The sequence below is a fragment of the Oncorhynchus mykiss genome, chromosome 2 (genome assembly GCF_013265735.2).
Source record: "Oncorhynchus mykiss isolate Arlee chromosome 2, USDA_OmykA_1.1, whole genome shotgun sequence".
Taxonomy (NCBI): Eukaryota; Metazoa; Chordata; class Actinopteri; order Salmoniformes; family Salmonidae; genus Oncorhynchus; species Oncorhynchus mykiss.
This window is the reverse complement of record NC_048566.1, coordinates 75,615,705-75,687,226: the sequence shown is the minus strand read 5'-3', so window position 1 is coordinate 75,687,226 and position 71,522 is coordinate 75,615,705. Positions and strand designations below refer to the sequence as shown.

At 43.7% G+C, this 71,522-nt stretch overlaps 3 protein-coding genes and 1 long non-coding RNA gene across 7 annotated transcripts; 2 read left to right on the top strand and 2 right to left on the bottom strand.

Annotated features, from left to right (window-relative positions):
- The first annotated feature begins 23,561 nt into the window (after positions 1-23,561).
- Positions 23,562-25,467, top strand: LOC118942024. 2 transcript variants are annotated; one of them, XR_005037882.1, is made up of 3 exons: positions 23,576-24,798; positions 24,912-25,054; positions 25,305-25,465. It is a non-coding gene; the product is annotated as an uncharacterized LOC118942024 (long non-coding RNA). The 2 variants fall into 2 exon arrangements; XR_005037881.1 differs by having other exon boundaries at positions 23,562-25,054; positions 25,305-25,467.
- Positions 25,468-25,583: 116 nt separating this feature from the next.
- gcsha (glycine cleavage system protein H (aminomethyl carrier), a) lies at positions 25,584-31,048 on the bottom strand. Its single transcript, XM_021571992.2, has 5 exons — positions 30,852-31,048; positions 30,559-30,638; positions 29,914-29,977; positions 27,528-27,659; positions 25,584-26,575 (listed from the first exon to the last, which is right to left on the bottom strand). Exons 1-5 carry the CDS (start codon positions 31,000-31,002, stop codon positions 26,478-26,480), a joined length of 525 nt encoding a protein of 174 aa, XP_021427667.1. The 5' UTR covers positions 31,003-31,048; the 3' UTR covers positions 25,584-26,477.
- A 14-nt stretch (positions 31,049-31,062) lies between these two features.
- Positions 31,063-42,886, top strand: LOC110496199 (inosine-5'-monophosphate dehydrogenase 1a). Of its 3 annotated transcripts, XM_021571963.2 has the most exons (16): positions 31,063-32,765; positions 37,454-37,552; positions 38,399-38,447; positions 39,100-39,201; positions 39,440-39,514; positions 39,705-39,911; positions 40,054-40,141; positions 40,228-40,427; positions 40,527-40,617; positions 40,766-40,861; positions 41,002-41,145; positions 41,289-41,433; positions 41,567-41,710; positions 41,819-41,902; positions 42,418-42,434; positions 42,662-42,886. In XM_021571963.2, exons 1-16 carry the CDS (start codon positions 32,518-32,520, stop codon positions 42,760-42,762), a joined length of 1,890 nt encoding a protein of 629 aa, XP_021427638.2. In that variant the 5' UTR covers positions 31,063-32,517; the 3' UTR covers positions 42,763-42,886. The 3 variants fall into 3 exon arrangements, with proteins under 3 accessions (XP_021427638.2, XP_021427655.2, XP_036811455.1); XM_021571980.2 differs by lacking the exon at positions 42,418-42,434; XM_036955560.1 differs by lacking the exons at positions 42,418-42,434; positions 42,662-42,886 and adding an exon at positions 42,125-42,387.
- Positions 42,887-52,403: 9,517 nt separating this feature from the next.
- On the bottom strand, positions 52,404-63,982 carry LOC110496192 (proline-rich transmembrane protein 4). Its single transcript, XM_021571949.2, has 3 exons — positions 63,294-63,982; positions 60,652-61,677; positions 52,404-55,479 (listed from the first exon to the last, which is right to left on the bottom strand). The coding sequence occupies exons 2-3, from the start codon at positions 61,547-61,549 to the stop codon at positions 53,321-53,323; spliced, it is 3,057 nt and encodes a 1,018-aa protein (XP_021427624.2). The 5' UTR covers positions 61,550-61,677; positions 63,294-63,982; the 3' UTR covers positions 52,404-53,320.
- Positions 63,983-71,522: the final 7,540 nt, after the last annotated feature.

The window sequence follows — 71,522 nt, the reverse complement described above, 5'->3', positions numbered from 1 at the left end:
AAAATGATATGATGAATATTAATAACCTCGCATGAATTATACTGCTGCTGCTGTTGATGATGCTGGAAGTGGGGCTGGGGGAGGGGGGTTGAAGGAAGGGGAGGGTGTATGTGTGAGTAGGGGATATAATGCTATTGCCTACTCGTGTACGTATTTTTAATGCTGTTGGGGGGACAGGGGTACAGGGGAGGTTACTTTAAGGAGGGATAGTGGGTTGTAATGTCATACACTAGAGCATCAGTGGGGGGGGGGGGGGGAGGCGGCAGAAGGGTTATAATGTCATTGGTATTGGTGTGTATGTAGGCTCATTTAGATTTAGATTGGTTCTGTGTGAGCAGAGGAACAAGTTAATGTTTATTCATGAGTCCTTCAGCGCAGCCACCAGTTAAAGAGACAGGACCCTGTTTTCACTGATAACACCCCCACCCCAGCCTCAACCCCTCCTCTGGCTGATGCTTTTCCATGATTTCTCTCAGTGTGTGTGTTTCACATTATCAGTGTATGTTTTTATTCACTACTAGTAATCCCAGTACAGACACAGTCCTGATGGTAAACTGATTGCTGGAATACTATACTGCAATAGTCATATCACTAATGGAGTACAGTATTAATAGTACACACACACACACACACTGTAGGGTAGTAATCAGTGAATGTCATTGAGGAAGAGTTTGTTCAGTGGTTCATCAGGTATAGAGCGGTTTTTATTAGAAGATGTGCTCTCTATCCATCTTCTTAATGATTTTATAATGGTCGCCAGGCTGTTCTAATCAATCATATGGGAGAGAGAGCCTGGTAAAAGTCTATTTACAATGTGAATGTTCTGGAACACATTCTCCCCGCAGTATCTGAAGGCTCTATATTGCCAGAATTGTCTGCTTTTAGGAGCATCTTAAATGGGTTAGTTCACTCAAATATACTTTTTTCTTATGTCTACATTTGATCTATCTATGCCTTTTTTCATTGTTATGCCCCACCCCCAACACACATACCCCTCTCCTAGGTAGCTAGCTACTTTACATCCATTACGAGATTTGAATGCTCAACAGCAGGACTGTGAGTTCAGCACGCGTCACCGTGGCTGTTACACAGACTCACCCTGCATTATGCTAATCCTTATACACTCTGCCCACAGACAACACCACATGCTGCCCATGATAGGGGGTGGGTCATGGGGGTGTGTGTGTGTGTCAGGTTTGAGCAATTGTCATGCTGTCAAACTGATCTGCATGCAAAAAGATCAGCAGTCTAATTACATCGCTTATGGTAAAGAGTGTTTTACGCATAAACATACACGCACGCACACACTCACGCACGCATGCACACAAACACACACACACAGACACACTCACACACAGTGCTAACGCCATTGTGGCATCATTGAGATATGACATCTGACTTCATCTGACTCTTTATGTGTGTTTCACCTCTTTCCACAGTTCAGAGAAGGGAAACTGAAAGGCAATCGTAATGTAAACCACATACCACAGGAGGCTGCTGAGGGGAGGACAGCTCATATTAATGGCTGGAACGGCCTTAATGGAATGGCATCAAACACATGAAAATATGTGTTTGATGTATTTGATACCATTCCACCTATTCCGCTCCTCTCATTAATACGAGCCTGTTCTCCCCAATTAAGGTGCCACCAACTTCCTGTGCCACATACAGTATACTGGATGTGTTATGGGGGAATATACTTTTACGCTCCATACACAGGTTCCTTTCCAGTATCAAGTGTTCTTCCAGATTGAGATGCTGGTAATATCCTTGTTAGAATGATTGATTGTCTCTGACACATTTTAATTACAGCCAAATGAAATGGATTGGCTGGCGGACTATAAAACATTGCTGTTTAATAACGAGATGCTTTTTTTCTTCATCCAACCCCATTCCTGCTGGCCGCTCCAAATGAGTCTCACCGTTTAATGATATGCAAATGAAATTCGCATGAACCCTATGATCCTGTGTGATGATTAAACTAAGATGGCGTTGGCTGCTGAGCTTCTGCAAGTATTACATATATTCCTTGTGTGCTTGAAGCAGAATTAGGCCAACAGTCTGGGGAGAGCAGGTGCTTGATGGAGAGATGACACTATAGTCTTGTGTTCTGCTATAAACATGTACCAATCCTTTATCAGAACATGTTCAATGGTATTGGTGAGATCATACTGTAGGTAAAACCAGATTTGCATCCCCTCTCCATCTCTCCCTCCCCCACCTCTCCCTCCATTAGACTGTGTCTAGCTCCTCCTCTCCTGTCGTTTATTGCACTGTATTTGCATAATGAAGGCTGCGATTAATTAAGATCCCACAGGAGTCTGGAGGGAGGGAGAGATGGCGGGAGTAAAATGAGTGGTAGGGAGGGGATAGAAGGAGCGAGGGGATGAAGAGAGGGAAGAGGTTGATCCACTGCTCGTTAGTCTCCAGATAATCTCTGTGCACCCATAAATAAAATCTCAGGTAATTGGGTCAGCTGCAATGCGATTCACTTCTGTGCACATACATGTTAGAAATTGAGTTCTGGCAAAAAGGAAGTCTCCACCCTCTCAAAACGAAACTCTCAGCCAAAGCCCCCCCCTCCCCCCCCCCCCCCCCCACACACACGCAAACTAGCTAAGGTGAAGCAGTTTAAGCCCGTCTTCAACCAATCATGATTAATCCAAATAACCAGTGAAGAAAAAACAAAAAACGGAACTACTGCTGCGTGATCTCACACTGTCACACATCCCTTTTAGTCCTGGCAGATTCTCTCTGTCTACACGCACAATCTCCAGACATTAGCATATCCAGTCACGTCCAACCATGTGGCACGGTTTAGGGGTGTGAGTTGGGGTGAGGTGGTGGGAAGCAGGGTGAGGAAAATGTTGCAGAGCGATTAAATCACTAATTATGATTGGCTGTTGAAATTAGTCCGTCACTGTTCATTATCAACAGAGGAGATAACCAGACACACATACAGCAGCGCCTACTGCCTGGTTCTGCTTGTGTCTGTGATCTGGCCTTTGGACTGCAGCAATCTGGCTGGTACGGAAATAACACACATGGTGAATCCCAAAATCCATCTTCTCATTGATTCCTCCATCCTTGTTTTCTCTGTGAACTTGAAATCCATAACAGGCCACCATATTTAAGACGATCTCATTATTCTTCTGTTGTAAATGTTCCCTCAGTCTGATGCACCATACACTCTTAGAACCTAAAAGGAAGCCTAGAACCTAAAAGGTGTCTTTGGCTGTCCCCATAGGAGAACCCTTTGAAGAATCTTATTGGTTCCAGGTAGAACCCTTTTGGTTGCAGGTGTAACCCTTTTGGGTTTCATGTAGAACCCTCTGTAGAAAGGAACTAAAAAGGATTCTCAGATGGAGACAGCCGAAGAACCCTTATGGAACCCTTTTTTTCTAAGAGTGTAGGAGATGCCATTTCCAACACAGGGGTTCAGTGTTTGCTGCTTAGCGGTGCAGATACTGAGAGAAGAGAGGGAGGTACTAGTACAGAGAAAGTTGCAGTCTCATCCCTCTCCTTATTGCTGTACTCCTGGGTTCATGAGGATATTGTTCCTTTGCCACTCACTGGTTGTTGGTTGTTGTTGACATTTCGGTCCCGTCTGAAGAGTTGCATTGACTTAGCGGACTAAAATGTTTGATCCCGTCTGAAGAGTTGCATTGACTTAGCGGACTAAAACGTTTGATCCCGTCTGAAGAGCTGCATTGACTTAGCGGACTAAAACGTTTGATCCCGTCTGAAGAGCTGCATTGACTTAGCGGACTAAAATGTTTGATCCCGTCTGAAGAGTTGCATTGACTTAGCGGACTAAAACGTTTGATCCCGTCTGAAGAGCTGCATTGACTTAGCGGACTAAAATGTTTGATCCCGTCTGAAGAGTTGCATTGACTTAGCGGACTAAAACGTTTGATCCCGTCTGAAGAGTTGCATTGACTTAGCGGACTAAAACGTTTGATCCCGTCTGAAGAGTTGCATTGACTTAGCGGACTAAAACGTTTGATCCCGTCTGAAGAGCTGCATTGACTTAGCGGACTAAAACGTTTGATCCCGTCTGAAGAGCTGCATTGACTTAGCGGACTAAAATGTTTGATCCCGTCTGAAGAGTTGCATTGACTTAGCGGACTAAAACGTTTGATCCCGTCTGAAGAGCTGCATTGACTTAGCGGACTAAAATGTTTGATCCCGTCTGAAGAGTTGCATTGACTTAGCGGACTAAAACGTTTGATCCCGTCTGAAGAGTTGCATTGACTTAGCGGACTAAAACGTTTGATCCCGTCTGAAGAGCTGCATTGACTTAGCGGACTAAAACGTTTGATCCCGTCTGAAGAGCTGCATTGACTTAGCGGACTAAAACGTTTGATCCCGTCTGAAGAGTTGCATTGACTTAGCGGACTAAAACGTTTGATCCCGTCTGAAGAGCTGCATTGACTTAGCGGACTAAAACGTTTGATCCCGTCTGAAGAGCTGCATTGACTTAGCGGACTAAAACGTTTGATCCCGTCTGAAGAGCTGCATTGACTTAGCGGACTAAAACGTTTGATCCCGTCTGAAGAGTTGCATTGACTTAGCGGACTAAAACGTTTGATCCCGTCTGAAGAGTTGCATTGACTTAGCGGACTAAAACGTTTGATCCCGTCTGAAGAGTTGCATTGACTTAGCGGACTAAAACGTTTGATCCCTTCTGAAGAGCTGCATTGACTTAGCGGACTAAAACGTTTGATCCCGTCTGAAGAGTTGCATTGACTTAGCGGACTAAAACGTTTGATCCCGTCTGAAGAGTTGCATTGACTTAGCGGACTAAAACGTTTGATCCCGTCTGAAGAGTTGCATTGACTTAGCGGACTAAAACGTTTGATCCCGTCTGAAGAGCTGCATTGACTTAGCGGACTAAAATGTTTGATCCCGTCTGAAGAGTTGCATTGACTTAGCGGACTAAAACGTTTGATCCCGTCTGAAGAGCTGCATTGACTTAGCGGACTAAAACGTTTGATCCCGTCTGAAGAGCTGCATTGACTTAGCGGACTAAAACGTTTGATCCCGTCTGAAGAGTTGCATTGACTTAGCGGACTAAAACGTTTGATCCCGTCTGAAGAGTTGCATTGACTTAGCGGACTAAAACGTTTGATCCCGTCTGAAGAGTTGCATTGACTTAGCGGACTAAAACGTTTGATCCCGTCTGAAGAGCTGCATTGACTTAGCGGACTAAAATGTTTGATCCCGTCTGAAGAGTTGCATTGACTTAGCGGACTAAAACGTTTGATCCCGTCTGAAGAGCTGCATTGACTTAGCGGACTAAAACGTTTGATCCCGTCTGAAGAGTTGCATTGACTTAGCGGACTAAAACGTTTGATCCCGTCTGAAGAGTTGCATTGACTTAGCGGACTAAAACGCTTGATCCCCAGGTTCGAACCCGTCGGTCACATAAGCATGTGAAAGCTCTTTCTTTAGTATTTAACCAGCCTGTTAGCGGCCGTAAGCATCTGTTGTGTTGTGTTGTGTTTGGTGCAGTGCCAACGCTCTGTCTTTCTCCCCTGGTGTAGTGCCAACTCTTGGTCTGCCTCCCCCGATGAAAGATGCCATCGCTGGGAAGCTGTCAACCATTGCCCTGGCACTCCTGGACAGATTTGTCCAAACAATCCAACAAACAAACAAACATTGAATAGCGATGAATCCTCTCTAGTGAATCTCCTCTCTCCGAACGAGACATTTCTCTGCTGCTAGCTCCGTTGTTTTCGAGCGTGTCACAGCAGCTGGCTGGCATGTCATCCACTAGCTGGCAAAGGGAGGAGAGAGCGATGGATGCAGAGAAAGAGAGGAGGATGGAGGGAGTGGAGACTGTTGATGGTATGGTGCCTGTCCTCTGAATGCCAGCTGCCATTAATGTGCCTCTCAAATCGCCCGGCAGAGTCCATGTTCTTCATCGTCCTCCTTTTCCTCCCTCCGTCTTCACCCTAATTTCTCTACTTCCTCTCCTCATCCTCCTGGATCTAGTCGTCTTGTTTCGGCTACCCTCCAGGGGTCTCAAAGGCTCTTCCTTATGTCCTCCTTCATCCTCTGCATCTCCTCTTTATCTTTTTTTAACCTTCATTTACACAGGTATGTCAATTGCGAACAATTTTTTTGCAATGACGACCTCTACATCTGAGTACCTTGTCTGTCTTTGGGCATTGGTGTAGCAATGTGAAAGAGTCTCTCTGTTCCTTATCCTGGCCCCTCTACACCACCCTCCACATGCCAATGTGTGGGAACCAGCCCTGAGTGGATGGCACCGTGCCAACCTCATTCGCAGCTCCTCTATCCACCGCCCTCTTTCCCTCCCTCCCTCAATATCTCCCTGCCTCTTTCTCTGTCTCTCCCTCTATATATATCTCTGTCTCTCTGTGTCTGTGTCTCTGTCTGCCTCTCTGTTTTTCTGTCTCCATCTGTCTCTGTCTGTCTCTTTGTCTCTCACTTCCCAGCTCCCTGTGTGTTGAGTTCAGCTGAAGCCCTGAAGGTAGTTTGATTACCCCCTCCCTCTGGGGTATATATAACGCACAGCACACAATAAACACATGCACCAGGAATCCAGGAATGGAATCCCAGATCACACACACAGACACACACGCGCACACGCAGACACGCACACACACATACCCACACACACACACGCGCACAAACATACCCCCACACACATACGCATGCACACACACACACACACACTTCCTTGTGTTGTTCCCTTCCTCATATTGTTTTTCCTTTAAACTATCCTTTATCATCGAAACAAAGCTTACTATAATACATGGTTATTATGCTAATGAATATCATGTATGTAGTCATGTAGTGAAAGTAGTGAATATGCAAATGAAATGTGTAATTTATGCAAGGCTGGAGGGGGAGGAATTCTATCTTCTGTTCTATCCTCCAGTATCCACACCTACATTCTCTCTCTCCTTTCCTTCAGCCTCTCTCTCTTTTCCAACCTCCATCCTCTCTCTCCTTTCCTTCATCCTCCATCCTCTCTCTCCTTTCCTTCATCCTCCATCCTCTCTCTCCTTTCCTTCATCCTCTCTCTCCTTTCCTTCATCCTCCATCCTCTCTCTCCTTTCCTTCATCCTCCATCCTCTCTCTCCTTTCCTTCATCCTCTCTCTCCTTTCCTTCATCCTCCATCCTCTCCCTCCTTTCCTTCATCCTCTCTCCCTTCTAATTTATCTTCTTTTCTCTCCCCTCCATTTTATCACACATCTCCTTTTCCATTCTCATTTTCTCAAGCCTCTGTATTATCTTCATAGCCACAGGAAGTAGTGGTGCTGAGGGTGCTGCAGCACCCCCTGACAAATTGAAAATAATAATAATAATAATGAAAAAAAATAGATGAGTCTTGTGTGAACTAGGGCTTTATTAATGTTTGAGTGGACAAAATATCCCCCCCCCCCCCCTAAAATCTTCCTGCAGCTATGACTATCTTCCTTTATTCTCTCTTTCTCTAATGTCCTCTTTCTCTTCCTGTCCCCTCCACCCCTTCCTTCTCTCAAAGCATCCAGAAGGGGATGGTCTCTCATATCCAACCTCTGTTCTCCTCACCTCTCCTCTATTTTCATTTCCTCTCCCTCCTCTCTTCCTCTCTCTATTTCTGCTCTCTAAACATCCCTACAGTGATCCACAAAACCAACAGCTGAGTGTTTGATCAGGCTCTGGAATATGAACCAAACCTCCACTGTGTGTTTCTGTGTGTGTACAGTATGTTAATGTTTCTGCTACTGACGGTGTGTGTACAGTATGTTAATGTTTCTGCTACTGACAGTGTGTGTACAGTATGTTAATGTTTCTGCTACTGACGGTGTGTGTACAGTATGTTAATGTTTCTGCTACTGACAGTGTGTGTACAGTATGTTAATGTTTCTGCTTCTGACAGTGTGTGTATGTTAATGTTTCTGCTACTGACAGTGTGTGTACAGTATGTTAATGTTTCTGCTACTGACAGTGTGTGTACAGTATGTTAATGTTTCTGCTACTGACAGTGTGTGTGTGTTAATGTTTCTGCTACTGACGGTGTGTGTGTGTTAATGTTTCTGCTACTGACAGTGTGTGTACAGTATGTTAATGTTTCTGCTACTGACAGTGTGTGTACAGTATGTTAATGTTTCTGCTACTGACGGTGTGTGTACAGTATGTTAATGTTTTTGCTACTGACAGTGTGTGTACAGTATGTTAATGTTTCTGCTACTGACAGTGTGTGTACAGTATGTTAGTGTTTCTGCTACTGACGGTGTGTGTGTGTTAATGTTTCTGCTACTGACAGTGTGTGTACAGTATGTTAATGTTTCTGCTACTGACGGTGTGTGTACAGTATGTTAATGTTTCTGCTACTGACAGTGTGTGTACAGTATGTTAATGTTTCTGCTACTGACGGTGTGTGTACAGTATGTTAATGTTTCTGCTACTGACGGTGTGTGTACAGTATGTTAATGTTTCTGCTACTGACGGTGTGTGTACAGTATGTTAATGTGTCTGCTACTTACAGTGTGTGTACAGTATGTTAATGTTTCTGCTACTGACAGTGTGTGTACAGTATGTTAATGTTTCTGCTACTGACGGTGTGTGTACACTATGTTAATGTTTCTGCTACTGACAGTGTGTGTACAGTATGTTAATGTTTCTGCTACTGACGGTGTGTGTACAGTATGTTAATGTTTCTGCTACTGACAGTGTGTGTACAGTATGTTAATGTTTCTGCTACTGACAGTGTGTGTATGTTAATGTTTCTGCTACTGACGGTGTGTGTACAGTATGTTCATGTTTCTGCTACTGACAGTGTGTGTATGTTAATGTTTCTGCTACTGACAGTGTGTGTACAGTATGTTAATGTTTCTGCTTCTGATGGTGTGTGTACAGTATGTTAATGTTTCTGCTACTGACAGTGTGTGTACAGTATGTTAATGTTTCTGCTACTGACAGTGTGTGTACAGTATGTTAATGTTTCTGCTTCTGACAGTGTGTGTACAGTATGTTAATGTTTCTGCTTCTGACAGTGTGTGTAAAGTATGTTAATGTTTCTGCTTCTGACAGTGTGTGTACAGTATGTTAATGTTTCTGCTACTGACAGTGTGTGTACAGTATGTTAATGTTTCTGCTTCTGACAGTGTGTGTACAGTATGTTAATGTTTCTGCTTCTGACAGTGTGTGTACAGTATGTTAATGTTTCTGCTTCTGACAGTGTGTGTACAGTATGTTAATGTTTCTGCTACTGACAGTGTGTGTACAGTATGTTAATGTTTCTGCTACTGACAGTGTGTGTATGTTAATGTTTCTGCTACTGACAGTGTGTGTATGTTAATGTTTCTGCTACTGACGGTGTGTGTACAGTATGTTAATGTTTCTGCTACTGACAGTGTGTGTACAGTATGTTAATGTTTCTGCTACTGACAGTGTGTGTACAGTATGTTAATGTTTCTGCTACTGACGGTGTGTGTGTGTTAATGTTTCTGCTTCTGACAGTGTGTGTACAGTATGTTAATGTTTCTGCTACTGACAGTGTGTGTACAGTATATCAATGTTTCTGCTACTGACGGTGTGTGTGTGTTAATGTTTCTGCTACTGACAGTGTGTGTACAGTATGTTAATGTTTCTGCTTCTGACAGTGTGTGTACAGTATGTTAATGTTTCTGCTACTGACGGTGTGTGTACAGTATGTTAATGTTTCTGCTTCTGATGGTGTGTGTATGTTAATGTTTCTGCTACTGACGGTGTGTGTACAGTATGTTAATGTTTCTGCTACTGCCGGTGTGTGTACAGTATGTTAATGTTTCTGCTTCTGACGGTGTGTGTATGTTAATGTTTCTGCTTCTGACAGTGTGTGTACAGTATGTTAATGTTTCTGCTACTGACAGTGTGTGTACAGTATGTTAATGTTTCTGCTTCTGACAGTGTGTGTACAGTATGTTAATGTTTCTGCTACTGACGGTGTGTGTACAGTATGTTAATGTTTCTGCTTCTGACAGTGTGTGTACAGTATGTTAATGTTTCTGCTACTGACGGTGTGTGTATGTTAATGTTTCGCTACTGACGGTGTGTGTACAGTATGTTAATGTTTCTGCTACTGACAGTGTGTGTACAGTATGTTAATGTTTCTGCTACTGACAGTGTGTGTACAGTATGTTAATGTTTCTGCTACTGACAGTGTGTGTACAGTATGTTAATGTGTCTGCTACTTACAGTGTGTGTACAGTATATTAAAGTTTCTGCTACTGACGGTGTGTGTACAGTATGTTAATGTTTCTGCTACTGACGGTGTGTGTGTGTTAATGTTTCTGCTTCTGACAGTGTGTGTACAGTATGTTAATGTTTCTGCTACTGACAGTGTGTGTACAGTATGTTAATGTTTCTGCTACTGACGGTGTGTGTGTGTTAATGTTTCTGCTACTGACAGTGTGTGTACAGTATGTTAATGTTTCTGCTACTGACGGTGTGTGTGTGTTAATGTTTCTGCTACTGACAGTGTGTGTACAGTATGTTAATGTTTCTGCTTCTGACAGTGTGTGTACAGTATGTTAATGTTTCTGCTACTGACGGTGTGTGTACAGTATGTTAATGTTTCTGCTTCTGACAGTGTGTGTACAGTATGTTAATGTTTCTGCTTCTGACAGTGTGTGTACAGTGTGTTAATGTTTCTGCTACTGACAGTGTGTGTACAGTATGTTAATGTTTCTGCTTCTGACAGTGTGTGTACAGTATGTTAATGTTTCTGCTACTGACAGTGTGTGTACAGTATGTTAATGTTTCTGCTACTGACAGTGTGTGTACAGTATGTTAATGTTTCTGCTACTGACGGTGTGTACAGTATGTTAATGTTTCTGCTACTGACGGTGTGTGTACAGTATGTTAATGTTTCTGCTACTGACGGTGTGTGTACAGTATGTTAATGTTTCTGCTTCTGACGGTGTGTGTATGTTAATGTTTCTGCTACTGACAGTGTGTGTACAGTATGTTAATGTTTTTGCTACTGACAGTGTGTTTACAGTATGTTAATGTTTCTGCTACTGACGGTGTGTGTACAGTATGTTAATGTTTCTGCTACTGACAGTGTGTGTACAGTATGTTAATGTTTCTGCTACTGACAGTGTGTGTACAGTATGTTAATGTTTCTGCTTCTGACGGTGTGTGTACAGTATGTTAATGTTTCTGCTTCTGACAGTGTGTGTACAGTATGTTAATGTTTCTGCTACTGACAGTGTGTGTATGTTAATGTTTCTGCTACTGATGGTGTGTGTACAGTATGTTAATGTTTCTGCTACTGACAGTGTGTGTACAGTATGTTAATGTTTCTGCTACTGACAGTGTGTGTACAGTATGTTAATGTTTCTGCTACTGACGGTGTGTGTACAGTATGTTAATGTTTCTGCTACTGACGGTGTGTGTGTGTTAATGTTTCTGCTACTGACAGTGTGTGTACAGTATGTTAATGTTTCTGCTACTGACGGTGTGTGTGTTAATGTTTCTGCTACTGACAGTGTGTGTACAGTATGTTAATGTTTCTGCTTCTGACAGTGTGTGTACAGTATGTTAATGTTTCTGCTTCTGATGGTGTGTGTATGTTAATGTTTCTGCTACTGACGGTGTGTGTACAGTATGTTAATGTTTCTGCTACTGCCGGTGTGTGTACAGTATGTTAATGTTTCTGCTTCTGACGGTGTGTGTACAGTATGTTAATGTTTCTGCTACTGACAGTGTGTGTACAGTATGTTAATGTTTCTGCTTCTGACAGTGTGTGTACAGTATGTCAATGTTTCTGCTACTGACAGTGTGTGTACAGTATGTTAATGTTTCTGCTACTGACAGTGTGTGTACAGTATGTTAATGTTTCTGCTACTGACAGTGTGTGTACAGTATGTTAATGTTTCTGCTTCTGACAGTGTGTGTACAGTATGTTAATGTTTCTGCTACTGACAGTGTGTGTACAGTATGTTAATGTTTCTGCTTCTGACAGTGTGTGTACAGTATGTTAATGTTTCTGCTACTGACGGTGTGTGTACAGTATGTTAATGTTTCTGCTTCTGACGGTGTGTGTATGTTAATGTTTCTGCTTCTGACAGTGTGTGTACAGTATGTTAATGTTTCTGCTACTGACAGTGTGTGTACAGTATGTTAATATTTCTGCTTCTGACAGTGTGTGTACAGTATGTTAATGTTTCTGCTACTGACGGTGTGTGTGTGTTAATGTTTCTGCTACTGACAGTGTGTGTACAGTATGTTAATGTTTCTGCTTCTGACAGTGTGTGTACAGTATGTTAATGTTTCTGCTACTGACGGTGTGTGTACAGTATGTTAATGTTTCTGCTTCTGATGGTGTGTGTATGTTAATGTTTCTGCTACTGACGGTGTGTGTACAGTATGTTAATGTTTCTGCTACTGCCGGTGTGTGTACAGTATGTTAATGTTTCTGCTTCTGACGGTGTGTGTATGTTAATGTTTCTGCTTCTGACAGTGTGTGTACAGTATGTTAATGTTTCTGCTACTGACAGTGTGTGTACAGTATGTTAATGTTTCTGCTTCTGACAGTGTGTGTACAGTATGTTAATGTTTCTGCTACTGACGGTGTGTGTACAGTATGTTAATGTTTCTGCTTCTGACAGTGTGTGTACAGTATGTTAATGTTTCTGCTACTGACGGTGTGTGTATGTTAATGTTTCGCTACTGACGGTGTGTGTACAGTATGTTAATGTTTCTGCTACTGACAGTGTGTGTACAGTATGTTAATGTTTCTGCTACTGACAGTGTGTGTACAGTATGTTAATGTTTCTGCTACTGACAGTGTGTGTACAGTATGTTAATGTGTCTGCTACTTACAGTGTGTGTACAGTATGTTAAAGTTTCTGCTACTGACGGTGTGTGTACAGTATGTTAATGTTTCTGCTACTGACGGTGTGTGTGTGTTAATGTTTCTGCTTCTGACAGTGTGTGTACAGTATGTTAATGTTTCTGCTACTGACAGTGTGTGTACAGTATGTTAATGTTTCTGCTACTGACGGTGTGTGTGTGTTAATGTTTCTGCTACTGACAGTGTGTGTACAGTATGTTAATGTTTCTGCTACTGACGGTGTGTGTGTGTTAATGTTTCTGCTACTGACAGTGTGTGTACAGTATGTTAATGTTTCTGCTTCTGACAGTGTGTGTACAGTATGTTAATGTTTCTGCTACTGACGGTGTGTGTACAGTATGTTAATGTTTCTGCTTCTGACAGTGTGTGTACAGTATGTTAATGTTTCTGCTTCTGACAGTGTGTGTACAGTGTGTTAATGTTTCTGCTACTGACAGTGTGTGTACAGTATGTTAATGTTTCTGCTTCTGACAGTGTGTGTACAGTATGTTAATGTTTCTGCTACTGACAGTGTGTGTACAGTATGTTAATGTTTCTGCTACTGACAGTGTGTGTACAGTATGTTAATGTTTCTGCTACTGACGGTGTGTGTACAGTATGTTAATGTTTCTGCTACTGACGGTGTGTGTACAGTATGTTAATGTTTCTGCTACTGACGGTGTGTGTACAGTATGTTAATGTTTCTGCTTCTGACGGTGTGTGTATGTTAATGTTTCTGCTACTGACAGTGTGTGTACAGTATGTTAATGTTTTTGCTACTGACAGTGTGTTTACAGTATGTTAATGTTTCTGCTACTGACGGTGTGTGTACAGTATGTTAATGTTTCTGCTACTGACAGTGTGTGTACAGTATGTTAATGTTTCTGCTACTGACAGTGTGTGTACAGTATGTTAATGTTTCTGCTTCTGACGGTGTGTGTACAGTATGTTAATGTTTCTGCTTCTGACAGTGTGTGTACAGTATGTTAATGTTTCTGCTACTGACAGTGTGTGTATGTTAATGTTTCTGCTACTGACGGTGTGTGTACAGTATGTTAATGTTTCTGCTACTGACAGTGTGTGTACAGTATGTTAATGTTTCTGCTACTGACAGTGTGTGTACAGTATGTTAATGTTTCTGCTACTGACGGTGTGTGTGTGTTAATGTTTCTGCTTCTGACAGTGTGTGTACAGTATGTTAATGTTTCTGCTACTGACAGTGTGTGTACAGTATGTTAATATTTCTGCTTCTGACAGTGTGTGTACAGTATGTTAATGTTTCTGCTACTGACGGTGTGTGTGTGTTAATGTTTCTGCTACTGACAGTGTGTGTACAGTATGTTAATGTTTCTGCTTCTGACAGTGTGTGTACAGTATGTTAATGTTTCTGCTACTGACGGTGTGTGTACAGTATGTTAATGTTTCTGCTTCTGATGGTGTGTGTATGTTAATGTTTCTGCTACTGACGGTGTGTGTACAGTATGTTAATGTTTCTGCTACTGCCGGTGTGTGTACAGTATGTTAATGTTTCTGCTTCTGACGGTGTGTGTATGTTAATGTTTCTGCTTCTGACAGTGTGTGTACAGTATGTTAATGTTTCTGCTACTGACAGTGTGTGTACAGTATGTTAATGTTTCTGCTTCTGACAGTGTGTGTACAGTATGTTAATGTTTCTGCTACTGACGGTGTGTGTACAGTATGTTAATGTTTCTGCTTCTGACAGTGTGTGTACAGTATGTTAATGTTTCTGCTACTGACGGTGTGTGTATGTTAATGTTTCGCTACTGACGGTGTGTGTACAGTATGTTAATGTTTCTGCTACTGACAGTGTGTGTACAGTATGTTAATGTTTCTGCTACTGACAGTGTGTGTACAGTATGTTAATGTTTCTGCTACTGACAGTGTGTGTACAGTATGTTAATGTGTCTGCTACTTACAGTGTGTGTACAGTATGTTAAAGTTTCTGCTACTGACGGTGTGTGTACAGTATGTTAATGTTTCTGCTACTGACGGTGTGTGTGTGTTAATGTTTCTGCTTCTGACAGTGTGTGTACAGTATGTTAATGTTTCTGCTACTGACAGTGTGTGTACAGTATGTTAATGTTTCTGCTACTGACGGTGTGTGTGTGTTAATGTTTCTGCTACTGACAGTGTGTGTACAGTACGTTAATGTTTCTGCTACTGACGGTGTGTGTGTGTTAATGTTTCTGCTACTGACAGTGTGTGTACAGTATGTTAATGTTTCTGCTTCTGACAGTGTGTGTACAGTATGTTAATGTTTCTGCTACTGACGGTGTGTGTACAGTATGTTAATGTTTCTGCTTCTGACAGTGTGTGTACAGTATGTTAATGTTTCTGCTTCTGACAGTGTGTGTACAGTGTGTTAATGTTTCTGCTACTGACAGTGTGTGTACAGTATGTTAATGTTTCTGCTTCTGACAGTGTGTGTACAGTATGTTAATGTTTCTGCTACTGACAGTGTGTGTACAGTATGTTAATGTTTCTGCTACTGACAGTGTGTGTACAGTATGTTAATGTTTCTGCTACTGACGGTGTGTGTACAGTATGTTAATGTTTCTGCTACTGACGGTGTGTGTACAGTATGTTAATGTTTCTGCTACTGACGGTGTGTGTACAGTATGTTAATGTTTCTGCTTCTGACGGTGTGTGTATGTTAATGTTTCTGCTACTGACAGTGTGTGTACAGTATGTTAATGTTTTTGCTACTGACAGTGTGTTTACAGTATGTTAATGTTTCTGCTACTGACGGTGTGTGTACAGTATGTTAATGTTTCTGCTACTGACAGTGTGTGTACAGTATGTTAATGTTTCTGCTACTGACAGTGTGTGTACAGTATGTTAATGTTTCTGCTTCTGACGGTGTGTGTACAGTATGTTAATGTTTCTGCTTCTGACAGTGTGTGTACAGTATGTTAATGTTTCTGCTACTGACAGTGTGTGTATGTTAATGTTTCTGCTACTGACGGTGTGTGTACAGTATGTTAATGTTTCTGCTACTGACAGTGTGTGTACAGTATGTTAATGTTTCTGCTACTGACAGTGTGTGTACAGTATGTTAATGTTTCTGCTACTGACGGTGTGTGTGTGTTAATGTTTCTGCTTCTGACAGTGTGTGTACAGTATGTTAATGTTTCTGCTACTGACAGTGTGTGTACAGTATGTTAATGTTTCTGATACTGACGGTGTGTGTGTGTTAATGTTTCTGCTACTGACAGTGTGTGTACAGTATGTTAATGTTTCTGCTACTGACGGTGTGTGTGTTAATGTTTCTGCTACTGACAGTGTGTGTACAGTATGTTAATGTTTCTGCTTCTGACAGTGTGTGTACAGTATGTTAATGTTTCTGCTTCTGATGGTGTGTGTATGTTAATGTTTCTGCTACTGACGGTGTGTGTACAGTATGTTAATGTTTCTGCTACTGCTGGTGTGTGTACAGTATGTTAATGTTTCTGCTTCTGACGGTGTGTGTACAGTATGTTAATGTTTCTGCTACTGACAGTGTGTGTACAGTATGTTAATGTTTCTGCTTCTGACAGTGTGTGTACAGTATGTTAATGTTTCTGCTACTGACAGTGTGTGTACAGTATGTTAATGTTTCTGCTACTGACAGTGTGTGTACAGTATGTTAATGTTTCTGCTACTGACAGTGTGTGTACAGTATGTTAATGTTTCTGCTTCTGACAGTGTGTGTACAGTATGTTAATGTTTCTGCTACTGACAGTGTGTGTACAGTATGTTAATGTTTCTGCTTCTGACAGTGTGTGTACAGTATGTTAATGTTTCTGCTACTGACGGTGTGTGTACAGTATGTTAATGTTTCTGCTTCTGACGGTGTGTGTATGTTAATGTTTCTGCTTCTGACAGTGTGTGTACAGTATGTTAATGTTTCTGCTACTGACAGTGTGTGTACAGTATGTTAATATTTCTGCTTCTGACAGTGTGTGTACAGTATGTTAATGTTTCTGCTTCTGACAGTGTGTGTACAGTATGTTAATGTGTCTGCTACTGACAGTGTGTGTACAGTATGTTAATGTTTCTGCTTCTGACAGTGTGCGTACAGTATGTTAATGTTTCTGCTTCTGACAGTGTGTGTACAGTATGTTAATGTTTCTGCTTCTGACAGTGTGTGTACAGTATGTTAATGTTTCTGCTACTGACGGTGTGTGTACAGTATGTTAATGTTTCTGCTACTGACAGTGTGTGTAAAGTATGTTAATGTTTCTGCTAATGACGGTGTGTGTACAGTATGTTAATGTTTCTGCTAATGACGGTGTGTGTACAGTATGTTAATGTTTCTGCTTCTGATAGTGTGTGTACAGTATGTTAATGTTTCTTCTACTGACAGTGTGTGTACAGTATGTTAATGTTTCTGCTACTGACAGTGTGTGTACAGTATGTTAATGTTTCTGCTACTGACAGTGTGTGTACAGTATGTTAATGTTTTTTCTACTGACAGTGTGTGTACAGTATGTTAATGTTTCTGCTACTGACGGTGTGTGTGTGTTAATGTTTCTGCTACTGACAGTGTGTGTACAGTATGTTAATGTTTCTGCTTCTGACAGTGTGTGTACAGTATGTTAATGTTTCTGCTTCTGATGGTGTGTGTATGTTAATGTTTCTGCTACTGACGGTGTGTGTACAGTATGTTAATGTTTCTGCTACTGCTGGTGTGTGTACAGTATGTTAATGTTTCTGCTTCTGACGGTGTGTGTACAGTATGTTAATGTTTCTGCTACTGACAGTGTGTGTACAGTATGTTAATGTTTCTGCTTCTGACAGTGTGTGTACAGTATGTTAATGTTTCTGCTACTGACAGTGTGTGTACAGTATGTTAATGTTTCTGCTACTGACAGTGTGTGTACAGTATGTTAATGTTTCTGCTACTGACAGTGTGTGTACAGTATGTTAATGTTTCTGCTTCTGACAGTGTGTGTACAGTATGTTAATGTTTCTGCTACTGACAGTGTGTGTACAGTATGTTAATGTTTCTGCTTCTGACAGTGTGTGTACAGTATGTTAATGTTTCTGCTACTGACGGTGTGTGTACAGTATGTTAATGTTTCTGCTTCTGACGGTGTGTGTATGTTAATGTTTCTGCTTCTGACAGTGTGTGTACAGTATGTTAATGTTTCTGCTACTGACAGTGTGTGTACAGTATGTTAATATTTCTGCTTCTGACAGTGTGTGTACAGTATGTTAATGTTTCTGCTTCTGACAGTGTGTGTACAGTATGTTAATGTGTCTGCTACTGACAGTGTGTGTACAGTATGTTAATGTTTCTGCTTCTGACAGTGTGCGTACAGTATGTTAATGTTTCTGCTTCTGACAGTGTGTGTACAGTATGTTAATGTTTCTGCTTCTGACAGTGTGTGTACAGTATGTTAATGTTTCTTCTACTGACAGTGTGTGTACAGTATGTTAATGTTTCTGCTACTGACAGTGTGTGTACAGTATGTTAATGTTTCTGCTACTGACAGTGTGTGTACAGTATGTTAATGTTTTTTCTACTGACAGTGTGTGTACAGTATGTTAATGTTTCTGCTACTGACGGTGTGTGTGTGTTAATGTTTCTGCTACTGACAGTGTGTGTATGTTAATGTTTCTGCTTCTGACAGTGTGTGTACAGTATGTTAATGTTTCTGCTACTGACAGTGTGTGTAAAGTATGTTAATGTTTCTGCTTCTGACAGTGTGTGTACAGTATGTTAATGTTTCTGCTACTGACAGTGTGTGTACAGTATGTTAATGTTTCTGCTACTGACGGTGTGTGTACAGTATGTTAATGTTTCTGCTACTGACAGTGTGTGTATGTTAATGTTTCTGCTACTGACAGTGTGTGTACAGTATGTTAATGTTTCTGCTACTGACGGTGTGTGTACAGTATGTTAATGTTTCTGCTTCTGATGGTGTGTGTACAGTATGTTAATGTTTCCGCTACTGACGGTGTGTGTACAGTATGTTAATGTTTCTGCTTCTGACGGTGTGTGTATGTTAATGTTTCTGCTACTGACGGTGTGTGTACAGTATGTTAATGTTTCTGCTTCTGACGGTGTGTGTATGTTAATGTTTCTGCTACTGACAGTGTGTGTACAGTATGTTAATGTTTCTGCTTCTGATGGTGTGTGTACAGTATGTTAATGTTTCTGCTACTGACGGTGTGTGTACAGTATGTTAATGTGTCTGCTACTGACGGTGTGTGTACAGTATGTTAATGTTTCTGCTACTGACAGTGTGTGTACAGTATGTTAATATGTCTGCTACTGACGGTGTGTGTACAGTATGTTAATGTTTCTGCTACTGACAGTGTGTGTACAGTATGTTAATGTTTCTGCTACTGACAGTGTGTGTACAGTATGTTAATGTTTCTGCTACTGACAGTGTGTGTAAAGTATGTTAATGTTTCTGCTTCTGACGGTGTGTGTACAGTATGTTAATGTTTCTGCTACTGACGGTGTGTGTACAGTATGTTAATGTTTCTTCTACTGACAGTGTGTGTATGTTAATGTTTCTGCTTCTGACAGTGTGTGTAAAGTATGTTAATGTTTCTGCTTCTGACGGTGTGTGTACAGTATGTTAATGTTTCTGCTACTGACAGTGTGTGTATGTTAATGTTTCTGCTACTGACAGTGTGTGTACAGTATGTTAATGTTTCTGCTACTGACGGTGTGTGTACAGTATGTTAATGTTTCTGCTACTGACGGTGTGTGTACAGTATGTTAATGTTTCTGCTTCTGATGGTGTGTGTACAGTATGTTAATGTTTCTGCTACTGACGGTGTGTGTACAGTATGTTAATGTTTCTGCTTCTGACGGTGTGTGTATGTTAATGTTTCTGCTACTGACGGTGTGTGTACAGTATGTTAATGTTTCTGCTTCTGACGGTGTGTGTATGTTAATGTTTCTGCTACTGACGGTGTGTGTACAGTATGTTAATGTTTCTGCTTCTGATGGTGTGTGTACAGTATGTTAATGTTTCTGCTACTGACGGTGTGTGTACAGTATGTTAATGTTTCTGCTACTGACAGTGTGTGTACAGTATGTTAATGTTTCTGCTACTGACAGTGTGTGTACAGTATGTTAATGTTTCTGCTACTGACAGTGTGTGTACAGTATGTTAATGTTTCTGCTACTGACGGTGTGTGTACAGTATGTTAATGTTTCTGCTACTGACGGTGTGTGTACAGTATGTTAATGTTTCTGCTTCTGACGGTGTGTGTATGTTAATGTTTCTGCTTCTGACGGTGTGTGTGTATTCCTGTAATCTTATTATGCTGTTCACGTAGATGGCAGAGTGTGTTGCTATGGCGGTTGCTATAGGGCTAGGTGGTCCCGTCGAGCATACATCACAGCTAGACTTCTTCTCTGATACCTGGCAATGAAGTGATGTGTTCTCCCTGTTTTATAGCTAGACTTCAGCTCTGATACCTGGCAATGAAGTGACGTGTTCTCCCCGTTTTATAGCTAGACTTCAGCTCTGATACCTGGCAATGAAGTGACGTGTTCTCCCCGTTTTATAGCTAGACTTCAGCTCCGATACCTGGCAATGAAGTGATGTGTTCTCCCCGTTTTATAGCTAGACTTCAGCTCTGATACCTGGCAATGAAGTGATGTGTTCTCCCTGTTTTATAGCTAGGCTTCAGCTCTGATACCTGGCAATGAAGTGATGTGTTCTTCATGTTTCTCTTCACCTCCATTAACCCCTCAGCCTCTCTCTGTCCTCCTGCTTACCTACATTAACCCCTCAGCCTCTCTCTGTCCTCCTGCTTACCTACATTAACCCCTCAGCCTCTCTCTGTCCTCCTGCTTACCTACATTAACCCCTCAGCCTCTCTCTGTCCTCCTGCTTACCTACATTAACCCCTCATCCTCTCTCTGTCCTCCTGCTTACGTACATTAACCCCTCAGCCTCTCTCTGTCCTCCTGCTTACCTACATTAACCCCTCAGCATCTCTCTGTCCTCCTGCTTACCTACATTAACCCCTCAGCCTCTCTCTGTCCTCCTGTTTACCTACATTAACCACTCATCCTCTCTCTGTCCTCCTGCTTACCTACATTAAACCCTCAGCCTCTCTCTGTCCTCCTGCTTACCTACATTAACCCCTCAGCATCTCTCTGTCCTCCTGCTTACCTACATTAACCCCTCATCCTCTCTCTGTCCTCCTGCGTACCTACATTAAACCCTCAGCATCTCTCTGTCCTCCTGCTTACCTACATTAAACCCTCAGCATCTCTCTGTCCTCCTGCTTACCTACATTAACCACTCATCCTCTCTGTGTTCTCCTGCTTACCTACATTAACCCCTCATCCTCTCTCTGTCCTCCTGCTTACCTACATTAACCCCTCAGCATCTCTCTGTCCTCCTGCTTACCTACATTAACCCCTCATCCTCTCTCTGTCCTCCTGCTTACCTACATTAAACCCTCAGCATCTCTCTGTCCTCCTGCTTACCTACATTAACCCCTCATCCTCTCTCTGTCCTCCTGCTTACCTACATTAAACCCTCAGCATCTCTCTGTCCTCCTGCTTACCTACATTAACCCCTCAGCCTCTCTCTGTCCTCCTGCTTACCTACATTAACCACTCATCCTCTCTCTGTCCTCCTGCTTACCTACATTAAACCCTCAGCATCTCTCTGTCCTCCTGCTTACCTACATTAACCCCTCAGCCTCTCTCTGTCCTCCTGCTTACCTACATTAACCCCTCATCCTCTCTCTGTCCTCCTGCTTACCTACATTAACCCCTCATCATCTCTCTGTCCTCCTGCTTACCTACATTAAACCCTCAGCATCTCTCTGTCCTCCTGTTCTCCACCAGCTGATTCACTCAATGCTTTTAAAGAGCTATCGACCACTGTGGGAAAACAGAGGAGAGACGGAGCGATAGAGAGAGGGGTGAGGGTGAGAGAGAACAAGAGAGAGGATAGGTGAAATGGGAAAGTCTTTGCTATCATGGACCAAGTGCCGAATTGGGATGTCATGGTTCAGGTTATGTGTTTGTGTACTGTAACCATGGTTATGGTTATGGTGAAGAAATACAAATATTCCTCCTGCTGTGGGAGGATGCAATCGTGTGTATCTGTATGTGTGTTTGGTCCCCTCCCCTCCCCCTCGTGTTTCTACATGGCAGACCTCCCTAATGTGATAACTGTGTCTGCATGTCTGATTTACACCAAGAGAGAGTACATAGCCAGTGTTTAATTACTGTGTGTGTGTGTGTGTGTGTGCGTGCGTACGCCTTTGTGTCAGAATGATTTATGAGTTGCAAATAGCTATTCCAGTGGCCCGTTTCTCCTCACTTAGTTTTTAATCTGTCTTTACATGAATTGTCCTGGAGATGTTATGGTGATTTTATAGGGGCGTGCACGTGTGTACCTGTGTGTTAAGGAGTCAGAGCTGTGGACATGTGCCAAAGACTTGGAGTTACAGCGCAACCATATTGTCTGCTCATTTACTCGTTATCTCTCTCCCTTCCCTCTCTCTTGCGCTCCTCTCATCTCCCGTCCTCACCTCCTCTCTTCTCCTTTCACCTTTCTCTCTGTCTCTCTTTTTGATCTCTTAGGTATGCATTCAAAACAGATCTTTATTGATAGCATGAGACAGAAGACTGAAACAGCAGGTCAATGTGTTTAGCCTGAGGGCAGATTGGTCCATTCACTGATCTGTCTGTTAGTGGAAAACTGAGAGAGAAGCCAGCTAATCTCCCCCTGTTCTCTATTGATCACACACTTAGAGACTACATACCCTGTCTAAACACTATTGATCTCTCTCTCCCACTCCCTCTCCCTCTCTCTCTCCCGCATCCTTTCAGTATAGTATGAGGATCAAGAGAATAAATGAAGGTTATGAAAGTTGGTGGGAGAGGTTGTAGGATGGCTAGACTGGACGATGATGATAATTATGATGATTTGATTTGTCTTTAGTGTGAAGAGGGGAGCTGAGGGGTGCTCCGGAGCACCATGAGAGTAGAAAATGACTCATGGCTGTCATATTTTAGACTTGAGTGCTCTCTACTGGTCAAAATGTTGCATTGCATCGCATCAGATTACAAAATAGTGTTGGACTGTGTTTGTTTACCCTCCTGTTGTGTTCATTTCACGTTAATTCATTCTGTGTTCCCGGTTCAAAATGACCACCCCATTATAGCTGATTATAAATCCACAATAATACATATATTATCACCTAATGTTGTGTTCGATTTTTATATCAACTTAAGTTTTTGTGAACATTACACGTTTTGAACTTCTATTTGCTATTTATGGCCTGTAGGCCTCATTGACCTGAGCTCATACAACTAGTTTTTGAGTAAAAAAAACATAATGTATGGATTATTTTGACTATAACAAATACTCAGATGAAACATATTGTGCTATTTATCACAGACTACTTTGTGTCAAAGTTTAACAAGGACTCTCTCCTCCTCACCAGTGTCATGATCAAAGATATGATCAAGAGCCTCACATACAGTATACTGTTTGGTCATTGTGCGGCCACAGAATGAATTGTGAGCAAGGCCTCAAAAAAGCTTTATATACCAGAGCTGAGAGAAAAGTTCTATATATTAGTTGAAACAATGTTGCGATTGTTTGTGAGAATGCCAACAGGTGTGGTTCCCGTGGGGGAAAGATTCTATTGGGGAAAGTTTCCCGTGGGGGTTGCGATGGAAACCAAGAAGGGGAATGAGGTGTGTGTGTGTGTGTGTGTGTGTGTGTGTGTGTGTGTGTGTGCTCAAACACACATTTATACACTAATTGTAGTCTCACCCATTCATTTCTAATGACCAAAAGTTAAATAAAGCAACCTACATTTTATGAAAATCATCCAAATGTATTTTGTGTGTTCAGATGCCCTGTGTGGACAAAGTCATGGAACCTTGTGAAAATCAGATGAAATAAACTACTTTTTTTTTCAGAGAGAAAACTTGTAAATCGGTGCAATTAGACCGGAACACAGCAGGAGGGTTAACTAGAGATCAGCTGTTGAGTCAATCATTTATGTTTCACTAGATAGCACAGCCACAAAGTAAAAATGGTCTATATCATAAAAATGTATTAAAACAAAAATAGCTTTTAGATCATAATTTAAGGCTAGACATAAGGTTAGTAGTGTGGTTAAGTTTATGTTTAAAATCTAAATTTAAGAAAATAAATGCAGAAATAGGCGGGGTTTATGTCTTTGTGGCTGTGGTAACTAGTGACGACCCAGGCTACTCGCTTCTCTCCTACTATCACCAGAATTGATAACCGAAAAACGTATGAAAAATTCAAAGAAATGTACATTTAACAATGTCTTTTCATGGATGATTATGACTCATTCTAGATATACACTTTGGATATTTAAAATAATATGGCAGTGACAGTTACAGTAGTTTTTTCACTGTGGCACGTGAAAGGGGCACGACCCCCCAAGTTCATAGGAAAACTGTCCTGGAGGGACCTGGCCTACTGGCAGCCAACACTGTTCCCTGACCTTCCTTGGGAACCACTGAGACAAGGTAAGGGCAGGGTTAACACTGACCTCTTCCTGGTTTGTATCCAATGAAAGCAGAACACTCACTCGCTTCCTGGTTTCTGTCCAATCAGGCCCTTCGGTGGAGTAGTGAGCAGGATCATCTGAAGGCACGGCAGAGAGGCAGGACAGGTTGGGGTGGGCAACTCCAGTCCTCGTGGGCCTGATTGGTCACACACTTTTTCTGCATCCCTAGCAAACACAGCTGATTAATCAAATTGCATTCTAAACTGAAGCTCATGATTAGGTGATTATTGGAGTCAGTCGTGTTATTTGGGGCTGGGGAAAAACTGTGACACCAATCAGGCCCTTGATGACTGGAACTGCCCACCCCTGCGTATAGTAGACAGCTGTGGCTGACTGAATGGATGAACAACTATCTTTCCTCATAGTTTACCTCCATCTACCATGGCAGGAGGGATACTGCTGGTTCCAGGTGAACACACACACACCAGAATATAGAGCTTTGTCTGTGTAATTCACATTTTACTGTGTGTGTAGGACACCCTGGTAGATGCTGACATGGCCAAAAATGTCGTGATGTGGCAGAATGGAGGCATGTGTGGTCTGGACCACTGGAACTGTCATGCATCCTGTTGACGCGGCCATGACCTGTGACCCTAACGGAAGTTACGCCAGGACGTGGTGCCCTGAGCTGGCTGCTGTGCCTGATGACTTCATACACAAACCCTGTAAGTGTCCAGCCTCCATACTGCACCACACCAGTGAGACAAGAGCAACAGCCTTATCCTAACCTATACCCTTACCATAGTTACCCTTATCTTACCAGATTTATCCTAACCTCATTGTAATAACCTGAACCTAACCTTACTGTAGTTACCATAACCCTACCATAGCCCTGCTCTTAAGTTAACTCAACTCATGTGTTTCTCTGTATAGAATTGTGAGTGTTACACTTCCCTTATTGCTCTACACTGACAGATCTGGAGGAAAGGAGCCTCTCTCTGCAGGACGTGAAGTTGGTGAGCAGGCATTTTGGGGAGTACGTGGACCTGCCCCCCCCCCCCCCTACTAGGTGTCATTGTGTTAAAGTGCAATATTTGTACTAAGGAATTCAAGCAAATATAAACATTAATGAAAAATACAATCTTTAAGTGCCGTCTTTCCAAACTAGTATCAGAGGCTACACAGACATCTCAGTAAAAGTACTCAGGGGGGATGAAGTGGACAGGACTTGCACTAAGTAAACACACAAGGAAGTGCAAGTCAAGAGTTTTATTTTTATGTAATCTTCAGTGCCAGTACATGCTGTGCATACAGACGCACAACAACATACAGTAGAAACCAGCCTGCTCCAAATCCAAAGTGCTTTATTAGTAGCCCTTCCCCCTCCCCTACCAGATGGACTGATCCAGACAGCTGTATTTGATAGTCCTCAGAATTGCACTATTTTTCCCAGTAGTGTTCAGTCTTGATGCTGCATTCATAACCAAGTGGGAAGGTGGTATTTACCACACACAACTGGGAAAAAACCACTTAAACCCCCCTACAACTCATAATTACCAGTGGGAAACTCATCTATCATCCCATTTCTCAATGAGTTAAAAGCATGTGAATACATCCAACTGGTATAATTAACAACTTCTCACTTAATTATGAATGCAGCATAAGTTCCTCATCCCCTGTGCTTGGGGAAGGCTTTGAGTGGAAGACTGAGGATTAATCTTAAAGTATTTTCCTCAATTCTTTTGTGTCCTTAACTCCTCAAAACATAATGAAACCCTCTGTTTTAAGGAGGTGGAGAAAGGACACAAGGAATCAAGGATAAGACTTGAGATTCAGCCAGAGAATGCATCAGGACTCGTACAGTATCACTCTACATCAGCCATGTACAGTACGTCATGCCACATGTGTAAGACGTTTGCTACCAAAATCCCCATTAGGTCATAGTCATTACCAGTACACTAAAGACTTAACATTCAGACCACAATAACACTGGCAAGTCAACATGGATGAGCTCTGCTGCTTCTCTGGCGTTTCTGGTGGTTTCCCGGTGTAGTGTCACATCTGACTCCCGGCACAACTGGTGCACTTCCTCTCTAGTAGGGATTGCTAGGCAGGTGAGGGGGTGATGAGGGTTGCGTCTAGGCGATGCTAGTCTTCTATGGATCTGATGTATCTCTCATAAGCCTTCTCATCCATCAGAGCATCCAGCTCCTTAGGGTTAGCAATGGTCATCTTCATCAGCCATCCTGTCCCAGCAAGGATTACAAGTCAGAGGTGAGCCTAGTCACAGGCCTTGTTTGAATATTATTTCTAAAATAATGACTGATATGTGTGTGTGTGCGTGTCAAGAATGCGTTTAGACTAGTGTATGCATATACAGTGAGCTCAAAGTATTGGGACGGTGACGATTTTGTTTTGGCTCTGTCCTCCAGCAATTTTGTTTTGGCTCTGTCCTCCAGCAATTTTGTTTTGGCTCTGTCCTCCAGCAATTTTGTTTTGGCTCTGTCCTCCAGCAATTTGGATTTGAAATGATACAACTACTATGAGGTTAAACTACAGACTGTCAGCTTTAATTTGAAGGTATTTTCATCCATATTGGTAGACCGTTTGGAAATTACTTAACCTTTTGTACAGTCTCTTCCCCCCCCATTTTAGGGGAACAAAAGTATTGGGACAAATTCACCTATGTGTATTAAAGTAGTCCAAAGTTAAGTATTTGGTCTCATTCACAACACGCAATGATTACATTAAGCTTGTGACTCTACAAATTTGTTGGATGCATTTGTTGTTTGTTTTGGTTGCGTTTCAGATTATTTTGTGCCCAATAGAAATGAATGGTAGTCATTTTGGAGTGACTTTTATTGTAAATAAGAATGTTTCGAAACACTTCTACATTAATGTGGATGCTACCATGATTACGGATAATCCTGAATGAATTGTGAAAAATAAGTGAGAAAGCTACAGAAGCACACATTTCTTGTATATTTGTGCGTCTAACAAATGCTGTCATTTCTAAATGGTTCACCCGATATGGATGAAAATACCCTCATTAAAACGGACAGTCTGCACTCTAACCTCAGTCATTATATCACTTCAAATCCAAAGTTATTGAGTACAGAGCCAAAACAGCAAAAAAAAGTCACCCTCCGGATACTTTTGGAGCTCACTGTATGTCTGTGGGCGGGTGTGTGTGCTCACCGTCTTTGTAGCAGGACTTGTTGACGAGGCCGGGGTTGTCTGCCAGGAGTGTGTTGACCTCTGTTACTTCCCCGGTTAGAGGAGAGTACAGTTCACTGGCTGCCTTCACACTCTCCAATGCTCCAAATTCATCTAAAAAGAGGACAGCGATAGGCCAGGTCATGAGCTCCCGCTCTCTGGTCTGTTCAACGTTGGTCCGACCAATCTGATTCCACGCTTCAAGATTGCCTCGATCAAGTGGACTGGGATATGTTCCGCATTGCGTCAAACAACAACATTGACGAATACGCTGATTCGGTGAGCAAGTTCATTGGCGACGTCGTACCCACAGGAACTGTTAAAACATTCCCAAACCAGAAACTGTGGATTGATGGCATCATTCGCGCGAAACTGAAAGCGCGAACCACCGCTTTTAACCAGGGCAAGGTGACCGGAAACATGACCGAATACAAACAGTGTAGCTATTCCCTCCGCAAGGCAATCAAACAAGCTAAGCGTCAGTATAAAGACAAAGAGTCGCAATTCAACGGCTCAGACACAAGAGGTATGTGGCAGGGTCTACAGTCAATCATGGATTACAAAAAGAAAACCAGCCCCGTCGCAGACCAGGATGTCTTGCTCCCAGACAGACTAAACAACTTTGCTCGCTTTGAGGACAATACAGTGCCACTGACACGGCCCGCTACCAAAACCTGCGGACTCTCCTTCACTGCAGCCGACGTGAGTAAAACATTTAAACGTGTTAACCCTCGCAAGGCTGCAGGCCCAGACGGCATCCCCAGCCTCAGAGCATGCGCAGACCAGCTGGCGGGTGTGTTTACAGGCATATTCAATCAATCCTTATCCAGTCTGCTGTTCCCACATGCTTCAAGAGGGCCACCATTGTTCCGGTTCCCAAGAAAGCTAACTGAGCTAAACGACTACCGCCCCGTAGCACTCACTTCCGTCATCATGAAGTGCTTTGAGAGACTAGTCAAGGACCATAACACCTCCACCCTACCTGACACCCTAGACCCACTCCAATATACTCATCGCCCCAATAGGTCCACAGACGACGCAACCACACTGCACATGGCCCTAACCCATCTGGACAAGAGGAATACCTATGTGAGAATGCTACAGCTCAGCATTTAACACCATAGTACCCTCCAACTCGTCATCAAGCTCGAGACCCTGGGTCTCGACCCCACCCTGTGCAACTGAATACTGGACTTCCTGACGGGCCGTCCCCAGGTGGTGAGGGTAGGTAACAACATCTCCACCCCACTGATCCTCAACACTGGGGCCCCACAAGGGTGCGTTCTGAGCCCTCTCCTGTACTCCCTGTTCACCCACGACTGCGTGGCCATGCACGCCTCCAACCCAATCATCAAGTTTGCAGACGACACTACAGTGGTAGGCTTGATTACCAACAACGACGAGACGGCCTACAGGGAGGAGGTGAGGGCCCTCGGAGTGTGGTGTCAGGAAAATAACCTCACACTCAACGTCAACAAAACAAAGATGATTGTGGACTTCAGGAAACAGCAGAAGGAGCACCCCCCTATCCACATCGACGGGACAGTAGTGGAGAGGGTAGTAAGTTTTAAGTTCCTCGGCGTACACATCACGGACTAACTGAATTGTTCCACCGACACAGACAGCGTGGTGAAGAAGGTGCAGCAGCGCCTCTTCAACCTCAGGAGGCTGAAGAAATGTCACCAAAAGCACTCAAACTTTTACAGATGCACAATCGAGAGCATCCTGTCGGGCTGTATCACCGCCTGGTACGGTAACTGCTCCGCCCACAACCGTAAGGCTCTCCAGAGGGTAGTGAGGTCTGCACAACGCATCACCGGGGGCAAACTACCTGCCCTCCAGGACACCTGCACCAGCCGATGTCACAGGAAGGCCATAAAGATCATCAAGGACAACAACCACCCGAGCAACTGCCTGGTCACCCCGCTATCATCCAGAAGGTGAGGTCAGTACAGGTGCATCAAAGCAGGGACCGAGAGACTGAAAAACAGCTTCTATCTCAAGGCCATCAGACTGTTAAACAGCCACCACTAACATTGAGTGGCTGCTGCCATACATGTAAAAAAATGTATCACTAGCCACTTTAAACAATGCCACTTAATATAATGTTTACATACCCTACATTACTCATCTCATATGTATATACTGTACTCTATACCACCAACTGCATCTTGCCTATGCCGTTCTGTACCATCACTCATTCATATCTTTGTGTACATATTCTTCACCCCTTTACACTTGTGTATAAGGTAGCTGTTGTGAAATTGTTAGGTTAGATTACTCGTTGGTTATTACTGTATTGTCGGAACTAGAAGCACAAGCATTGCTACACTCGCATTAACATCTGCTAATTTGATTTGCTGCTTACCAGTCTGTGCCAGCTGTGTGCCAACCTCTGGTAGTCCACAGTACACCACATCTCCTAGAGCCTCCTGCAGGACACAGATTTAGATTTTACCAATTAAATGAGACGTGTCAGTCCCAACAACACTGATGATCCATGATGTGTTGGAAGCGCCACAACATATACTAACAGTGGGTTGGTAAGAAGACCACAGGTCCCAATGGGGCTCTTAAAGAGATTGTCCAGTACTTGTGTATACTTTTTAGCCAGTAGTTCTGAAATTAGCACTCACAAGCCAAAAGAGGTCCACGAAATTTGCATACTAGGTCACGTATGTGCAACACATCATTGCTCCCCCTCTCTGCTGTGTCCACCCTGCAAACTCCTTGGATATCGCTGGGCAGGCCTTTTGTTAGTTGTCACTCAAATGCGAGGGGCTGAAGAAGCTCATTGGCTACAACTCTAATTGCTAGGGTATGTAGTGAACATGGCATGGCACAGATTCAAGAAAAGTCACTTTCATGGCTAATTGAGGTAAGACTAATTTTGCATGTATGAACTACACATTGACACATCCAGCCCAAAGCAGGTTTAAATAATTTATTTGTCACTCAGGTACCGAAACATGTCTTTAAGAACTAGTGATAGCATGCCTCGAGAACAACCCACCTGAGCAAATTTGCTGATGCCAACCGTCCCTACCTCTCCCTCTACTCGTATCCATTCGTGTTTGTCTGTGAATTTAAGAGCTGTGGAATTCAGGCGAAAATTGCAATTAGTTCGAGTAGCTACACATAAATCGACAAACCTAAAAACAGTTATTCGTCTACTTCTAATCTACACGCTTAGCTAACTAGCTACGTTATGTCCGTGCTATGCAAAACAAGAACGTCCTTGTTATGAACTAGCTAACGTTAGCGTGTTAGCTAGCCACCTGTGTTGCGAGGTCCACAACCAAGTACCTGATGAGAGTCGGGTGGTAGTGAACAGAGTCCGTAGTACATATGCCCTGGATACCAGCCGAGAGGGAGTTATCTGTGCCGAACTGTAGAGAAAGGGCATGGCAGAGGTAAAGTTGGAAGACAGGCAACGTAGCATTACACACGTAGCCATTTTCGTCGCGTCTTTACAACTGCAGTGGCTGTCACGTTTATTAGACGTCATCATCACGGATGCCACTTGGGGCGAGTTCAGCAGGGCACAAAGTGGTGGAAGTTCGGATACAAATACTTGTGGCGTTCCATTGTGTTATGTAAGAAAATGCATGTTTGTATTACATGTAGAATACAGATCGGCCTACATCCACAGAGTAAAATACGAATATTTTTTTTTTCAATATGGTCAATGGGATTAGGCTACTGGAGAAAGAAAGAGAATGGGAGAGAAAGAGACTGTAAGTGAGTATTAAATAGGCTTTGCTGGTCCAATCCCTCAGCAACTGTCACAAGCACTAATCATCTGCAGATGATGTTCCTGAAAATGCCCCTAGCAACCCAGTCACTCTCCCCTCAGTCAATGGTTTCAGCAGAGCACAGAGTTACATTTAGGTAACCTGCCTACAAAATACAGTCTGAGACTGATAACACACACCCCTCACCATGGAGATACTGGGAAAGTGTGTTTTACAGCTCTCCACCCCCAACCCTTCCCTCCACCCCTTCTCTATCACTGAACTCTCACTCCCTCTCTCATCTCTCCCTCCAGCCAGTTGCCCCTCCTGCTTTAATTCCTCCAATCCTCTTTGTAGGACTGACGTCTACAACTGTCACAAACAGAGCTAAGCCAGGAGAGGAGGAAAAATAGGCTGGTAGTCTCAGGAACAAACTGCTCTCACATTTCCACTAGCTCAGCTTCCAAAGCTCTCCAGGCCTTAGGGGGGCTGATCTACCCTCCCAGCTCCCTCTCCCCTTTGGGACTCACCACCCTGCCTGACCGGAGGACATCCAGGGGACACTCACTCAGCCTCACCCAGGACCTAGGATTTCAGCTCACTGCAACTGTATCCTCCTCAGAGGACTCCAGAGCCTGCAGCGTGACCCACCCTCCCTACTTCTGTCTAACGAAGAGAGGTAGTTCTCCATCTTTCTGTACATCAGTCTCAGGACCACCAGAGCTCCCACTTTTAGGCCTTATCTCCCATAGACTGTATCTGCAGAGAGACAGGAGAACCCCAAAGACAGAGACAGGAGGATTTAGAGGGCTATTTAATTGACACAGTTGTGAGACAGTGTGTCTGTGTGTTTCTGATAACGACTGTGGCAGTGAATGGACACAGACCACTCATGTAAGCAGTGTGTTAGAGAAAGAACACACTCTGGGGAAGTCTGTTCTAGTGGCGTTGGGTGTGCAGGTGTCCGTGATATGCCAGGTGTGTGTAAATGAGGCATTGTAATTGTAAGGCATTGAATGTGCATGTGAGACTTGATAGAGGCCTCAAGTGTGTCAGAGGCATTGGTAGTGTATGTGTGTGAGAGGTAAGTCAGGTTGAGTGTGTGTGTGTGTGAAAGGTGTCAGTCAGGTGTGTGTGAAAGGGGTCAGTCAGGTCTGTGTGTGTGTGTGAAAGGAGTCAGTCAGGTCTGTGTGTGAGAGACGACGACCGTGGAGGCCTTAGCCCTGGATTTCTCAGAGATGGAGGGTCAAGGCTACGACCGGTTTGGTGAGCTTGAGCAAGACACCTACCAGATCGACTACCGCCGTATAGTTGGTGACACTGAGCCTGCCAGGCCGCGCCTCTCGCCCCGTGAAGGGGAACACACACACCCCAACTCCAACCCTCGTGGAGCCTACACGCACACCAACCCTCATGGCCACGGGCACGAGACGGCCGCGCAGAGATACAATGCCACACGCATCCAAGCCGGATACGAACCTGAAAGGTGAGCCAGACACACACGCGCACACACACAGGTAACAAACAAAACTAGTCCGCCTATACCATTCGTCATCATCTAAACTCCAATTGCTCTAACCATCAGTCAACAACTAGGCCCTAGCTCGGTCCCAGGTGCCAGACCCCACTGGCCTAGTGAATTACTGGCTTTCATCTACATTAATGAACTACCAAACATCCATCTGCCAGTCAAGGTGTTGTCATTGACGTTGTCAGTGAGCTTTATAAATCCCAGTTATCTGCTATCAGGAGACAGTGACGTAATTAAAGCCTCTTACCTGCTGCTTGACCGTCACACAGAGTGAAAGACTTTCCGTTGACAGGGTTATAGAGTCTGTAGGTTCATCAACATTTCCAGATTACAGAGCCAAGCTATTTATCTAATTGAAAGGTAAACAACCACACTGAAGGTAAATTAGTGTTGTTTTGATGTTATCCCCTATCCATTCATATCATTAGGGGCTGTAGAAAGACAACTACGTACAGTACAGTCGTGGCCAAAAGTTTTGAGAATGACACAAATATAAATTTTCACAAAGTCTGCTGCCTCAGTTTGTGTGATGGCAATTTGCATATACTCCAGAATGTTATGAAGAGTGAACAGATGAATTGCAAATGAACTGAATCCCCCCAAAACATTTCCACTGCATTTCAGCCCTGCCACAAAAGGACCAGCTGACATCATGTCAGTGATTCTCTTGTTAACACAAGAGTGAGTGTTGACGAGGACAAGGCTGGAGATCACTCTGTCATGCTGATTGAGTTTGAATAACAGACTGGAAGCTTCAAAAGGAGGGTGGTGCTTGGAATCATTGTTCTTCCTCTGTCAACCATGGTTACCCGCAAGGAAACACGTGCTGTTGCCATTACTTTACACAAAAGGGGCTTCACAGGCAAGGATATTGCTGCCAGTAAGATTGCACCTAAATCAACCATTTATCTGATCATCAAGAACTTCAAGGAGAGCGGATCAATTTCTGTGAAGAAGGCTTCAGGGCGCCCAAGAAAGTCCAGCAAGAGCCAGGACCATCTCCTAAAGTTGATTCCACTGCGGGATCGGGGCACCACCAGTAGAGAACTTGCTCAGGAATGGCAGCAGGCAGGTGTGAGTGCATCTGCACGCACAGTGAGGCAAAGACTTTTGGAGGATGGCCTGGTGTCAAGAAGGGCAGCAAAGAAGCCACTTCTCTCCAGGAAAAACATCAGGGACAGACTGGACTGGGATTGGACTGCTGAGGACTGGGGTAAAGTAATTTTCTCTGATGAATCCCCTTTCTGATTGTTTGGGGAGGAGTACCAAAAAATGTATGGTCCCCAAGAACACAGTGACCTCCATCATTCTTAAATGGAAGAAGTTTGGAACCACCAAGACTCTTTATATAGCTGGTCGCCCGGCAAAATTGAGCAATCGGGAAGAGAGGGGCCTTGGTCAGGGAGGTGACCAAGAACCCAATGGTCACTCTGACAGGGCTCCAGAGGTCCTCTGTGGAGATGGGAGAACCTTCCAGAAGCTCAACCCTCTCTGCAGCACTCCACCAATCAGGCCTTTATAGTAGAGTGGCCAGACGGAAGCCACTCCTCAGTAAAAGGCACATGACAGCCTGCTTGGAGTTTGCCAAAAGGCACCTAAAGGACACTCAGACCATGAGAAACAAGGTTCTCTGGTCTGATGAAACCAAGATTGAACTCTTTGGTCTGAATGCCAAGCGTCACATCTGAAGGAAGCCTGGCACCATCCCTACAGTGAAGCATGGTGGTGGCGGCATCATGCTGTGGTGATGTTTTTCAAATCAAAGTTTATTTGTCACTTGCGCCGAATACAATAGGTGTAGACCTTGCAGTGAAATTCTTACTTACAGGCTCTAACCAATAGTGCGAAAAAAAAGGTGTGTGTGTGTGTGTGTGTGTGTGTGAAGAAAAAGAACAACAGCACAAAGACATTTAAAAATAACAGTAGCAAGGCTATGTACAGACACGGTTAGTCAGGCTTATTGAGGTAGTATGTACATGTGGGTATGATTAAAGTGACTATGCATATATGATGAACAGAGAGTAGCAGAAGCGTAAAAGGAGGGGTTGACGGGTGGTGGGACACAATGCAGATAGCCCGGTTAGCCAATGTGCGGGAGCACTGGTTGTTCGGGCCAATTGAGGTAGTATGTACATGAATGTATAGTTAAAGTGACTATGCATATATGATAAACAGAGAGTAGCAGCAGTGTAAAATAGGGTTTGGGGGCGGGGCCCACAATGCAAATAGTCCGGGTAACCATTTGGTTACCTGTTCAGGAGTCTTATGGCTTGTGGGTAAAAACTGTTGAGAAGCCTTTTCTGTTGCGTCGTCAGCAAACTTAATGAAGGTGTTGGAGTCGTGCCTGGCCATGCAGTCGTGGGTGAACAGGGAGTACAGGAGGGGACTGAGCATGCACCCATGGGGAGTTCCAGTGTTGAGGATCAGCATGGCAGATGTGTTGCTACCTACCCTCACCACCTGGGGGCGGCCCGTCAGGAAGTCCAGGATCCAGTTGCAGAGGGAGGTGTCAGTTGCAGACTGGCAGACTAGTCAGTATCGAGGGAAAGATGAAAGGAGCAAAGTGGTGAAAAACCTGCTCAGGACCTCTGACTGGGGCGACGGTTTACCTTCCAACAGGACAACGACCCAAAGCACACAGCTAAGACAACGCAGGAGTGGCTTCGGGACAAGTCTCTGAATGTCCTTGAGTAGCCCAGCCAGAGCCCGGACTTGAACCCGATCAAACATCTGGAGAGACTTGAAAATAGTTGTGCAGCGGCAATCCTCATCCAAACTTACAGAGCTTGAGTGGATCTGCAAAGAAGAATAGGAGAAACTCCCCAAATACAGGTGTGCCAAACGTGTAGCGTCGAGGCTGTAATATCTGACTCGAGGCTGTAATATCTGCCAAAGGTGCTTCAACAAAGTACTGAGTAAATACTTATGTAAATGTGATTTCATAAAAATAAAAAAAAATGGGCAATCATTTCTAAAAATGTTTTTGCTTTGTCATTATGGGGTATTGTGTGTAGATTGAGGTGAAAAAAAAACGATTTAATCAATTTTAGGCAACAAAATACGGAAAAAGTCAAGGTGTCTGAATACTTCCCGAATTCACTGTGTGTGATATATAAACTCAGCAAAAAAAGAAACGTCCCTTTTTCAGGACCCTGTCTTTCAAAGATAATTCGTAAAAATACAAATAACTTCACAGATCTTCATTGTAAAGGGTTTAAACACTGTTTCCCATGCTTGTTCAATGAACCATAAATAATGAATGAACATGCACCTGTGGAACGATCGTTAAGACACTAACAGCTTACAGACGGTAGGCAATTAAGGTCACAGTTATGAAAACTTAGGACACTAAAGAGGCCTTTCTACTGAAAAACACCAAAAGAAAGATGCCCAGGGTGCCTGCTCATCTGCGTGAACGTGCCTTAGGCATGCTGCAAGGAGGCATGAGGACTGCAGATGTGACCAGGGCAATAAATGGCAATGTCCGTACTGTGAGACGCATAAGACAACGCTACAGGGAGACAGGACAGACAGCTGATCATCCTCGCAGTGGCAGACCATGTGCAACAACACCTGCACAGCTTCGGTACATCTGAACATCACACCTGCGGGAGAGGTACAGGATGGCAACAACAACTGCCCGAGTTACACCAGGAACGCACAATCCCTGCATCAGTGCTCAGACTGTCCGCAATAGGCTGAGAGAGGCTGAACTGAGGGCTTGTAGGCCTGTTGTAAGGCAGGTCCTCACCAGACATCACCGGCAACAACGTCGCCTATGGGCACAAACCCAGCGTCGCTGGACCAGACAGGACTGGCAAAAAGTGCTCTTCACTGACGAGTCACGCTTTTGTCTCATCAGGGGTGATGGTCAGATCGTCGAAGGAATGAGCGTTACACCGAGGCCTGTACTATGGAGAAAAATCGATTTGGAGGTGGAGGGTCCGTCATGGTCTGGGGCGGTGTGTCACAGCATCCTCGGTCTGAGCTTGTTGTCATTGCAGGCAATCTCAACGCTGTGCGTTATATGGAAGACATCCTTCTCCCTCATGTGGTACCCTTCCTGCAGGCTCATCCTGACATGACTCTCCAGCAGGACAATGCCACCAGCCATACTGCTCGTTCTGTGCGTGATTTCCTGCAAGACAGGAATGTCAGTGTTCTGCCATGGCCAGCGAAGAGCCCGGATCTCAATCCCATTGAGCATGTCTGGGACCTGTTGGATCAGAGGGTGAGGGCTAGGGCCATTACCCCCAGAAATGTCTGTGAACTTGCAGGTTCCTTGGTGGAAGAGTGGGGTAACATCTCACAGCAAGAACTGGCAAATCTGGTGCAGTCCATGAGGAGGAGATGCACTGCAGTACTTAATGCAGCTGGTGGCCACACCAGATACTGACTATTACTTTTGATTTTGACCCCCCTCCTTTGTTCAAGGACACATTATTCCATTTCTGTTAGTCACATGTCTGTGGAACTTGTTCAGTTTGTCTCAGTTGTTGAATCTTATGTTCATACAAATATTTACACATGTTAAGTTTGCTGAAAATAAACGCAGTTGACTGTGAGAGGACGTTTCTTTTTTTGCTGAGTTTATATATACACACATGTACTGTATATATACTGCGTGTGTGTCTGTGTTCCAGCATGGCCGACTACCTGATCAGTGGAGGGACAGGGTACGTGCCTGAAGATGGACTGACGGCTCAGCAGCTCTTCTTTATCGGGGATGGACTCACATACAAGTAAGATTTTGTTTATACATTCTATCAGACTTAGAGAGGAGCATTTCCAAAGATCTTGATTGAAATTCTTGAAATGTTTCCAATTGAAAGTGTATGACAGAGAGTGACTCAGCCTGGTCTCATAGATCAGCATAGTAAACATACAGTACATCCGGGACACTCAAATTAGTATGGTATGTAGTAGGCCTAGTTCTGATACTAGTAGACATGTGCTCCTCCACCTTAATTTGAAACATCTCATAGATGGCTGAATATGTACGGATATGGCTGGTGTATTATCTTAATGACCACACTAATGTATCATAGATATAACAAATCCTCTCTCAGCAGAGACCCACTTCGACCTTTCGTTCAGTAAGACCTTAAGTGTTAGTGTGATACTGACAGCGTAAACACATTAATTGACTGCTGTGATGGTATGGTGAGACCAGACCAGTAGAATAATCTTCATTATGCAGCCTTACATAAGAGGAATATTTTATTTTCAAATTAGAATGAGTATATTAGGCTTGTGTTATCAGTCCTAATGGAGATTTACACAGAGAGAACATCATATCCTCACATCTAGTACAGTGGGTGGATTAGAAAAAGGCTTTATTTCCAGTCTGTGTGAGAGTGTGTGATATGCAAAGTGGTTGAGGGTGTAGGGATGTGACTCTGTGCTGGGCAGGGGTCAAGGGACTGGTGCTGGGACGCAAGGCGTGGGAAGTGTTCACACAACATTTCCCTCACTGTTTGGCAGAATGATGTGTATCCACCTTTCAGGACAACATGATATGTCATTATTCATAGACCACACAATATTCTCTCTGTTAATTTGTTTTTGTCCCTCTCCCCCCTCTACAGTGATTTCCTGATTCTGCCTGGTTTCATAGACTTTATTTCTGATGAAGTGGTGAGTATCCAGTGTGTTTGCTTAACCTTTTATTTGCTAATTAACAACAGAAGCTACAGTATCATAGCCATGCTACTGCTTTAGTCAACTCCATTGCTGTTTTCTGGCAGTATAGCCCTGTATTTTCAGCCCAGTATAGCCCTGTGTGTGTGTGTGTGCAGCCACTCCTCTCATGTGGTCCTCTCTGCTTCCCTGAGGAGAACAGGAGGCTGCTTTATGTTCCTCTCTGTTGAATACACACACACACACACGCACACGCACTCTCGGCTCATAACATAGCCAGCCAGACCACTTCACTCCACAACAACACTGAGAATAGCAACACCAGTCCCTCATGGCTGAGAGTCAGAGTCATGCCCGTTAATTGCTTTAGTAGGCTACAGGTGCTGGTGTTTTTAGCTTGTTTGTTCTCTACTGGCAGAAGGGTATGTCTCCTGTTGTACATGACTGTACATACAGGACTGAGCAGGGACAGCTGACGTCCATGCTGCCACCTAATGGCAATGAGGAGGTATTGCATGTTCAGATTGGTCTTGCCTTCCAGTCACAGGTATTTGGTGACAGGGTGTCATTATTTACGTAGTTACGTTTTTCTTCTCAGATCACTGTAATGTAATAATTATCTATTTCCTTCTCTACTTCCTGTTTCTAGGACCTGACCTCAGCTCTGACCAGGAAGATCACCCTGAAGACTCCTATCATCTCATCTCCCATGGATACAGTCACTGAGTCCTCCATGGCCATTGCTATGGCTGTGAGTATAGAGCCACTCCTCATCTGCTCAGCCAGCCAACAGCAATAAGACAAGACCACAAATCTGTTATAAAACTTAATTTACTAGTGGTATTTTTGATTGTGGTAATGAGTTTTTATCTATTTCCATAAATAAAAACAAAATATGTCTTGTAATACATGGACTCTGGTTGACGCATATTGAAGTCTGATTGGATTGTTCGGCAAACCCTGATTGGTCAGTGCTCTGTTTGTTATAGCTCATGGGCGGGATCGGGATCATGCACCATAACTGTACTCCAGAGTTCCAGGCCAACGAGGTCCGCTTGGTTAAGGTAAGATGGTGGCTAGCGGTGGGACAACATGATGATATACAGTATATTGATAGATCGTTACATCAACAGTATAAAGTCTCATGTCACAACGTCATTTGACAATGTAACAGTACATGAATACACTTAAACTTGCTGGTTTAATAAATACAAATGTACATTCGCTGAATGATGTTTATTTATTTGTGGTCAGAAATTTGAGCAGGGTTTCATCACAGACCCAGTGGTGATGAGTCCTCGCCACACAGTGGGAGACGTATTCGAAGCCAAGGTCCGCCACGGCTTCTCTGGCATCCCTGTCACCGAGACGGGCAAGATGGGCAGCAAGCTGGTGGGCATCGTCACCTCCCGAGACATTGACTTCCTCTCAGAGAAAGACCATGACAGACCCCTGGAAGAGGTGTGTGGGCATGACATGTTTGTTTGTACACGTCCAATATTGACAATATACTATCATAACACATTGTAAACTGGATGAGTCTATTTCTTGTATAATTGAATACTATTCCTGTGAGGTTTACATGAATGGCTGATTCTTGCAGGCTATGACAAAGAGGGAAGATTTAGTGGTTGCACCAGCTGGCGTCACACTGAAAGAGGCCAACGACATCCTGCAGCGCAGCAAGAAAGGTAGTGACACAACATTTCCTGTAGTGACACTTTAGAGAGGACATGGCAAAAGATCAATCTTTGTTTGGAACTTCTGTCTCTCTCAGGTAAACTGCCCATAGTGAATGACAGTGATGAGCTAGTTGCCATCATCGCCAGGACAGACTTGAAGAAGAACCGAGACTATCCACTTGCCTCTAAAGACTCCAGGAAACAGCTGCTGTGTGGAGCGGCCATCGGAACCAGAGAGGAGGACAAATGCAGACTGGACCTGCTGATGCAGGCTGGGGTTGACGTGGTAGTGCTGGTGGGTCTGGGGAAGTTGAGTTGTTTATATTGTATTTTTGGTTACTTGTCTTATCTTTGGGTTCTGCTCCTCTCTAACCCCTGTCTGTTTACCATGTAGGACTCCTCCCAGGGGAACTCTGTCTATCAGATCAACATGATCAACTACATCAAACAGAAATACCCTGAACTACAGGTGGTGGGAGGAAACGGTGAGTCTCCTCTACTTTCTCTAGCAATGTCTCTTTCATTTTAATCTCACACATTTTCTTTCTTTCTTTCTTTCTTTCTTCCCCATTCTCAATTTACATTCTCTATGTGTATCTCTGTATCTCTGTCTCTCTCTGTGTGTGTGTGTAGTGGTGACTGCAGCCCAGGCTAAGAATCTGATCGATGCGGGTGTGGACGCTCTGAGGGTGGGGATGGGCTGCGGCTCCATCTGCATCACCCAGGAAGGTAACGAGAGACTGGGGAGGAACAGTAAATGAGGAGGGAGGAGAGTGTACAGTTTGTACAAATGTTTAGTTAAAAAGACAAACTATTTGTTGTCAAATTGCTGACACGTTGCTTTGTGTTATGTTTGTATTGTGTGCCAGTGATGGCGTGTGGGCGTCCCCAGGGCACATCAGTGTACAAGGTGGCAGAGTACGCCAGGCGCTTCGGTGTGCCCGTCATTGCAGACGGAGGCATCCAGACCGTTGGACATGTGGTAAAAGCTCTCGCTCTTGGGGCATCCACAGGTGTGTATTTGTGTGTGTGTGTGTGTGTGTGTTGAACCCACCGAGCATTATAATGAGCCTTTTCCCACAAACAGGAAAATGTACACCATACTATCAATGGTCTAACTTTCACCTCCATCCACCTCTGACTTCTGTACCCTCAGTGATGATGGGGTCATTGCTCGCAGCAACCACAGAGGCCCCGGGGGAGTATTTCTTCTCAGATGGCGTGCGGCTGAAGAAGTACCGTGGGATGGGCTCCCTGGACGCCATGGAGAAGAACAGCAGCAGCCAGAAACGCTACTTCAGGTAGAGGGAAAGACACGGTGTGTCTTGTGTATTTCCAGCGATAGGGCAAAGGCCAGAGGTGTGAGGAGGAGAAGGTATGTGTGTGTGTGTTTGCAGTGATAGGGATATTGTGATTGTGTGTTTATCTCCACAGTGAGGGGGATAAGGTGAAGGTGGCTCAGGGTGTGTCAGGGTCGGTTCAGGATAAAGGTTCTATCCATAAGTTTGCCCCCTACCTTATCGCTGGCATACAACATGGCTGCCAAGACATCGGAGCCAAGAGCCTCTGCATACTGCGGTAAGTCTGAACAGATGTTAGACTGTGTTATTGTATTCCACTTTGATATGATCTGTGTCTCCCTGTTCCATTGTTGTGATATAATTGTATTGTTGTATGTTATTCCAGGTCCATGATGTATTCTGGGGAGCTGAAGTTTGAGAAGAGGACCATGTCAGCTCAGGTTGAGGGGGGAGTACACGGGCTCCACTCGTAAGTCTGCCCCTGCCTGGCTCTGGCATCGTTTACACATCCTGTCCTGTGGTATTCGTTGTAGATCCTGTGCTACTCTCCTGTGTGATCGACTAACCTGTCCTGTTGTGTCCCATGTTCTGTGTCCGATGTCCTTTATCTCTGGCCTGGGTGGTAGTGTGTGAGTGAGTGTGTTTGTTCTCACCAGTGGCGTCCATATCTCCTTTACTATATGTTGTTTAGGAGTTGCTACTTAAACCGGGGATTGGCAGTTATACCATACGAGGTCCATTGTGGGTGCAGGCTTTCGCTCCAGCCAAAGCAGTAACAGCAGATGCAAGTAATTCACTTTTGACTATGATTGGTTGATTTATTGTTTTGGATGTGTCACGGTTTTAGCTGGAGCAGAATCCTGCACCTACTCTGACCATTTGTGGATAGAATTGCCTACCCCTGAGCTAAACAGTAGCACTGAAGCAAGCAAGACATCACAATGTCTGTCTTCTCTCTTTCTCTGACTCATGCTCTCATCATAGATATTCTTTTGTGCCATGTAAGTACATTCTCCCTGTGCTCACAACTCTAACTCTTTTCCTACTGCAATTTTCTCTGTTGGTCCCTTTTTGTTTTCAGGAAGACCCAAAAATCAAGGTCATTACTTTTTTTAAAGCCCTACCAATTTCTTAAAACCCTCAATCTAGTTTATGTAGTGTAATATGAGTTTCAATTAAGCTTGACTTGTATTCCTGACAGTTGTCTCTGTGTGTTGTCTTCCTGTAGTTATGAGAAGCGGCTATACTGAGGGAGGAGGGAGAGTAAGCTCACGAGCAGCACCCAGTGTACCCTCACCAGCAGCCACCAGGCACAACGGATACATGTGACCTACCTACAACCACTACTCAACCTCCACCCAAGTTACCACATCTGACCTACCTACAACCATTACTCAACCTCCACCCAAGTTATCACATCTGACCTACCTACAACCATTACTCAACCTCCACCCAAGTTACCACATCTGACCTACCTACAACCATTACTCAACCTCCACCCATGTTACCACATCTGACCTACCTACAACCACTACTCAACCTCCACCCAAGTTATCACATCTGACCTACCTACAACCATTACTCAACCTCCACCATGTTACCACATCTGATCTACCTACAACCACTACTCAACCTCCACCCAAGTTACCACATCTGACCTAACCATAGCTACTACTCAGCTACTACTCAGTTCAACCATTACATAACCTTTGGCTATACAAGGGAAGACCCCTGGACTCCTCTCCTCTTGTCTACCTCTACCTACTCTTTCTCTGTGTTGTGTAAGATGCTTTTGAGAGACCAAAGAGTCACCTCTGACCTATGACTTAATTGATGTTATGACATAAACCACAGGGACTAGGGACTAAGCTTCAATGGGCAGATGTATTGGGTTATGGCACAGAGCCATCGGGCTGTATAAATCAAATCAAATTGTATTAGTCACATGCGCCAAATACAACAGGTGTAGACCTTACAGTGAAATGCTTACATACGAGCCCCTAACCAACAGTACAGTTTCAAAAAGTACGGATAAGAGATAAAAGTAACACGTAATTAAAGAGCAGCATTAAAAATAACAATATATATACAGGGGGGTGTCGGTACAGAGTCAATGTGCGGGAGCACCGGTTAGTTGAGGTAGTAGGGGGGGGGGGGGGGGGGGGGAGTCTTCTGGCTTGGGGGTAGAAGCTGTTTAGAAGCCTCTTGGACCTAGACTTGGCGCTCCGGTACCGCTTGCCGTGTGGTAGCAGAGAGAACAGTCTGACTAGGGTGGCTGGGGTCTTTGACAATTTTTTAAATGTACGTAGCTAATGTAGAACTGTGACTACTGTGTCCTGGGAGAGACTGTTTGAACATAATAATCCTTGTTTTATGTACCCTGTAACTCTTTAAACCAGTTCTGGTTGATCATGGTCCTAGGTCTCAGATGTGTTTGGAGCACAGTTGGCACCTTGCTTGGGGAGGACGGCCTCTTGGTAATGGCTGGAGCGGAATGGTATCAAATACATCAAACATGGTTTCCATGGGTTTGATTCCATTTGCTCTGTTCCAGTCATTATTATGAGCAGTCCTCCCCTCAGCAGCCTCCACTGGTTTGGAGGTACAGTAGTGTTTTTTACTGTATGGAATAGCCTAGAGGTCTGTCTGCGTGGCTCTACTGTAGAGAGGACCAAAGCTAGGACAAGCTATAAGGTAAGCGCTAGCCTTAAATCAGGGATAACCACAGCGCCTTAAGACTGCACATGGAGGCTATACCAGTGTTGTAGTACTAGAGTCCGGGGGCCTAATTTTATCAAATCTGGGGGTAAACCATGTGTGGGATCATTTCCATGCAAAGTGTGAGATTTATCACTATGAACTTTGCTTGAGAGTGTGCATACATTTATGCACAGCCATAACAATGCATAGGCACAGTGCAAAGTGGCGGAATAAGGGAACTGCTTGTCAAGCATAGAATGGGGAAAATATTCTGTAAGTTAAAAATGTGTGAAATTTTGTGTTGAGTAATAATTAAATCATTCTTCGATTTAATTGTATTCCATTGTGAATCTTTATTTGTACAATTTTCTACATTGTAGAATAACGGTAAAGACATCAAAACTATGAAATAACACATATGGAATCATGTAGTAAGCAAAAAAGTGTTAAACAAATCAAAATACATTTTATATTCTTCAAAGTAGCCACCCTTTGCACTGATGACAGCTTTGCACACTCTTGGCATTCTCTCAACCAGCTTCATGAGGTAGTCACCTGGAATGAATTTCAATTAACGGGTGGGCCTTGTTAATTTGTGTAATTTCTTTCCTTAATGCGTTTGAGACAGTCTGTTGTGTTGTGACAAGGTAGGGGTGGTATACAGAAGATAGCCCAAATTGGTAAAATACCAAGTACATATTAAGGCAAGAACAGCTAAAATAACACAGGGAAACAGCCTTTCATTACTTTAAGACATGATGGTCTGTCAATATGGAAAATTGGGCAATCGCAAAAACCATCAAGCACTATGTTGAAACTGGATTTCATGAGGACCGCCACAGGAAAGGAAGACCTCTGCAGGAGAGACAAGGACAAGTTCATTAAAGTTAACTGCAACTCAGATTGCAGCCCAGAGCAGATCTCAAGTAACAGACACATCTCAACATCAACTGTTCAGAGGAAACTGCGTGAATCAGGTCCTCATGGTCAAATTGCTACAAAGAAACCACTACTAAAGGACCCCAATATGAAGAAGAGACTTGCTTGGGCCAAGAAACACGAGCAATGCACATTAGCCCGGTGGAAATCTGTCCTTTGGTCTGATGAGTCCAAATGTGAGATGTTTGCTTCCAACCGCTGTGCCTTTGTGAGACACAGAGTAGGTGAATGGATGATCTCCACGTGTGTGGTTCCCACCGTGAAGCATGGAGGAGGTGGTGTGGGGGTGCTTTGCTGGTTACACAGATTTTTTTTTTAACCAATATGGATACCACATTCTGCAATGATACGCCATCCCATCTGGTTTGGACTTAGTGGGACTATCATTTGTTTTTCAACAGGACAATGACCCACACACCTCCAGGCTGTGTAAAGGCTATTAGATCAAGGAGAGTGATGGAGTGCTGCATCAGATGACCTGGCCTCCACAATCACCAACCTCAAACAAATTGAGATGGTTTGGGATGAGTTGGACAGCAGAGTGAAGGAAAAGCAGCCAACAAGTGCTCAGCATATGTGGAAACTCCTTCAAGACTGTTGGAAAAGCATTCCTCATGATGCTGGTTGAGAGAATGCCAAGAGTGTGCAAAGCTGTCATCAGTGCAAAGGGTGGCTACTTTGGAGAATATAAAATGTTTTAGATTTGTTTAACACTTTGGGTTGCTATGTGATTCCATATGTGTTATTTCATAGTTTTGATGGCTTCACTCTTATTGAACAATGTAGAAAATAGTCAAAATAAAGAATAACCCTTGAATGATTAGGTGTGTCCAAACTTTTGACTGGTACTGTATAATTGGACCATGTCAGAGCATCTGTTTATGATAATAATTCATATAAAGTAGGCTACAGTCATTTGTTATATTAGAGGTGCAGGTTAAATACTATAAAAGACAGATGGGAAATAAAACGAGAGTTAGCTGAGCTTGCTCTTTCGGCACACGCTGCATTTTGCAGAGAGTGCGTTTTTAGAGATCGGTGGGACTTTTTTGCAGAAAGTACAGATTGGCTCATCAGATATCGTTTCCCAAAACTAATCTTATTGGATTTTTATTTAAGACCTGCTTTAGAAAGGCACACACACATGCTATTCCGGTGCACATGCAAGTGCTATCCACCCTCTGGTTTTTGCCAACGGGAACCTTTCAGTGTGAGCTTGCCGATCGGCATCTCACAGCCCTTGATGAGCCTATGTTTTGGATGCAGTCATCAGCAAAACGACCAGTTACATAAAATGTCCATACACCATCGCACAACAGGTTGAAGTCAATAGGGGTTTCTTTGCCATCAGCGTTCCCAAATATGAACAGAGTAATGGATGGCCCCCACATCGCCATAAAAGAACCATCCCAAAATGAGGTAAACTATGTAGCCTCAGCCAGCATGTGAACAGAAAAGGCTTCCACTCATCTGCAGGTGATAGGTTAAGTGATGTGCAAAATAAGTTGTTGAATGTGGTGGCAAGGTGGCCATGTGGAAAGCACAACTCGTTCATTCTGCAGAACAGCAATGGCACAGTTGCTTGCGAAAGTATTCACCCCCTTGGCATTTTTCCTATTGTGTTGCCTTACAACCTAGAATTAAAATAGATTTTTTTAGGGGTTGGTATCATTTGATTTACACAACATGCCTACCACTTTGAAGATGCAAAATATTTTTTATTGTGAAACAAACAGAACTTGAGCATGCATAACTATTCATCCCCCCCAAAGTCAATACTTTGTAGAACTACCTTTTGCAGCAATTACAGCTGCAAGTCTCCTGGGGTATGTCTCTACAAGCTTGGCACATCTGGCCACTGGGATTTTTGCCCATTCTTCGAGGCGTAACTGCTCCAGCTCCTTCAAGTTGGATGGGTTCTGCTGGTGTACAGCAATCTTTAAGTCATACCACATATTCTCAATTGGATTGAGGTCTGGGCTTTGACTAGGCCATTCCAAGACATGTAAATGTTTCCCCTTAAACCATTCGAGTGTTACTTTAGTAGTATGCTTAGGGTCATTGTCCTGCTGGAAGGTGAACCTCTGTCCCAGTCTCAAATCTCTGGAAGACTGAAACAGGTTTCCCTCAAGAATTTCCCAGTATTTAGTGCCATCCATCATTCCTTCAATTCTGACCAGTTTCCCAGTCCCTGCCGATGAAAAACATCCCCACAGCATGATGCTGCCACCACCATGCTTCACTGTGGGGATGGTGTTCTTAGGGAGATGAGAGGTGTTGAGTTTGCGCCAGAAATAGCGTTTTCCTTGATGGCCAAAAAGCTCAATTTTAGTCTCATCTGTCCAGAGTACCTTCTTCCATATGTTTGGGGAGTCTCCCACATACCTTTTGGCGAACACCAAACGTGTTTGCTATTTTTTCTTTAAGCAATGGCTTTTTTCTGGCTACTCTTCTGTAAAGCCCAGCTCTGTGGAGTTATCTTTGTCTCTTTGTCTCTTTGTTGCCTCTGATTAATGCCCTCCTTGCCTGGTCTGTATTTTTTGGTGGGCGGCACTCTCAAGGCAGGTTTGTTGTGGTGCCATATTCTTTCCATTTTTTTTATAACCCAACCCTGATCCACAACTTTGTTCTCCACAACTTTGTCTCCACAACTTTGGCACGCACCACTTTTCTGTATTTTTTTTGTTGTTGAATTTTTTTAAACAAGTCATTTTTTCCATTTCTATTCACCTATTTGAACTATTTTGTGTATGTCCATTACATTAAATCCAAATAAATATCCATTTTAATTGCAGGTTGTGATGTAACAAAATAGGAAAAACGTCAAGGGGGATGAATACTTTTGCAAGGCACTGTATATGCCTACAGGAGGGTGCTGTTGAGGATGGATGGCATATTAGTGAGTTGTCTAGCTACTCATTTTAAGTATATTTGCCATTGCTAAAGTGACTTGAATTGTCCTAATGGTCCTCTCTTTTTAGCTATGTTTTAATTTGTACAGGTAACCACAACTGATTGTACTCAATCTCTGACACTAGGCACCTCTATTTCAGTCTCGGAAAATTATATATTTTTTCGTAGCTTTTTTTGTTTGCCCGTTGTAGGTTATATTTCATGGTATGGCTTAGTGTATTCCCCACAGGCTTTAAAGAGATTATTATGACCGTATGTGAACCACCGGCTTGATTGGGTTCTAGTAGCAACATTAAAAAAAAATGTTTACTTTTAATTTGGAATAAAGTAGAGACTCAGAGCTACTAAAGGGTATATCAGCCATACACTGCAATTGAGGAACAATGGGAAAGTAATTCTGCTTTGAAAGTTTATAAACTTGTAACCCCACTTTTGAGGAAAGGGCCCTTGGATGTTTTGGTACATGGTAGACCTACTGGAGAGCTCTTTGTCTACACCTATTCACACCCTCTTAACCCTCTTAAGCCTTAGCCCCACCCATCTCTTTACAATTTCCACTTTATCTACTCTTTGGCCTATATCCTAATCTGACTTTGAAAGTGTCCAGATAAAAATAATGTATAATTAGATGATGCTTACCCAGACACTTGTCTACATTGATGGGTCATGTGAAAGAAATGCTACAACCACCCCCAACCACATCTAATGATGTGTATGGGTCACTATTGTCTATACATGTACACATGTTCCTGAAATACAATAAATGGCCATAATCAACCTCAGACACACCTGGCTAACTTAATGGGTCAAGTAATCATTCTCTTGCAAAGTGGAGTCTTGTTTAGACGTGTAGCTACCTGGCTAAACAATGAACTATATTCCCAACCCATAGCTACAGTACAAATGGATTGTCATAGCTTGCCACTATGCATAAAATGCTAGAGTATGAATATGCAGGTAGCTAAAGCGAACAAACTAGGTTCAAAGCTAGCTAGCTAACATTGGGCTACAACTAGCAATGCAAATGGATTTCTGAGATCCTAATAATATTACCACACAGATCATACACGTAATGTTAGCTAGTGATCCAGCTAACTAACAGTACACTTTAACTTGCAATGAAAATGACTTTCTGACAAAATTAGAAATGTATAATATCTGAAAATGTAGCTAGACTCTTACCCGTGTACATGGATAAACACTTCACGGCAGCATGTCTTTTCCATTTGCTTTGTAGCTAGGCACATGAAAGTTCACATATTCCAGAAGGCATTTCTGCCAAAAAAACACATTTTGATAAAAACATTTTTTGTTAAAATGCCTCCCTTGTGAATTAGTGACGTGCGACATACGCTTAGCTTATTAAACATTCCAAATTCCCTTCGTAAGTAGTATTTTATAATCATTTCTACCGCAATATTGATAAATAAGGTCCCAGGACTTGGACTTGGACTTGACTTGGACTCGAGTCACGATTTTCATGACTTATGACTTGACTCGGACTCGACCAGTGAAGACTCGGACTCGATCAGTAGTGATTTTGTTGTCAGAAAATCTCTTTGTTGCATGATTTAACAAAGTAGCTACAACAGCAAATATTAGAGTGCTGTATTATGTAGATATCTTTACAATGTGCAACAATGTAACAGAATTTAGATTTTTAAATGGTTGGACCACAGCTTTTAGCACTACCAAGGAACTCTTGACTCAAGTATAAAGGACTTTAACACTAGGGACTTTGGACTCGACTCTGACTCGAGGTTTAGTTTGTTGACTACATCACCGGTCTACACTGTGGATATTGCTGTACTCAGGCTCTCAGTGGATTCTCATCAGTTTGGAATCAAACAAAACAGATAGAAAGTAGATACCCAAATTCTGTTTTGTCTTTGTGTAAAGTTTTGTGACGTGTTATCTGATGAGAGCATAATTGTACAGTGACTTTGGCCTAGTCTTTAGTTCATCAGTAGACTGTTAATAATATGATGTATTTGTAAATATATACTGTAGTACTTGAGTGGATTTGAGAAAAGGAATATATATGTAGGCCACAATATAAGTACCTAGGGCTGGTTTCCTGAACACAGACTAAGCCTAGCATGCTCAATGTAGAGTGTGTGTCCTGGAAACCACCCCTGGATGTCTTTCTATAATTATCTTGTTAACCAGGCATGTACTGCTACTGCAGATGTAGGATCTTAATTTGATCACAATTTTGTTGCTCAGAATGTTCTTACACAGCAGGAAATGCAAGCTTGTTGTGTATTTGAGTTTGAAAAAGACTTCTAAAGTTTGTAATTTCCAGTTTAAAATGTCAGACTTGATTTGCCCCAACAAAAAATGTATCGACCCCTTCAAAAATGTAAATTTGAATTATAATCCACATCAGTAGAGGCTGCTGAGGGGAGGAATGGCATCAAACACATGGAAACCATGTTTGATGTATTTGATACCATTCCACACCTACTCTGCTCCAGCCATTACCACACCAACCTCCAGTGATCCACTTAATAATTCAACATTTCTGTTGATGCAGGATTATTTTCCTGCTATAGCAAACTGGCTCAAATGAAGATTCTACATCTGTACCTGGTGGCAGTGAGTGAAGAAATGTTGTTTATCCATCTTCCATTTCATAAATCTTATTCCTGTAGAAGACCTGCAGCTAGTTTATAACAGTAGACCACTATCAGTTGTTAGTCAACCACCAGCAACGACAGAACCACTCTGTCTGTTGTGTTAATCTTTGTGTGAAGTGAACCTTGGGTGCTGAAAGTTGCACAAAAGCTGATCAGATGTTTTATTAGTGTTATTTATTTTGTTCTATCCTGGCGATCTCAATCTCTGGCTTTTAATTCACTCAAGCTGTACCATGCTGTTGCATAAACCAGAATAAAGAATTGAACTAATCTACTGATCTCTTTATTTGGTGTATGTATGTTGTGTAGGCCTATCATGATCAATGAGCTGATTGACATTACATGACATCATTACATCAGTTGCTGCCCATAACGTCATCACTAACATTGCGACAGCATATTTTTTCCACACCAACAGAGGACAATTCGGTCTTTGTTATGCTTGCTCCCTCACTCGTTCCTTTTCTCCCTTTTCTCTTTCTCCTTATTTCACCCCTTTCTCCTCACTCCATTTTTAATTCTTATCCCAAGCCTAAGCTGTTTAATAGCAACATAAACCACACTCAAGGCTTACACTACAGATTTACATCTGTGGTAGCTAGATGAACAGACATTGAATTCATTACTATTTCTATTTTTAACTATTGCTGCTGACTACTGAAACAAACTTCAAACTATGTTGAATTTTCAACACTTACAGTACCAGTGAAAAGTTTGTACACACCTACTCATTCAAGGGTTTTTCTTTCATTGTAGAATAATAGTGAAGACATCAAAACTATGAAATAACCAAAAAAGTGTTAGCCACCCTTTTCTCCGATGACAGCTTTGCACACTCTTGGCATTTACTCAACCAGCTTCATGAGGTAGTAACCTGGAATGCATTTCAATTAACAGGTGTGCCTTGTTAAAAGTACATTTGTGGATTGTCTTTCCTTCTTAATGCGTTTGAGCCAATCAGTTGTGTTATACAGAAGATAGCCCTATTTGGTAAAAGACCAAGTCCATATTATGTCAAGAACAGCTCAAATTATTAAGACATGAAGGTCAGTCAATCTGGTAAATTTCAAGAACTTTGAAAGTTTCTTCAAGTGCTGTCGCAAAAAACATCAAGTGCGATGATGAAACTGGCTCTCATGAGGACCGCCACAGGAAAGGAAGACCCATGGAGGATAAGTTCATTAGGTACCATCCTCTGAAATTCAGCCCAAATAAATGCTTCACAGAGGTCAATGGAGAGTGATGGAGTACTGCATCAGATGACCTGGCCTCCAAAATCACCCAACCTCAATCCAATTGAGATGGTTTGGGATGAGTTGGATGGCAGAGTGAAGGAAAAGCAGCTAACAAGTGCTCAGCATATGTGGGAACTCCTTCAAGACTGTTGTAAAAATATTCCAGGTGAAACTGTTTGGGATAGTGCCAAGAGTGTGCAAAGCTGTCATCAAGGTAAAGGGTGGAATCTAAAATCTATTTTAGTTTGTTTAAAACTTTTTTGGTTACTACATGTTTCCATATGTGTTAATTCATAGTTTTGATGTCGTCACTATTATTCTACAATGTAGAAAACAGTCAAAATGAAGAAAAAGCCTTGAATGAGTAGGTGTGTCCAATCTTTTGACAGGTACTGTAAGTTCAACTGAAACAACTCCATGTGATATGGCCTGTAGCTCATGACAATGTATAGAGTTGGAGAATCCCAAAAAGGTCTACGGTATTATCTATAGTGTATCTGTTGCATGTTCATACACTACAATTAATGACTTATGTTCATTATCATAAACTTAATGTTTTGTTTATCATACCTTGTCTATGATACATGCCATACAGTATAAATGTTTTCCATGTACATTGTATTTACAAATAAAACATTTTACACAGCCTTTAATGATGTATGTACAGTATGACACAAATACTCTTTGTAGAAAAAAGGTTTGAAGTCAGTGTGAATATCAGAGCTGGTTTTCAGTCTGAAAAACGTTGTTAGGTCTCTCAGATTGATTTGGTGTTGGTTCCATAGCAACATTTGGCACTTGGACACTAACACAACTCCTGGTTAATATTGCTGTTGCGACTTAAACAGATACGCTTGTGGTAGGGCACCAGTTATAAATGCTTTATAAGAAGAAATGTTTTAATAAAAAAAACAGATATAATGTAAGGTATGACAGCATCTGTTACACTATGTTCCCTCTCCCCCAGTAAGTACCACTAAAGCATGAAGTGATCTTGCAAATGTCTATGGCTATCGTCAACACTACACTGACATTAGTGTTCTAATCTACTCCACATTGGTTGGTTCAGAAAGTTGTTTCATTTAGCACATATTGTAACTCTATAACTGTACACTTATAACTAATCAAACAGAGCTGTATCTCTTTATTTAGTTCTAATTAAGTCTAACTTATGTCTATTTTCTACATGTAGAATCCCAGAAAACTGTAATTAATAGTAATGCCTCCAAACACGTCTGATGTAGCAGTGAAAAAGCTAATTGAGCTCAATGTTAACCACTCAAATGTTAGCTTATCAGTTAAGTCCTTAGATCTCTCTAGAGGTCAATATATAATCTCTGTGCATTTTACATCATATCCTTATGTCCTTACATAACAGATAAATATATTGGTTTAGCTGTGCAGACTAACAGTGTCTTGTGGCGCATAGATGACTCATGGTTCAAACCCAGTAGTATCGACCTACAGGTCAATAGTGTCACTGCACACGCTAAGAGCATCGATCTGTCGGCACACGTTGACAAACTCCGCTTGTACGGCCAGATCCCGTTCCAGCAACCTGCTTTCACTCAGGTCCTCTCTGCCCGCCAGCCGCCCCTCCCCCTGACTGTCCTGCGAGGAGGAGCTGAGGGTGCGGTAGCGTCTGTGGTGGGAGAGGTTGGGGAGCGTCCTGGGCAGACTGCTCTGGGAGGGGAGCTGCCCTCTCGTGGAGTGGGGATGCGAATGCGCCCCTCCTGCCCCCAGGCTGGAGAACAGACCCTGGGAAGACCCACTCAGGGATTCCTGGCACATGCAGCTGGAGTTACTACCTCTCCACCAGCGCTCAGGGGGAGAGATGGGATCACCGTGGCCTGGGAGGAAGCACCCTGGCTGGGGAGGCCGTGTAGGAGACATATCAACATCTCTACAGGAAGAGCTCCGGTAGAGGGAGCTGTCGGCTGAGCTGTGTCCAGGTTGTGAGGCACTCTGGCTGAGGTGTGAGCCAGGGGAGTTCAAGGAGAGGCTGGAGGATGCGTGGAGTAGCCTGGGATGACTGAAGAGACTGTGGGGGAACAGGGTTTCGCTGTACAGGGCCTGGTCTATGCTCCGGGACAGGTCGATTGGAGAGGGGGGGCGCAGGTACATTGTGGAGTCAGTGTCCAGAACTAGACTAGCATGGGAAGAGCCCTGGGATGCAACCCCAGCTTGAGGCATCCATGGTGGGCTGGGAGGTTCAGGGAGGTGGGGGTGTCTTGAGGTTCTGGTCTGGCCAAGGTGGGTGTTAAGGTTAGGATGCAGGTTCAGTCCGTTTGAGGGGGGGTCCATTAGTGTATAAAGGGGGAACGCTTCGGACTGGCGCTTACTGATGACATCACACACCACCAGCTTCTCTTCCTGCCCCAGGGACCAGGGGTAGGGAGGGGGGAGGGCTGGGGAGAGGGGAATGGGGTGGCTAGGTCCTCCTGAGGGTGAGGCACAGGGCAGCTGCACCCAGGACCCCGGACGGGGGTTGCAGTTGGGTTTAGACCAGGGGCAGGAGTTGGAGCAACAGAAGAGGAGGGGATGAGTGCCGATGATTGACAAGGACAGACACACCCCCACCTCACAGAGCCTGCAGCCCAGCTGGTAGCCCCACCAAGGCCAGGGCTGAAACCCTGCCCCAGCACTCACCCCTCCAAACCCCATTGCATGTAACATCCCATACAGCTGGAGCCCCCCACAGCTTAACAGGCACAGAGACCCTCCTACCCCAGCCCCTGCCGCCCTGCTCCACTCCCCAGCCTCAGCGAATGGGCAGCGGGACGGCCGCCCCACCAACACCGGGGAACCTGTTACCTCTCCTTCACCATCACTCAGCCGTTGGACATGCTTGGTGTCTTGTCGTACAAAGCAGTAGAAGAGGAGGAAGGAGCAGGGGAGGAGGAGACAGAGGAGGATGAACACTCCCTGGGGGAGTAGGAGGAGGACAGGGAGGCTGGGGAAGACATGGAAGAGAGTTATGGAGCCCAGGGAGGCCCCAAAGTGCAACAGGGAAAGGGAGAACAAGAGACAAGGCCGGGGTAGAGCTGAGAGAGGGAGGGAGAGAGAGAGGGAGAAAGGGAGGGAGAGGTGCATGCGAGAGCGGAGGGAGATGAGGAGGAAGGAGAGGGAGAAGGAAGAGGTGAGGCAGGGTAAGGGTAGCTCAGAAAGTAGGAGAGAGCCCAGAGCAGACAGGCGGTCCTGGTGACTATAAGCATCATACAGCAGAGTGAATGCTCTAGTGCCTCCAGTGGCCAGGAGGAACAGATGCAGCAGGGTGAAATAGGGGCTTCCAGGGGGGCAGCGCAGGGGCAGGCCTAACAGGCAGAGTACAGATATCAGACCTAATGCAGCAAACACAGATCCTAGACCGTAGATGTGGACCTCCCAGGCAAAGCCCCAGGTGGCCAGAGCTGAGTTCCAATCAGAATACAGAGGCACGAAGAGAGGAGGGGTTAGAGACAGAATGGGGCGCTGGGATTTATTTGAGATGATGTCATCAGGGTAAACAGGGCTCCAGGATTGATTTGTGTTGCAGGGTGTGGCCTTGGTCTCCAGGCTGCAGTCGAGGATAGGTGTCTCATTGGTGGCTGCCTTAGGCCACACCTTCTCTGGAGACACACCTGTAAAACAGAAACAAAGATGGTTGAAACTGATGCCCAAATCAACTCCTTGCCCCTATCCTCAGATCTGAGGGCTTTCATAGGGTGAAACATCAGCGAGTGCAAAAGTACATGCTCGTAACTGGGAATCTCTAACTGGGTCAGAGAGAGAGAGCCAGGGGAGAGAGGAGCAAGGGAGGGAAAGTGAGACTGTGCGGGCAGATTAGGTAGTATTGGCCCCATTGCTGTTCTCATTTGTGAACTATTTATAGATTGCAGAAACTGGCACACTCACTAACATTACATAATTTATAACATACTATCGTAGATGCACATACCCATACCCTTTCCTGTCTATGAATACATACCATCTGAATAATGTAGATGCTTCTATTCCCTATGTGCCTATGTGCCTCTTCATAGAGAAATACAGTAAATACAGTACAGAGCTCTTTTTTTAAAACCTTTATTTAACTATGCAAGTCAGCCAAGAACAAATTCTTATTTTCAATGACGGCCTAGGAACAGTGGGTTAACAGAAAGACCTTGTCAGCTCGGGGGTTTGAACTTGCAACCTTCCGGTTACTAGTCGAACGCTCTAACCACTAGGCTACCCTGCCGCTCTGCGACAAGACCTCTGGTCCCTCCTCTTCACATGCATGTGTGTGCAACCGATGTGAAATGGCTAGCTAGTTAGTTAGCTAATAGCGTTTCAATCGGTGACGTCACTCGCTCTGAGACCTTGAAGTAGTTATTCCTCTTGCTCTACAAGGGCTGCAGCTTTTGTGTCGCGATGGGTAGCAATGCTTCAAGGGTGACTGTTGTATGTGTGCAGAGGGTCTCTGGTTCGAGCCCAGAGAGGGACGGAAGGTGAAACTGTTACATTGATGCTGCTCACCCGGATCACTGGTTGCTGCGGGAAAGGAGGAGGTCAAAAGGGGGTTGAGTGTAACTGATGTGAAATGGCTAGCTAGTTAGCGGTGGTGGGAGCTAATAGCGTTTCAATCGGTGACGTCACTCGTTCTGAGACCTTGAAGGAGTTGTTCCCCTTGCTCTGCAAGGGCCGTGGCTTTTGTGGCATGATGGGTAATGATGTTGTCTGTGTGTGCAGAGCACTGTACAATACAACAGAAATATACACACTATACCCAACATACAGTTGAAGTTGTAAGTATACATACACTTAAATACATTCATTAAAACTTGTTTTTTTAACCACTCCACAAATTTCTTGTTAACAAACTACAGTTTTGGTTAGGTCGGTTAGGACATCTACTTTGTGCATGACACAAGGAATTTTTTCAACAATTGCTTACAGATTATTTCACTTAAAATTCACTGTATCACAATTCCAGTGGGATAGAAGTTGACTGGGCCTACATACACGAAGTTGACTGGGCCTTTAAACAGCTGTCATGACTTTAGAATCTTCTGATAGGCTAATTAACTAAATTTGAGTCCATTGGAAGTATACCTGTGGATGTATTTCAAAGCCTACCTTCAAACTCAGTGCCTCTTTGCTTGACATCATGGGAAAATAAAAAAAAATAAGGCAAGACCTAATATATACCGCATATATTCTCCCCCAAGCAGACAAATCGATGGCCCTGAACAAACTTTATTTGACTCTATGTAAACTGGAAACCACATATCCTGAGGCTGCATTCATTGTAGCTGGGGAAGGCTAATCTGAAAACAAGACTCACCTAATTCTATCAGCATATCGATTGTGCTACCAGGACTTGTAAAACCTTGGATCATTGTTATTCTAACTTCCGCGACGCATATAAGGCTATCCCCTGCCCTCCTTTCGGAAAAGCTGACCACGACTCCATTTTGTTGCTTCCAGCCTATAGACAGATACTAAAACATGAAGCTCCCTCGCTCAGGTCTGTTCAAAGCTGGTCCGACCAATCTGATTCCACGCTTCAAGATTGCTTTGATCACGTGGATTGGGATATGTTGCGCATTGCATCAAACAACAACATTGACGAATACGCTGATTCGGTGAGCGAGTTTATTTGCAAGTGCATCTGCGATTCTCGTACCCACAGCAACTATTAAAACATTCCCAAACCAGAAACCATGGATTGATGGCAGCATTCGTGCGAAACTGAAAGTACGAACCACTGCTTTTAACCAGGACAAGGAGACTGGAAACATGACCGAATACAAACAGTGTAGCTGCGGAGGGCAGGGCAATCAAACAAGCTAAGCGTCAGTATAGAGACAAAGTAGAGTCGCAATTCAACGGCTCAGACACAAGAGGTATGTGGCAGGGTCTACAGTCAATCACGGATTACAAAAAGAAAACCAGCCCAATGGCGGACCAGGATGTCTTGCTCCCAGACAGACTAAACAACTTCTTTGCTCGCTTTGAGGACAATACAGTGCCACTGACTCGGCCCGCTACCAAAACCTGCGGACTCTCCTTCACTGCAGCCAACGTGAGTAAAACATTTAAACATGTTAACCCTCGCAAGGCTGCAGGCCCAAACGGCATCCCTAGCCGCGTCCTCAGAGCATGCGCAGACCAGTTGTGTTTATGTTAGGAAAATTATGATTAAATGACTGAACAAATAATTTTAAATGGAACTGTAACTAAGTAAACTTATACTCTGTTTTATTATATCTGATTAACAATATGAGTTCATAAGAAGGGATTGTGTGACACGGACAAGGAGTAATTCAAGTTAATGAACACCATTCCAACTGGGAAGGAAGGAATGGGTTGTGGATTAAGTAAACAGATAAGGTAGTTAACCTATGGTTGAACCGACGAAACTGAGCTCTGGGGTGTTTTAGATAAGGCTGTGAGTGCATTCCTAGGTTTTCTGTTAATTAGAACTGTCAGCTAAATGGTGATCGATAATGGTGAGGAGTCAAAAGTTAATTCAGCTGTGTTGTGTGTCCTGTGTATGTGCTAAGGGGTCAGAATGAACTCAAAATGAACTTTTAAAGTTCCCTTTGACCCGGTCTGGAGGAGGAGATTCATTTTAGGAGCAATGAAGTGACGTCATGTTATTGTATATAAACTGTTGCTCGTGGTAACGTGGCAGCGCGCTCCGAGAATAAATTATGTTACCTATTATTGAAAAGTCTGGTCTCCGTCTATTTTATGCAAACTAGAATCTTACAAATTCTCATAAAATAGATTAAGGGAATTCAATTAATGAAAACATATTGGAATAACTAAATTACAGTAACAGTTTACGGACATATTCAATCAATCCTTATCCCAGTCTGCTGTTCCCACATGCTTCAAGATGGCCACCATTGTTCCTGTTCCCAAGAAAGCTAAGGTAACTGAGTTAAACGACTACGTCATCATGAAGTGCTTTGAGAGACTAGTCAAGGACCATATCACCTCCACCCTACCTGACACCCTAGACTCACTCCAATTTGCTTACCGCCCCAATAGGTCAACAGACGACGCAATCGTAACTACACTGCACACGGCCCTAACCCATCTGGACAAGAGGAATACCTACGTATGTGAGAATGCTGTTCATCGACTACAGCTCAGCATTTAACACCAAAGTACCCTCCAATCTCGTCATCAAGCTCAAGACCCTGGGTCTCAACCCCGCCCTGTGCAACTGGGTACTGGACTTCTTGACGGGCCACCCCCAGGTGGTGAGGGTAGGTAACATCATCTCCATCCCGCTGATCCTCAACACTGGGGCCCCACAAGGGTGCGTTCTGAGCCCTCTCCTGTACTCCCTGTTCACCCACGACTGTGTGGCCATGCACGCCTCCAACTCAATTATCAAGTTTGCAGACGACACTACAGTGGTAGGCTTGATTACCAACAACGACGAGACGGCCTACAGGGAGGAGGTGAGGGCAGTCGGAGTGTGGTGTCAGGAAAATAACTTCACACTCAACGTCAACAAAACAAAGGAGATGATTGTGGACTTCAGGAAACAGCAGAGGGAGCATTGAATTGGTCAACCCACACAGACAGCGTGGTGAAGAAGGCACAGCAGCGCCTCTTCAACCTCAGGAGGCTGAAGAAATTTGGCTTGTCACCAAAAGCACTCACAAACTTTTACAGATGCACAATCGAGAGCATCCTGTCGGGCTGTATCATCGCCTGGTACGGTAACTGCTCCGCCCACAACCGTAAGGCTCTCCAGAGGGTAGTGAGGTCTGCACAACGCATCACCGGGGGCAAACTACCTGCCCTCCAGGACACCTACACCACCCGATGTCACAGGAAGGCCATAAAGATCATCAAGGACAACAACCACCCGAGCCACTGCCTGTTCACCCCGCTATCATCCAGAAGTCGAGGTCAGTACAGGTGCATCAAAGCAGGGACCGAGAGACTGAAAAACAGCTTCTATCTCAAGGCCATCAGACTGTTAAACAGCCACCACTAACATTGAGTGGCTGCTGCCAACATACTGACTCAACTCCAGCCACTTTAATAATTGAAAAATGTATGTAATAAATGCATCACTAGCCACTTTAAACAATGCCACTTCATATAATGTTTACATACCCTACATTACCCATCTCATATGTATATACTGGACTCTATACCATCTACTGCATCTGGCCATCTTTATGTAATACATGTATCACTAGCCACTTTAAACAATGCCACTTTTATATGTTCACATACCCTACATTACTCATCTCATGTATATACTGTACGCGATACCATCTACTGCATCTTGCCTATGCCGTTCTGTACCATCACTCATTCATATAACTTTATGTACATATTCTTCATCCCTTTACACTTGTGTGTATAAGGTAGTTGTTGTGAAATTGTTAGGTTAGATTACTCGTTGGTTATTACTGCATTGTCGGAACTAGAAGCACAACCATTTCGCTACACTCGCATAAACATCTGCTAACCATGTGTATGTGCAATAAGATTTGATTTGACTTCAACAGAAAACATACTACCACTAACTACTATGTACTGCTACAGAGGTATGGAAACATAAAATACACATTTCCTGACATCAGAGGTAGGATGTCATGAAGGGAAATATATAAGGGGATACTCGTCACACTTCCACAGTAAATCAGTTAATTCACCACCAGTGTTACACAACATAGAAAAATAGGACAATTATTTCTGATCAATATCCTATTCTTTCTTACTAACATCCTGAGCGTATTGTAAAAGCGGACATAAGACGGGAATGGGGGTTGGATTTGAGAAGTTTGTCTTACCTGTGTCTGTTCCTGAATCTGTGAGGTTTTCTGTGTCGTCCTCCAATTCTGAGAAGTCTCCAGTCTCCATCACGATATCTCCTTCCATCATGTCTCTGTGTGGGGTGGTTGGTTGGTCCAGAGATAGCAACCCTTTGTCTGTGGCCAAGGCTATGGGTTGGTCTTGGTCCGGGTCAGTAGTGGAGCCTAGCTGTGCTGTCACTGGGGTTGGTAAAGTAGGCCTAGTGAGTGGATTAAAGCCTGGGGTCTCTGTATAGTCAGAGCGAAAGAGAAGGATGGGTGTTGGTCTACCAATACTATCTTCATTCTGTGGGAGTGACAGATGTACCAGAGGAGTCTGTCCATCCAGTGAAGTTGTTAGTGGGGATCCAGCCTTCTCCCTGGTGTTGCTCTCTTTCAGCTCGTTTTCAGGATCTCCATCCTGGATCCTGTCTGGTAGTCCATTCCTAAATAAGGTCCCAGTTGGGGGTTTGATTTCCATCCATGCAGTGACACTGTCTGCCTCTGTGAATCTGAATGTCTCCAGCCCTGTTTGTCTGGGGACAGTCTTAGGTGACTGCTCAGGGCTTTCCAGCAAATCATGGTATTCACCAATAGTTCCTTGAAACTCGTCTGTGTAGTCCTGTTTCTCAGTTTCCTCAGGTTCCAGTATGGGGCCCCTCAGCCCTGGAAACCAACCCAGAGAGTCGGCCATTCTGGCTCCAGCGTTGAGGCCTACCAGAGCCCAAGATGCCCCTAAAGGGCTGTGTGAAACCTGTACATCTGTCTGTGTGTCTGTGTGTGGGTGAGGTGGTGCCTCTGCCGCCAGGGGGAAGGCATGCAGATGGAGGGGAGGAGTGAGGGACAGGCAGAGGAGGAGCAGGAAGAGGAAGAGAGAGATACACATCACAACAGCCATAATGGAGACCCTATAGTATAATCTTCTCTGTGAAGTCACATGATGCAGGTAAACATCGCTGTCCAATCACATGATTCCCAGCGAACTCCTCTTTCACCTCGACCCCACACACCTTAGTATCAGCTCACCTGCAGAACACACACAACACACACCTCAAAGTCAGAATACAAAAAACTGGAGCCATATCCCTCTTCTCCTCCACTAGAAAACAACATACCCTTCAATGTATACACGCATACCCCGTGAGATTTTTCCATGCCTCTCTCTGCCAATGCTCTCAGGAAGTAGCACAGCAGTCACCATATATATTCCTACACACCCAGCTAGCACATTTGGTTCTTTGGAAGTTGTGGGAACCTACATCTTTGGTTTCCCATTGGTTCTGGGAATGAAGTCATACGTTTCCTGACCGGTAAAACTTAACGTTTTTTAAACATGTTCTGGGAACGTTAATTTTTAGGTTGCCGGGAGGTTCTGAGAACATTTTACTATGGGTTCCTGAAAGTTTTCCTGGGAGGTTTTGTTAATGTTCTGAGAACAGAAATTAGAGGTTATTTAGAGTTTTTTTTGTATAATTTTTCAAAAAGACTGCTAGCTTAGGTTAATAGTTTTGAACTCCAGGTACAGATAGGACACATGGAAATTCATTTGCTTAGGAATTCAATAATAATTTGTGGCACAGCATCAGTGAGGTTTGAACCTACGATTTTCTATTCTCTAGCCATGGAACTAGTCCACTGCGCCACCAGGATGGAACTAGTATTTTTTTTTACTCATACAAAACTGTTCATTTTGGTCTATTCAAATGGACCCCATTTCAGAGGAAACAAGCACTCATTAAAGTCAGGTGTGGCCAATTAGTGGTCTCGACCAACACACCTGAACACACTTAACAAGACATAGGATAGAGAGAGTTTTGTTGATGCAGAAGACGGAATGTATAGGATTTTCAATATAATAATTAAAAAGTTATTTGAACATTACTAATGTTTTCGTGTCGTTTTTATGGAACATTTTCATAATGTTCTGAGAACATGCCTTTAAATAGAACCACAAGGAAACCTGAAGAACGTTGTTTCTCAACGTTGTTAAAACATTTTTTTGAACATTACTTAAAATAGAACCATGAGGAAATCTGTTGGAAACGTTTTGCTGAAGTATTGAAATTCCAACAGAAGAACGTTGTTTCTTCATATTCTCTGAACTAATTGAGAAAATGCTCAATGTCAAACCAGTAGGAGAACAATCCTAGAACATGACAAAAGATATATATTAAATGTTACCATGTTTGAACTTTTGGAAATGTTCTGTTAAAGTAATGAAACACCAAGAAAATAAAGTTATTTTGTCAAGTTCCTTAAATGTCCTGAGAAATGTTCCAAAGCCAAGCAACTATCCTGCACCATTCCCAGAACATTGTGGGAAGGTTGTATGCAAAATAACCATAGGTCAACCCCGCCTTCACCAAGTGCTAAGAAATATATGCTGTGTGCTAGCTGGGCACACAGCAACACAAACAATTTCAATCTCTTCCTCTTGATCATTGTCTCTCTTCCTTAGCCCTTCACAACTCCCCAAACCCTACCTCAATCTATATCTTCTGGATGCACACGCACGCACGCACGCACACACACACACACACACACACACACACACACACACACACACACACACACACACACACACACACACACACACACACACACACACACACACACACACACACACAGCCTGTAGTACTCACTGTGCTGCGTCCCTCTGCTCTCCATCAGACAGACAGGAGAGGGAGAGGTCCCAGCTCAGCCAGACAACATCCCTCTCTGTCCCACACCACGCTCCTGCTGCTTCCGTTGCTGCTGTAAAGATCCCTCCGTCTGTCTGTGTGTGTTAGACTAAGTTACAGGTTCACTCTGCTCACTCCTCTTCTCAGTATCACTCACACACTCAGTATGCTCCTTATTTCTATCCCTCCCTCGTTCAAGGGTGTGTGTGTCTCTCTCTCTCTATGATGTGTGTCAGGAATGCATGGTTCCCGTGGATACACCTCACTGGGCAAATAATTCATCAGTGCGGTCTGGTCGTATTATGGGATGGGAGCCAGTGGGGGACAAAAAGGGTTGGCGCACACACACACACTGCAGATAAATATGCCTGTAAGAACGAATCGTTAACAGGAGGGTGGTATTGTGCATAGAACTAACTATCAGATCAATATAGTGTATTGGATGTAATTTGCAGCTGGAGTTGAAACCAACCCTTCTGTCATGATTAACATAAAAGCAATAGTCAGTGTGAGAGTGAAGCCAGTACATCACAAATTATAGAACAAACATCACAAGGAATTTGGAACTTCTTTGTAAGCTAAGAATGCACAACTTGTGATTTTGCATTGTAATGCTGTTAGTTTGGCATCTTCCTTCTGTTATCACACCATCTCTCTCTCTCTCATCTTATATACATACCCACTTCTCGCTCTGTCTTTAATCATCATTATCTCTCTCCTACTCAACATGTTGATGTCATCAGACTCTGATAGATATAGTACTTTATCTCCCTGCGGGGTAAAGTCCAGGCTCCTGTCCTCATTTAATTCCTCTCTGGATACTTTAAAATAGACACTGATCCACATACTGTACCTTGTTAATCTGTGTAAATCTTCAATCTGCACTCAATGACTGTCCAGAGTGGAATAGGACTCCACATATGGTCCATTTTGCTGTATCTATATTATAGATCAGCTCTGCTAGTATACGACTGACTGGGGTTTGGATTATGGGGGAGCATAATTGATTACAATAGTGCATTCACAGGACATGAACCAATACATCTAGACTCTGTCTATTCAATATCATACAGTGCCTTGCGAAAGTATTCGGCCCCCTTGAACTTTGCGACCTTTTGCCACATTTCAGGCTTCAAACATAAAGATATAAAACTGTATTTTTTTTGTGAAGAATCAACAACAAGTGGGACACAATCATGAAGTGGAACGACATTTATTGGATATTTCAAACTTTTTTAACAAATCAAAAACTGAAAAATTGGCATGCAAAATTATTCAGCCCCCTTAAGTTAATACTTTGTAGCGCCACCTTTTGCTGCGATTACAGCTGTAAGTCGCTTGGGGTATGTCTCTATCAGTTTTGCACATCGAGAGACTGAAATTTTTTCCCATTCCTCCTTGCAAAACAGCTCGAGCTCAGTGAGGTTGGATGGAGAGCATTTGTGAACAGCAGTTTTCAGTTCTTTCCACAGATTCTCGATTGGATTCAGGTCTGGACTTTGACTTGGCCATTCTAACACCTGGATGTGTTTATTTTTGAACCATTCCATTGTAGATTTTGCTTTATGTTTTGGATCATTGTCTTGTTGGAAGACAAATCTCCGTCCCAGTCTCAGGTCTTTTGCAGACTCCATCAGGTTTTCTTCCAGAATGGTCCTGTATTTGGCTCCATCCATCTTCCCATCAATTTTAACCATCTTCCCTGTCCCTGCTGAAGAAAAGCAGGCCCAAACCATGATGCTGCCACCACCATGTTTGACAGTGGGGATGGTGTGTTCAGCTGTGTTGCTTTTACGCCAAACATAACGTTTTGCATTGTTGCCAAAAAGTTCCATTTTGGTTTCATCTGACCAGAGCACCTTCTTCCACATGTTTGGTGTGTCTCCCAGGTGGCTTGTGGCAAACTTTAAACAACACTTTTTATGGATATCTTTAAGAAATGGCTTTCTTCTTGCCACTCTTCCATAAAGGCCAGATTTGTGCAATATACGACTGATTGTTGTCCTATGGACAGAGTCTCCCACCTCAGCTGTAGATCTCTGCAGTTCATCCAGAGTGATCATGGGCCTCTTGGCTGCATCTCTGATCAGTCTTCTCCTTGTATGAGCTGAAAGTTTAGAGGGATGGCCAGGTCTTGGTAGATTTGCAGTGGTCTGATACTCCTTCCATTTCAATATTATCGCTTGCACAGTGCTCCTTGGGATGTTTAAAGCTTGGGAAATCTTTTTGTATCCAAATCCGGCTTTAAACTTCTTCACAACAGTATCTCGGACCTGCCTGGTGTGTTCCTTGTTCTTCATGATGCTCTCTGCGCTTTTAACGGACTTCTGAGACTATCACAGTGCAGGTGCATTTATACGGAGACTTGATTACACACAGGTGGATTGTATTTATCATCATTAGTCATTTAGGTCAACATTGGATCATTCAGAGATCCTCACTGAACTTCTGGAGAGAGTTTGCTGCACTGAAAGTAAAGGGGCTGAATAATTTTGCACGTCCAATTTTTCAGTTTTTGATTTGTTAAAAAAGTTTGAAATATCCAATAAATGTCGTTCCACTTCATGATTGTGTCCCACTTGTTGTTGATTCTTCACAAAAAAATAAAGTTTTATATCTTCATGTTTGAAGCCTGAAATGTGGCAAAAGGTCGCAAAGTTCAAGGGGGCTGAATACTTTCGCAAGGCACTGTACATAGATAGAGCAATAACAAACATGCTTTGGTATACAGTATTCCAGTATCTTGAACTTACATTAGTACTGACCAAATATCAATTGGATTTAGAGCAATGAAGAATGGATCCTCTTCAGCATCAACATCTCCTCCGTCCCTCCTGTCTGTTGGTCAGACAATCAGGCAGGTTTATGATAAATAAAGCTCTTATTTATCCCTGGCTGTAGCAGACACAGTAGAGCACTTTGTCCCACCTTTATTTACCCCAGGGAAATATAAGACAGGCAGGCAGACGGGCAGACACACAGATGGTTTCATGCGATCACGTGATCTTATGTGAAGTTAATGTCACAACATGTAAAGCAACATGTGATAACATTAAACTACACGTGAAGATGCGATCACATGTGAAGTGTTCGAAAAACACATGTTTTCACTTGATTTCACATGGGAAATTTCTCGGGAAATCATGTGATTTTCCACGTGAAATCAAGTGTTTTTTCTGAAAGGCCAGTGTAAAATGAGATAGAGTTTGGTCTCAGGGCTGTAGCATTATCTATCCCTGTGGATCAGCAAAATCATTGATCCATAACCAGAGAGAGGACCAACAACTGATGAATGATGGATCAATAACAGTCACTAGGACCTGCTCACAATAGGTCAGACTGGAGGTGAAGGGTCACAGAGTATTGGATAGTTACAGTGCCTTGCGAAAGTATTCGGCCCCCTTGAACTTTGCAACCTTTTGCCACATTTCAGGCTTCAAATATAAAGATATAAAACTGTATTTTTTTGTGGAGAATCAACAACAAGTGGGACACAATCGTGAAGTGGAATGACATTTATTGGATATTTCAAACTTTTTTAACAAATCAAAAACTGAAAAATTGGGCGTGCAAAATTATTCAGCCCCTTTACTTTCAGTGCAGCAAACTCTCTCCAGAAGTTCAGTGAGGATCTCTGAATTATCCAATGTTGACCTAAATGACTAATGATGATAAATACAATCCACCTGTGTGTAATCAAGTCTCCGTATAAATGCACCTGCACTGTGATAGTCTCAGAGGTCTGTTAAAAGCGCAGAGAGCATCATGAAGAACAAGGAACACACCAGGCAGGTCCGAGATACTGTTGTGAAGAAGTTTAAAGCTGGATTTGGATACAAAAAGATTTCCCAAGCTTTAAACATCCCAAGGAGCACTGTACAAGCGATAATATTGAAATGGAAGGAGTATCAGACCACTGCAAATCTACCAAGACCTGGCCGTCCCTCTAAACTTTCAGCTCATACAAGGAGAAGACTGATCAGAGATGCAGCCAAGAGGCCCATGATCACTCTGGATGAACTGCAGAGATCTACAGCTGAGGTGGGAGACTATGTCCATAGGACAACAATCAGTCGTATATTGCACAAATCTGGCCTTTATGGAAGAGTGGCAAGAAGAAAGCCATTTCTTAAAGATATCCATAAAAAGTGTCGTTTAAAGTTTGCCACAAGCCACCTGGGAGACACACCAAACATGTGGAAGAAGGTGCTCTGGTCAGATGAAACCAAAATGGAACTTTTTGGCAACAATGCAAAACGTTATATTTGGCGTAAAAGCAACACAGCTCATCACCCTGAACACACCATCCCCACTGTCAAACATGGTGGTGGCAGCATCATGGTTTGGGCCTGCTTTTCTTCAGCAGGGACAGGGAAGATCGTTAAAATTGATGGGAAGATGGATGGAGCCAAATACAGGACCATTCTGGAAGAAAACCTGATGTAGTCTGCAAAAGACCTGAGACTGGGACTTGTATGAGATTTGTCTTCCAACAAGACAATGATCCAAAACATAAAGCAAAACCTACAATGGAATGGTTCAAAAATAAACATATCCAGGTGTTAGAATGGCCAAGTCAAAGTCCAGACCTGAATCTAATCGAGAATCTGTGGAAAGAACTGAAAACTGCTGTTCACAAATGCTCTCCATCCAACCTCACTGAGCTCGAGCTGTTTTGCAAGGAGGAATGGGAAAAAATGTCAGTCTCTCGATGTGCAAAACTGATAGAGACATACCCCAAGCGACTTACAGATGTAATTGCAGCAAAAGGTGGCGCTACAAAGTATTAACTTAAGGGGGCTGAATAATTTTGCACGCCCGATTTTTCAGTTTTTGATTTGTTAAAAAAGTTTGAAATATCCAATAAATGTCGTTCCACTTCATGATTGTGTCCCACTTGTTGTTGATTCTTCACAAAAAAAATACAGTTTTATATCTTTATGTTTGAAGCCTGAAATGTGGCAAAAGGTCGCAAAGTTCAAGGGGGCCGAATACTTTCGCAAGGCACTGTAGCTGGGGTAAAATACTAACCGGGCATTCAACCAGGGGTGTTCTGTACCACATTTAAAACTGTTAGTCCACTGAGCTAAAGCTCCGAGACTCAACACAATCCTTCCGGTTTCCGACAACAGGTGGCCAAATGTGCTGTAGTGGGTTAGGAAAGCCACACCAGAGCCGACTGACACCCGGTGTGATGACCGCACAGGAAGGCACCAACCAGCCAGAACTAAAGGGGTCCGGAGTGGAACAATGACTGACCAAACACATGATCTCAGCGTTGGGCATGGCAAACCAGTATTGGGCACGCCTCACACTGGCTATACAAACCCCCTACACACACTTAAACACAGGAGGATATACACACACAGACTTGCACAGGATCACCGACACTCGGGAACACAAAAACAACATACTCACATACACAGCTACACGCACACACACCATGTACGCACACGCACGCACGCAGACACACACACATTGTCTGCCTGTATGGTTGCTGAGTCAGGTTTGACAGGGGATGACTTGTCCAAACAGTGGGGCAGTGTCCAAATGTGTGTGTGTGTGTGTGTGTGTGTGTGTGTGTGTGTGTGTGTGTGTGTGTGTGTGTGTGTGTGTGTGTGTGTGTGTGTGTGTCATAAAGGCAGAAACCCATTTGCATGCACAAGAGATGCTACGATTCAGATCATACCTGATAACGAGGATTGTGCCCTCTGCTGCAAAGCGCACTGTAGCAGCCATATGAATGAATAAAATACTCTTAAAACACATTGCTGTTTCAACTATGCGAAAACAACAGGTTGAGAATGATCGAGGATAGAAACATAATAAAGAACTAGAAAAAAGTCATTTTCTGAAGTAAATTTGGGTGCTTGCTAGTTTTGAAGTATTTATGGTTGTGAAATAGTAGTAGTGGTAGTAGTAGTAGTAGTAGTAATAGGGTTTTCATAGGCTACGGGCTAGTTAAAGTATAGTGACCTATTCTGGGATGGTTTGTAGGTGTGGAAATATTATAGTGTGTACTGTAGCATCATAAGCCATAGAATGTGTTTACGCTCTCAAAATGCTTTAGTTTGAACAATCTTGTCACGCCCTGATCTGTTTCACCTGTCCTTGTGCTTGTCTCCACTCCCTCCAGGTGTCGTTTATTTTCCCCGTGTATTTATCCCTGTGTTTCCTGTCTCTCTGTGCCAGTTCGTCTTGTTTGTCAAGTCAACCAGCATTTTTGTTCCTCAGCTCCTGCTTTCCCAGTCGGTCTTTTCTCGCGTTCTGGTTTTGACCCTTGTCTGTCCTGACTCTGAGCCCGCCTGCCTGACCATCTGCCTCCTGTGTCTGTATTTGGTTCTCGTCTTGTGCCCTTATAGTACGAACTGGCCATGACAGACCCAGCTTGGACCAGCTCCGTCACGCTGTCTCCCTGCAGGGAGCCACCATTGGGAGGCATGAGGAGCTACTTCGGGACCTTTTGGAAGGGTTTCGTTCCCTGACGGAACACCACGACCAAGGGTTTAAGGTGATAATGGAGCAAATCCGTGAAGTAGCTCACAGGCAGCACGCCACATTTGAAACCTCCCAACCATCCAGTAACCTTTCTACTAGTTATGGATTGGTTCAACCTACCCCGGCTCCACAAGAACCCCGCTTACCTCCTCCGGAGTGTTATGCAGGTGATCCTGGTACCTGCCGGGCATTCCTTTCCCAGTGCTTCCTCATTTTCGTACTCCAGCCCTCTTTGTTCCTGTCGAACCGGTCGAAGATAGCGTATTTAATCACGCTAATGTCTGTAAGGGTGCTCTCCTGGGCAACAGCTGTGTGGGAGCAGCATACCGCGGTGTGCCATAGCCTGGAGGAATTTATGGCAGAGGTGAGGAAGGTTTTTGATTCTCCGGTGCCCAGGAGGGAGGCGGCTCAAACTACTGCAGGTACATCAGAACTCCAGTAGTGTGGCAGACTAGGCAGTAGATTTTTGCACTTTGACCTCCGAGAGTTCCTGGAATCGGGAGGCTCTGTTCGACACCTTCCTCCACAGACTGTCGGAGGGGATAAAGGACGAACTTGCAGCTTACTACTGAACCTCGATTCCCTCATCGCCCTTTCGATTAGGATTGATGGGCGCCTATGAGAACATCGGTGTGAGAGGAGGTCGGGCTTCGGGAACACTCGTTCATCGGTTGATGCTGGCGCATGCCCTAAGGAATCCAGAAATCCCCGAAGTGTGTATTTCCGAGGAGAGCCTCGAGAATCATCGGCGACGGGTGAGTTGGATACTCCAGAGCCCATGCAACTGGGAAGAGCTAGATTATCGGTTGGGGAACGCTCACACAGGCTGAGTTCTAACTGTTGTCTGTAATGTGGGGGTGCGGGACATTATATAGCCACCTGCTCTGTCAAGAAACCCTTTTCTCTAGTGGGTACAAGTACTCTGGTGAGCCAGACTGGGAGTTCCCTAATTCCCATCACCTGTACACCCTTTTTTGTGATTCTGCGGTGGCGAGACCAGTCTAAGTCTCTATGGGTGCTGATTGACTCTGGGGCTGATGAAAGTTTTATGGATGCTACCATGGTTTCTGAATTAGGTATTCCCACTCAACCTCTCTCAGTCCCCATGGATTCAAGGGCACCGGACGGCCGCTCAATTGGATCAGTCACCGATAGCACAGTGCCCATTCAGACATGGGTTTCAGGAAACCACAGTGAGAACATACAGTTCCTTCTCATCGATTCACCCCATGTTCCTGTTGTTCTGGGATTTTCTTGGCTCCAAAAACACAACCCTGTTATTGACTGGACCACGAGCTCCATCCTGAGTTGGAGACCGTTTTGTCATTCCCACTGCCTTAAAGAGGCACAGCCGTCCCCGAGACGTCCTCCTCAGTGCGTAGGCAAAGCCTCGGATGTCTCTGCCGTTCCCACTGAGTACCATGACCTGGAGGTATTCAGTAAGGCACGTGCTACTTTTCTTCACCGAACAGTCCTTATGATTGTGCCATTGATCTCTTCCCTGGCACCACACCACCTCATGGTCGGCCAGTTGTTTTAGCTAACATTCCACTCCTTATCACTCCTGTAATTTGCCAAAGAGACTGGCCTTTCGGCAGTCCCAACGCTAAGTATGCAGCCAGCGCAGTAGCTGATTGGTAGTTGGAAACAACATTAATATTTTCCATGACAACTGGTCAGGAGTTGTTCTCA

Bases quoted from the DNA above. Each gene is read 5' to 3' on its own strand.
- gcsha (XM_021571992.2), bottom strand. From the start codon at position 31,002: ATGGCTACGTGTGTAATGCTACGTTGCCTGTCTTCCAACTTTACCTCT. The intron at 29,978-30,558 runs GTGGGTTGTTCT...TGTGTCCTGCAG, and splicing joins GCATCAGCAAATTTGCTCAG to GAGGCTCTAGGAGATGTGGT. The intron at 26,576-27,527 runs GTGAGCACACAC...TTGCTGGGACAG, and splicing joins CAAGTCCTGCTACAAAGACG to GATGGCTGATGAAGATGACC.
- LOC110496199 (XM_021571963.2), top strand. From the start codon at position 32,518: ATGGAGGGTCAAGGCTACGACCGGTTTGGTGAGCTTGAGCAAGACACC. The intron at 39,202-39,439 runs GTGAGTATAGAG...TGTTTGTTATAG, and splicing joins CCATGGCCATTGCTATGGCT to CTCATGGGCGGGATCGGGAT. The intron at 40,618-40,765 runs GTGAGTCTCCTC...GTGTGTGTGTAG, and splicing joins ACAGGTGGTGGGAGGAAACG to TGGTGACTGCAGCCCAGGCT.
- LOC110496192 (XM_021571949.2), bottom strand. From the start codon at position 61,549: ATGGCTGTTGTGATGTGTATCTCTCTCTTCCTCTTCCTGCTCCTCCTC. The intron at 55,480-60,651 runs GTAAGACAAACT...TCTGTTTTACAG, and splicing joins AGATTCAGGAACAGACACAG to GTGTGTCTCCAGAGAAGGTG.